Source organism: Amblyomma mixtum, chromosome 8 (assembly GCF_055824585.1).
Source record: "Amblyomma mixtum isolate Tamu chromosome 8, ASM5582458v1, whole genome shotgun sequence".
NCBI lineage: Eukaryota > Metazoa > Arthropoda > Arachnida > Ixodida > Ixodidae > Amblyomma > Amblyomma mixtum.
The window spans coordinates 401,940-473,662 of NC_143019.1; the positions used below are offsets into that span (position 1 = coordinate 401,940).

Genomic DNA, 71,723 nt, shown 5'->3' on the forward strand with positions numbered 1-71,723 from the left:
CTGACGGGGTCTGGCGCCCAGTGCGTAATTGCGAAAGCCAATTGAGTTTTTCATCGAGGCACTGGTAGGGACGGCTAATGTTACATTTCAGTGGCCACAACAGCACCATTTGCGGTGCACCTGCTTCCTCTTTTGCTCTAGCTCTGATGAACAAGCTGCCGCTTGCATAGGAATGACCGGATGCGACATGCTAGTGCCCTGGCATTCCAAGTCAATCACAGCATGTTGTGAAGAGCATTTACAAGACAAACACTACAAGGCAAAAGAAGTACACGGGAGAAGGGCTTACTTTCATCTGCCTTTATTTGCTAAATGAAAAGAAAATAGCTCTGGTTCTATGACGTCCCGCCCTGTTTGCCTTGTAAGTGCGCTTTTCAAGTTCCTGAAACTATGAGACATCTAGCCCTTCTGTAAGTTTTGTTGAGTCACCTTTTCTTTTATCTATTCCTTTTTGTTTTTTTCGCTGACTGGCTGAAGACAGGCTAGGACTCCATCATCACTGAGCTTCAAGTAATGATCAAGAGGAAACAGGAAGCGCGCCGTCGAATTCTGTTTCATTAAACCTAAGGATTACAATAAAAAGCAATCGTTATAATATGCCGACCGTTGAATCCCTCAGTTTGGGGCCATGAGCTTAAGACACCGCAGACGCATACGCTGGAACCGTGGCTGCTAAACAGTCGCCTATTGGGGCCACTTGCCGTAGGCAGGTCCTCCGTGCGAAGCGTCTCCATGACCAGACACCCGTGCTCATCGAGAACGAACCGGGGCAGATCATAGCGCACGAGCTTCGGGTTGCGCTTCTTGTCCGGAAAGGGGAGCTTGCTGAGAGACATGGTCTTCACCTCTGCGTCGAGAGTAGCGCAGGCATAGAGATTTAGAAGTTGAGAAAGTGTCTCGATGTTTAGGTTTTTGTGTTCACACATTCGCCGCGAGTAGCGTGATAATACTGCGAAACTTTGCTCTATCGGGTACTGCACCGAGAGCTGTGTGAAGGACTGTCTGCGCGGTAAACGATGCCAGGGTGTTTCGTAACTAAAGACACCCGCGTGCATCTCGCAGTTTTCTTTTTTTACTGTGATAGCAGTAACAGTGCCACTTGGTGAAAATGCCGGCGGTATCTGTGTGAAGAAAGGAAATTTCCTTTGCGTGTAAAGCCTCTGTGATTGAAGCCTGTACACTCCAGGAGCACCGCCCACCAGCCAAGTTTTGGTGAGTATGCACGAGAGCTCTGGCGACTAATATTTGAGCCTGCGGAGTATGTACGTCAGTGCCATTGTCGAAATTCTTAACTTTCGATTATGCGTCCTGGTCTACCCAAAGTTTGTCTTGGAAAACTTGTCATCCCCCTGTCAGGCCCACGTCATCGCTAGTGACAATCGCGGCGATTATAGACGATATCGAAACTATAGGTCTGTTCCGATAATGCATTTGCCAGCTATTCCAGGCACAGCCGCTAGCCTTGCAACTAGCAGTCTTTGCTTGGCTTTGAATTGACATTGCCACAGAAATCATAACTAAATAATGCGCTTGCCTCTGAAGGAGTATAAATTTGCCAGACTAATGGGGTGTCTGAAAAGATAACATAATGAGCGGAAAGGAGCCGCGGTATTAGACCAGAATACTCCGCGTTCGTTCGTTCGTTCGTTCGTTCCGTTCCGTTTCGTTTCGTTTCGTTGCGTTTCGTTTCGTTCGTTCGTTCGTTCGTTCGTTCGTCCGTCCGTCCGTCCGTCCGTCCGTCCGTCCGTCCGTCCGTCCGTCCGTCCGTACGTTCGCTCGTTCGTTCGTTCGTTCGTTCGTTCGTTCGTTCGCTCGTTCGCTCGCTCGCTCGCTCGTTCGTTCGTTCGTTCGTTCGTTCGTTCGTTCGTTCGTTCGTTCGTTCGTTCGTTCGTTCGTTCGTTCGTTCGTTCGTTCGTTCGTTCGTTCGTTCGTTCGTACGTACGTACGTACGTACCGTACCTTGCAAAACAAAACTCTGCCTCTCCCGTAACTGAGAGTAGAGTAAGCATGAAATGTTTACGGGCATAATGCGAAGCGCGCGCGGACACGACGAGACGCAGGCCTGACAAGAATGTATATGCAGCGCGTTCGAAACTGTCTGCAGTGCGTAGAGGCGAAAGCGTTTTCAGCACCACTTTGCGTATGTGACACTGGTGGTGTTACCACTGGATTACGTCACACATAATTCATGACGAAGTAATGACAAATTACTGATTAGTGTGTAATGACTGATTAATCACTAAATACTAATAAACTGCTAATTAATGACGCTTAAGCTTCGCCTTTAGGAGTGGAACGCGACAGCGTGTTGTAGCGCTGCCAGGCAGTCTGCGGAACACCACCACCCGTTCGGCGTGATGCCTCGTCCTTTGAACGCGACGCTTTTTGAGGAAAGGAAATTACGCAGTAATTCTCTGCCATCTCGGTGGACACCCGAGCCGCACCTCAAAGGCGCCTGCAGACAGGTACTCTACTCTGTCCTGCAATAATAAAACATTACGATCCTAACACGGATGGGCGATGCCCACACTGTGGGGAGACCTGTGATATCTTCCACATGGTGTGGGCATGTACTCAAAATCCCCACCTCCCCCCTTCCCCTACCCCTTCCAGAGAGGCATGGGAGACTGCCCTCCTCAACTGCTCCTCGCTTGAGTCCCAAAGGGCTCTGGTGAAACGGGCGAGAGACGGGGCCTCGTCGTGCGGTGTCCCGGACTAGGGACGCCGACCATGTAGCTGGGCCACTCTGTGGCTCCCAAACTCTTTTTTTTACAATATAAAAGTTTTCACCACCACCATGCCTTGCCCTTTGAACGCAACGTTTTTTGAGGACAGGAAATGGAGCAGTAATTCTCTGTCATCGCGGCGGACACCCGAACCGCACCGTAAAGCATTTCATGCTTAAATATTGTGGCATGTATGTGCTTTCTGCACGCGTTATTAGAAATCGTAAATTATAATTCCGTGCGTTATCAAACGACAGCTCGACTGATATCTTGATAAACATTGAGAAGGCACTGGCAGCAGTTATTTTTTGTGACTCATTTGGAGACCAACCGGCGCTTGCATGCCGGTTGCGTAGGAGGGCTTAGAGAGAGTCGTTAAATTTCATGAAGTATATCTGTTGCATTCGGTTTGCAGCCTTCGGGCTGCGGCCGTGTATCTGTATTTTTCAGCCAGCGTCCGTTCCGGCGGACGCGGTTGTTGCGACGCGCGGCTTTACTCTGTCTTTAAATCTGTCCTCTAATCTTTCACCTGTCTTCTATCTGCACGTGGCAGCGGTGGTGGCTCGGCTTGAGCCAGTTGGCAGGCCCGTGCACTTTCTTTTTCATTCTTCTCTCAGTCGCAACCAAATTTCATGAAGTCTCGTACGGTGCCCGGATGTTCTCGTTTCACAGCCCGGATGAGTGGATATCGGTCTCGGCGTGACGTCACCACACTGCCGACAACGGGAGCTAAAAGCATTTCATGCTTAATACAAAAGAATTGCAGGACACATAGCCATTGGCTGCCGTTCAACTGCACTGCTCAGCCGAAGAGCTGAGATGGTCAACATCATATTGATATGCGTGGCGATGCTGTGCCTGCAGCCTGCCGCTGGCAGTGTAGCAGTCGCTGGCTATGCTTGGTACTGGTTGTAATCATGTGTCCAGGTGACCGACTCGAATGTGTAGTCTCTGGTGGCATGAACCAGATGTCAAGAAAATCAGGCAGTTAGCCTTCCCAGGGGGAGTCTGCAAGCTTCACTGACGTTCAATGAGAAGTGTTTGGCTTCAGGATTCAGGACTACATTCTGTGGCACGCTACACTTCCTGCTACGTCGGTACAGGGCCATTTGATACCTACAAGTCGCTCTTGTACTCAAAGACCAGCCATGGACTGCGTGCAGCTAAATTTGACGGGCTTGGCTTTCACTTGGAGCCATACGAGCGCATCGCCCGCAGAAGACACGGGCAATAAACAAGTAGCCAGAAAATAAATATTGGGCATGCATTAGAAAGGAAAGTATGGTTATATTTTGGGCTTGTACATTAGCCTGCCAGCTTTTTCCCCTAGTGAAAGCGAAGAGGAAGCACACACTCTAAAAGACATTTTTTTTTGTAGCATTTTCCTCCGAAGTGCTGTTGCCGAATTGATTGAGCATTGTATTCGATTAGCAGAAGCGCATTTATTCTAGTGGCTAAAATAAGTCGCTTAGCGGTGCATATCGGCTGCTGCTGCTTCTTACGCATTTTAAGATTTTAGCAGACTGTCAACATTTACAGAACGACCTGGACTCCGTTTTTTTGTGGTGTCAGTCCTGGAAGATGTCTCTTAATTTATCCAAGTGCAATCTTATAAGGTTTACAACTAAAGAACAGCCAATTCTTACCAATTATTTTATGGATGGAACCTGCATGTCGGTCGCAAGAGAATACAAATATTTGGGGGTTGTGTTCTCTTCCAATCTGTCATGGAATGCTCATATAGATAACGTAACTATGAAGGCTAGTCGAATGTTAAATTTCCTCAAACGAAACTTTAATTAGGCACCAACAAAGCTAAAGGAAACATTATTTATGTCAAATGTACGCCCTATTCTTGAGTACGCTTGCAGTACTTGGGATCCGTCAACCCAGTGTAACATCGCAAAGCTTGAACGCGTACAGGCACGTGCTGCTCGCTTTGTATCAGGAAATTACGACTTTTCAAAAAGATCTTGCGATATTTCCAAAAACCTAGGGTGGCCGCTGCTAGCAACGAGAATAAAATACGTGCGCTTGTCGCTATTTTACAATATTCTTAACACTAGAACAGGCATCGTTAAAAATAAATATCTAAAAAAAAACAACTTATGTATCTGCACGAACGGACCATTCCCGAAAAGTGCGTGCATATGCTTGTCGAATAAACTTATTTAAGAACAGCTTCTTCCCTAAAACAGTACATGAGTGGAATGGTTTGCCTGCCGAAATTGTTTCCGGTACCCCTTCGTCTTTTATCCAGGATCTCAAAAATATTCTTTTTTTAATGGGTTTTAGCATTTCTTTTAACTTCTCATACCTGTGTTTCCATTACCACAATACAGTGTGATTAAGTGATGCAAATAGTGATGTTTGATGCTTTTCAATTTGCTGCTGAATTTCTATTATATAATCTGTGCACTTATATTGTTTTTTTTCTTTCCCCCCTACACTAATGCCGGCAAGGGCGCTGTAGGTATGTAAATAAATAAGTAAATAAATAAATAAAATAAGGACAGCTTAATGCTGAAGTTCAGTGCCGAAAAGGTCGTTACTCACACTACGACGCTAGCTGTCTACATGCTTTAAAACGTAGTACTGCTCGAGGCATTGTGCAAATAAACATAATTATCTGCGTGCTCTTGACTGAAATTTTCATGCGAGTGCCAGTGACAGGATTTTGTCAATGGTTTACAGTGGAATTCAACCGACGTTGAGTTTCGCACTTATTTTTGCAGCGCTCATGTACTCACGCCTTGTGGCTCGGCGACTGCTTCCGCGCTTGCTACAGTGTCCGTTGGCCTGCGCTGACCTTCGAGTTCTTGCTCAAAAAGCTGGTTGGTTGGTTGGCCTGAAGTAGAATGGCACATACCCACTACGGGGGAGTGGCCAAGCTGCCGATGACGAAGAACAGACTTCTTTTTCTTCGTCATTCTCCCTGTGGGAACGACCATCTGCGGTGTCTGGGTGTGCCATACAGCTAGAGTGACCTAGATTATTTATTTATTTATTTATTTATTTATTTATTTATTTATTTATTTATTTATTTATTTATTTATTTATTTATTTATTTATTTATTTATTTATTTATTCATTTATTTATTTATTTATTTATTTATTTATTTATTTATTTATTTATTTATTTATTTATTTATTTATTTATTTATTTATTTATAGATAGTGTATCCCTCTCTTGAGGGCCATCCCAGGAGAGGAATCGCCTAAAACAGAATGGCATGCTCTGACAACACACCATCAAAAACCAGGGTCAAAAGCACGGATAAAAAGACAGCAACAAATAAGAAAAATCATGCGCCCAAGAAACAACAGCAAAAAGTGCGATCAATTTCTAATTGTCTCGTTCCTCGTAAGAGGATGCAAGAAATATTCGAAGCTTCCTTCGGACGGCGCGTTTCGTAGTAGCCACATTCTTTCCTCCTATCAGGGTAACCCCTCCTCCTCATCACGACCTCTTTACCATCCCTCCTCACTCCCTTCAGCTTCTAAAGTAATCATCCTGCGGTTGCGCATTCCTCTGCTCTTACCAAACCCCTTTCTCTCCTCGATAAGTGTCCTCCTTCCTTGTGATCAGCACCTTCCGGTAATGCAGACTACTACAACTGTCACTACCACAACCAGTACACGACAGCTACCACTACTACACTACTGCTAGTACACAAATACATGCACTACCACTACGCATACCGCTACTGCTACTATTAGTTCTACCACTGCTACTACAACTACCACTACTACTACTAGTGCTACCAGTACTAATTCCACTAGTACTACACCTCCTATCAATATGACTACCACTGCTACTGCTACCAGCCCTGCAACTACCAGCAATACTACTACCGCTGCCAGTCCAACCACTACTGCTTCCACTACTACTACTCCTATTACTACACTACTACTTCCACTACAACTAACCCTTATTACTACACTACTTCCATACTAATACCACTAACACTACTATTAGTTGTGTCTCAACTACTGCCACTACCATTATTTCTACTGCTAGTCCTACCACTACTGCTGCCACTAGTACAACACCTACTACCACCAGAGCTACCACTACTACTGCCACTACCACTACAACTACTACTACTAGTCCAACCGCTGAAACTGCCGTCATTACTGTTCCTACCATTATTACTACTGCTACAATAACAGCAGCAGCAGCAAGACAAGAACAAATACAACAACGACACTGCCAGCCAGGGAACGGGCTTTAATAGTTGTCGCTCTAAAACAGTACAAAACACAGTGTTGTATGGGATCGTTCAAGGTGTCCATTCGTTATATCTATTATTTCATTATAAAAATTTTCCTATAGCGATATTTGACTGTTTTGCGCTATAAAGTGCAGATTGTTTCTTGTCGAAGGCGCCAAGGGGAAACGAAAGTTAGCGTTTCTTAGTACTCATGGGAATTAGTGATAGATGCATGAGAAACAGTGGTGTTTATCACTGACAGTGCAGCACCTCTGTCGAACGAAAGAAGACAGACTGGGTCATCACCATTCTTTCACAAAGCCATGACGCAGCTGCTTAGGCTTACTAAAACGACTTCGACAGTGATTTAGCTGAAGCCACAACAATACCCTATGTGTATTGAGGTCAACCCTCGTTAAATTTATTACGAACACTGCTAATCAGGCACTTGGCTCCGTTGCAATAAGCATTTGAAGAACGCGAGAATAGTGCCCTTGGCTTGACTCAGAGCTGTTGTCGGTCGCAATCTAAACCCGCGCGCTATCGCCGTCTTGCAGTAAAACCGTCGTCTGCAGAGTATGATGGGACTTCCTCCGCCATGTCAGAGTTGGTTATGCACGAAATCATGTCCAAGTCGTCCGTCGTCGGGTCACTATTCGCAGTGTGGTTGACAGCCATGGCCCACGCTCTCTCGAGGCTGCAAGTAGATAAATATTTGGCGATGTTTAACTCTTGTAAACCTAGTTATACAGAGCGAAAGCTATGTTCCGTTGCTTCGCAAGTTTAGCTCCTCGTTGCTCCTCGGTCTCAGCGGCTCGTTCAGCTCGCGTCCCCTGCAGTACACCTTCTCGGCGAGCTACATCGACTGGATGATCGGACGCGGCTTGACGGCGGCGCCGAAGAGTTGACACACACGGTCTGGCGACGCACCTCATCCGTGGCGAAACTGATGGATTAACCACAGACGTAGCAACTGTTACACCGCCTCCTAGTAACGTGGTATGACAACGGCGAATTTCTGAAAGGTAACTTTCCTGTCCGGACGCATGGCGCCGCTAAGGTTGATGATAATATTGTGTAACTACACATGCCATTGATAAGTCATTTGCAGATAGCGTGTTGCCCACTACGAAGATTCAAAAGCAAATAGCCAATGGCATACCTCTGTACAACTTCTACCATGACAAATGAGGCTATATTGCATAAAGTGCATAAAGTTTGAATCAGAGGATATACATTAACCATAATCACCATCCTCGCAACGAGCTCAATGAAATCGTTAGCTGCTGAGAAACCTCCGCTGCCCACATTGTGATGGAAGCCAGATGACTCTTTGTTCGCACTTCCCGACTTAAGGACCATGTTTTAATGGCCACTGTAGCCTCAGTGTTCTTGCTGCGGAATGATTTGGCGCAGTCTTTTCGAAGTAAAGCACAGGAGTTGTGAGTGATGTAGAAAACCCTAATTTAAGGTTTTCCATGTAACATGGATATGCTGAGTCTGCTTTCTAGCACCACCATTCGCATAAAAATATTGTCAGTGTTCTGGCACTTCTCTGTTGCAAAGAAATAATAACGATAGTGGCATCTCCACTGGAAGGTTCATGTGCCCTTATGGATCTTACGACAACGGTTGGAAAATTCTCGAAGTTTCCCTCAAATTTAGAGATACCAAACAAATTAGCGCAATTAATCGGCGAAGTATTGAAAACGTATTGGCAAATGCCGGTCCAACAAATGCCCAGAGTGAAATGATTTATTTGCAATATTGGGACGATTACATGTGCTACTTGGGTAATTGAGGGTTCGCTTCTGGGCGAAACTGCGTGGCTGGTTGTTCGTTTGCGCCGTTTGAAAACTCTTGAAGGTGAGATGATCTCTCGACAAAGGTTGGAAGCATATCTCTTAGGCTCTTTATATGTGACAAATGCTGCATAGCAGCGCTGAGTAGAGCCTGCAACACGCAGGCGATGCTGGCAGCTTCTTTTGGGGGAACCGGGAGCTGTTAACTTTGAAAACTTATGCTCTTAGCTGACAAGAGAACAGAACGAAATCGTGGAGTGCTTACCACACTGCACTGAACTGCTTCAAAGCACGAATCACAGCAGTTCCGCCAGCGGTGAGTTGGACGTCACACTAAGCTCTATACAATAGCTTAGGCTGAGATTAATCTGAAAAAATTGGCAGTGGTTTAGCTCTGGTTAAGCCTGGAGGATTGCGAAAGCAGCGAGGAGAGAGAGAGAGAGATGCGATGGAGAGCGTGCGGCATCAGCGGCGGCCCCGGCACGCTACCTATGCGCCGCTACTGCGCATGCGAAACTGGGGAGCGCCGCGGCCAGAACCCGACGATTTGGCAAAAACGTCCTCTCCGGCGGCAAAAAAAAAAAAAAACGCTCCGGTGCCGTCGACGCCGACGAATCGCCCGGAAAAACGCTCCATGCGGGCCAGGCTTGAGTCACCCGCGCAGCGACGGCGGCGGCGCTCCAGCTGTGCGCCGTGTGACGTCACTGTTCCTCGCGCATGTGCAGTATGGCCTTTTGTCAGCTTCGCGAAATGGCTCAGCTACTCGCGTAGTGTTGCTTTCGGAACCCAAGTTCTTTTTTAAGCGAGCCCTGAAATGATTTCAGTGGACATTTATTACTGCATCAGATCTGTAGAGGTGGTTTTTGTGGATATTCGAGTCAAATTTGAAAGATCTGTCCGCACCCGTTAATTTAGGAATAATATTTAAAACTCGCTGCTCGCAGTAGCTCGCAACCGATTTGGGCGACACACCTCACCGCGCGTCCCCTTCCCCGATGACGTAAGTGGGCAGACGGGGTGAGCTTCAAGGCTAGCGCTTCTTCCCACTGACGTCCATTGGGGTAGTGGACGCGCGGTGGTGTGTGTTACTTTAATCCGTAGCAAGCTACTGGGAGCACTGATTTTCAAAAAATATTTATAAATTATAGGGTCCACGCAGAGCTTTCAAACTTAACTCGAAAACCCTCAGAGACCACCTCTACAGATCTGTAACACTAGAACATGCCCATTGAAATTGTTTCAGGGTCTTTTTAAGCCCAGGAATCGTATACTGGTGCTTTCGGGTACATCACACTACGACGAGGTCAATTATTCCGGTGAATGTTTACTGTAGAGTCAACGCTGATATATATCTCATGAATAGGGCCCGGACATTTAGGCACTAAAAATTCGCTAAGCATCGCTTTGTACTTTGAAAAGCTTCTTTCTACGTCATGTGAAGTTGGTGGCGCGGACCTAAAACGTGAGAGTTCATAGGGACTCAGGCCTTCAGGCGATATGGCTGTACTGTCTCCGCGTAGAAGGTCTCTGATTTGGGAAATTGTTTCTAGGCCTCTAATCTTTCTATCAATTGCTGCTTCTTCGTAGAAGCAGTAGCGCCCTTTCCTTCCACTCCCTGAAGTGCTGCTTGTACTTCTTCGACTGCCTTCAATGATTCATCTATTAAGAGTCCAGCCTTTTCCAACTTTGTCGTCCTTTCCGTCAATGTTGAGAAGTTTGCACTGATGTATGTCAAGTCTCTTTCAAAACTCGCCTGTGAAGTTTGCACTGATGTATGTCAGGTCTCTTTCCAAACTAGCGTCTTCGAGATCACACACGCAGCGTCATCCTTGATTTCCTCAAAGACAGGCTTGACCACTTCAAAGTGCTGTGCATAATATACTGCTGCGTTTATCCATGTTCCCCATCGAGCCAAACAGGCTTTCGCAGCAGAGGAATGCCAGGTGCTGTGGCGCGAAAAACAGCAATTCTTGACGGAGATTTAAGAAACAGCTGTTTTGTGCTAGGTACTAACCCGTCAACTCGGGGGGAAAAGAGAGCCGGACACATTCGGCGACACGATGCATTGCATGAACCACGCAGGTCGAGTGAACCATCTTGTTGTACAAAAGCGTCGGTACTTTTTTTGCCGTGCAGATGTAGGATGCTTCATCCGTGATGAACGAAAATACCTTCTCACACTGAATATTTCCTGGCCATAGAAGCTCCAGAGATGAAGTGAAAAAGCGCGCTATAGTCGAATGGCTCACCTTTTCAAGAATATCTGCGTTGAGCAGGATTGCTCATCGGGCTTTCTCTAGGCTCAGTGTTACGGCAATGAAGTTGGCCACATACCGTCCGCTAGCGTCCGAGGTTTTGTCGACTGACACCAAAATGTAGTTGGCCCCAATTTCATCTCTGATTTCGGCGAGAGTATCCTCATAGCATTTTTTCACGTATCTCTTACGAAGCATTCATTCATCTTTTTCATGCTGCTTGGTGTACTTTTCCAGAAAGCTCCGAAGATCACTGTTGGTAACGGGATATCTGCCGTTAAAAATGTTTGCCACAACTCTTTGGCAAATGACCATTCTTTTGCTGTCAAACTACCACTGAAAGCCACTGCCAATAGAGCTGCCCTGTCCCCTCTTTCGTTCGCTTCAGGCTTGCCATATGCTTGTTGGTAGCTACGCGTTGCACTACATGGCAACGCTTCTCACTTGACACTGAAGTTTCGCATGTGTTGCAAAAAAGCAGCAGAAAAAAGCATCTCAAAATTGCAAACTGCAACGAGCGCCTCTCGATGCCGTTTTGCTTCGGCATGTCAATACGAAATGAAATGGAGAGCGCTGATGAAGCAAAGGTCGTGAGCCCGCTCAAGTCAGTGTCACGGGTTTTGGAAGCGGCAGGCAAAAAAAGCGGCCGTTCTCTGAGGAGTGGTAGGCGGCCGAGAGTCGGCCGCGCAACGAGCGAGCAGTGAGCGCGCGAGTGAGCGAGTCTTGCGCGCGTTGAGGCGACGGTCCCCGGCTGGACGGAGCGTGTTGAGGCGATGGTCTCCGGCTGGACGGCGCCGGTTCGGGTGTCGGCCGGGTTGCACTCACAGTGATCATATAACCTCTTTGGTTGCGCCAGTTACACTTCTAGAAAAACGTTTGGCGAGACCCTCGCCTTTAATCATGATGTATAAAAATTGAAAAAGGGCATTTAGGACCGAAAAGCCGGATTTAGGCAGTTATAGGCAAGAAGTGCGGTTAAATAGGCAGTATTTCCTAAAAAATGACAAAAAGGCAGGCAAGTGCAAAAATCTCACGTTTAGGCGTTTATAGGCATGTTTAGGCAAATGCCTAAAGTTCCGGGCCCTACTCATGAAGGACGGACTATAACTGGAAGAAGGGGGCATTTCTCACTGACTCTCTGGGTTCCACGTTGTCCGAGTCGTGTATGTTGTCCATATGGCGCTGCGCCTCATTGAAGGAGTAGGCCATGGCCGACAGACCGACGATAAGGATGGCCAGCACGCCTGCGCTGGTGGCCAGCCGAATGCCACGGTCCCAGTCACGTGGACGCCCGTCCGCTGGGAGCTGCAGGACCACGGGACCACGCACCTAAGAAGCGTCGAATTGAACGCTCGCACGCGTTCGGGAGTGGTACTCGTAGGGTTCAGGCTTGAGGCTACCAGGGGTTAGTTGCTGTCGCGTGCCGACCGTAACTTTCGTTTTGATAACGATGTCGACACAAGGAGTGAATAAGCTATCTCGAATAAGAGGAAATGAAAATAGAAAAATTTGCCCAAGGAACACCATTTGTTTTTGCAATAAGAAAGGTGCTCTAAAAAGAATCTGAAATCGTCTTTATACCCCGGGAACTCAATATACACTCTCCGAGAATTCTTAGCAATTTTGAATTATTGCCCTGTGGAGCCGATTTCTCCATTACATCGAATTAAACGGCTCGGCTCCAGCCTTCTTTTTGAACCCACCTCCGAAAATAGAGCCAACCAACGCGCGCAGTGCCTTTCAGGCAGTCGCGCGGCGGCTTCGCTTTCACTTTTATTTTGTTTTTTCACGCTTCCGTGAATAAATAGCTTCAGTCACAGACTACACAGCCGCAAATTAGGCCTACGGAAATAAAAATACGCATGCACACTTTTCTTTTGCCGATCACTACGTATCACTCCGCCGATGGCAGAGCGGCAAGCCGCCAGACGGCTGGCTGAAAGGCACACCATGCGTTGGTTGATTTCTCTTTTCGGAGGTGAGTTAAAAAAAAAAGGCGGGAGCCAGGACGTTTAATTCGATTTAATAGAGAAGTTAGCCGCACAGGACAACAATTCCACGTTTCCTAGGAATGCTCGGAGCATGGAGATCGAGCTCCCGCTGCTAAACGACGAGCACAGACTCCTCTTTAGTGCACCTTTAAGCCCTGAAGAAGGCCTTAGCACACTTATATTCGTGCACCTATTCCATTCTCTGCAACGCCATTTAGGCATTAGAGAGGAAGGTTACTTCTTGAGGAACAAAAGAGAAAAAAATCTGTGCGAAGGAGTGGTAAAAAGCACCAACAAATATAAAATGTACAATATAAGGCGGAAGAAAATTCCGGTAGCGTGCTCTCTGGACAAAACAAGAAAAATTCAGGGGAGCACTTTATTGACGAGACGCGCCTCAGCAGTCGGGAAGAGCGGACGTGTCTCACGTCGGCTCCGCCGAATTTTATGATCCTTTCCCGAAGCATTTGCCGAAGCGCTGCGACACCATCTGGCTACACTTTGTGGGAATCCTGGCTTTCCGCCGTCGCCTTTGCGCGGCGGTGCCGGCCTCCCGCGTTGTTTCTCCTCTTTCCCTTGCTCCCGCCTCAGGCGGTGGAGAGGCGGCTGGGTGACTAATCACTTTCATTTAGCCACAGCTCCGCCCCGGCTCCCCAAGGGCCTTTGCCATTGGCGCCTTTTGGCGGGAATTCGGGACCCGCTTTGGGGCGGCCGCGCACCGCGCGACCATCCGAGCGGGGCCCAGAGAGAGAGATCCCTCCGAGACAGCAAAAGGTGCGTACGTTACTGTTTGTCCCTGCCGGCCTTTGCCGCTCGGACCAGTGCTTACTCGAGCTCGCCCGCACGTGTCCTCTGACCTGCAGCGGCTCGAGCCTGTCCAGCAGGGTCCAGCGACCTCAGACAGGCGTACCTTGCGTTTATTGCCCACTCTCTCTCGCAACCGGCCCAACGGTCGACACGAGAGAGAGATCACAGCACTGCCGCGGGGACATTCTCTTGCAGCGGCGTGCTAGTGGCGCGCATTACTCGAGTCGGTTCGTGCGCGCAGCGGAGCCTTGCTCCTCGCGCGCCCCGGGACGGGGTGACGATTGAGTGTGTGTGTATCTGCTGGAGGACGACGTGAATAAACGTCTCCTTTGTGAACTTGGAGGCCTATTTCTTTGCGGCGAATCGCTCTCCTCCCAGCGGAGGTTGAGTGCGCTGCAACGGTGTCCCAGTGTGTGTGTGGTGACGGCTGATCGGGGCCCTTGGCTCGCGCGAAGCTCGAACCCGCGGTGGGTGGTGGCCTGTCCACTTAGAAACCCACAACTGGCGCCCAACGTGGGGCCCGAACCCACGACCCCGAGATTAAGAGTCTCATGCTCTACCGACAAGCTGTTTTGAGTTACTGAAGCGTATCCCAGTGTTTGTTTTTTTTTTTACGTTGTTCTGGCTGGAACTGAAGCGTAGCTAGTTTTTTTGTGTGTATTCATTACTTTATTTTGGAACTGAAGTGTAGTTTTTTTGTGTATTGATTTCTTTATTTTTGGCCGCGTGCTTTGCCGATGGGTAGGAGGGCATTTAAGGAGAGGGGGATGTGGGAATCCTGGCTTTCCGCCGTCGCCTTTGCGCGGCGGTGCCGGCCTCCCGCGTTGTTTCTCCTCTTTCCCTTGCTCCCGCCTCAGGCGGTGGAGAGGCGGCTGGGTGACTAATCACTTTCATTTAGCCACAGCTCCGCTCCGGCTCCCCAAGGGCCTTTGCCATTGGCGCCTTTTGGCGGGAATTCGGGACCCGCTTTGGGGCGGCCGCGCGACCGTCCGAGCGGGGCCCAGAGAGAGAGATCCCTCCGAGACAGCGAAAGGTGCGTACGTTACTGTTTGTCCCTGCCGGCCTTTGCCGCTCGGACCAGTGCTTACTCGAGCTCGCCCGCACGTGTCCTCTGACCTGCAGCGGCTCGAGCCTGTCCAGCAGGGTCCAGCGACCTCAGACAGGCGTACCTTGCGTTTATTGCCCACTCTCTCTCGCAACCGGCCCAACGGTCGACACGAGAGAGAGATCACAGCACTGCCGCGGGGACATTCTCCTGCAGCGGCGTGCTAGCGGCGCGCATTACTCGAGTCGCTTCGTGCGCGCAGCGGAGCCTTGCTCCTCGCGCGCCCCGGGACGGGGTGACGATTGAGTGTGTGTGTATCTGCTGGAGGACGACGTGAATAAACGTCTCCTTTGTGAACTTGGAGGCCTATTTCTTTGCGGCGAATCGCTCTCCTCCCAGCGGAGGTTGAGTGCGCTGCAACGGTGTCCCAGTGTGTGTGTGGTGACGGCTGATCGGGGCCCTTGGCTCGCGCGAAGCTCGAACCCGCGGTGGGTGGTGGCCTGTGTCCACTTAGAAACCCACAACTTCCAGAACAACGAGGAGACCACCCACCCTTGTTCAGGTGGGACCGTTTTCTCAAATCCTTCGAGAATTTGAAGACCAAGCGGATCGCGCGAGTTGCTAAGCCTAACAGTTAGGCCACGACTCAGCTGCCCTCCGCGGCTCCGCGGGCAAATTCTGCCGCAAACCATGACGACCCTGATGGGATACGACCCGGAGGGGATGCAGATTGTCACCATGCCGCAGGCGAAAACCCCAGTTTTCGACAAGGTTACGGAGGCGATTATCCAACGCAAGATAGAAGAGTGGGAACGCGCATCAGCCCGTGACAACCACTCGGCACGGCAAAAAGGTCGAACGCCAGATGGACGCGTCACCGCGGTAGGGGATACGCCGCTGCAGCAGACGCCCCGCACGCAAGTCAAGCGTTGGAAGCGTCCTCCGCAGCCGCGTCTGGACAAGCAAGATGGAATGATCATAATGAAACCTAAAGGAACGCTGGATCTCAGCAAATTCAGGGGAAGCAACGCGGTCGGAAACGCCTTGCACATTGCTGCTGGCGTCGACAAGGGCTCAGCCGAGCTCAGCGTTTGGCCCATATGGGAACAGAACATCATCGTCGTCGGGGTGCGAGACGCCCAAATAATCAGAAAGATCCTGGCAATTCACGAAATTCAGCTTGGGGACAAGGCACAGGCAGTGTGCTCCTACCTCCGCCCCTCCGACGACACTTGCAAAGGAGTAATACAAGTGGACCCGAGGGTTTCCAACGAAGACATCACGAACGCGCTTCGCTCCCCGGATGCACCAGTGGTGAGCGTGAGAAAATTAGGTTCCTTCAACGTGGCGGCCATCACGTTTGAAGGAAGAAAGGTTCCGTTTCATGTCTTCTACTACGGTGGAGCGGTTCCAGTACGCCTATACAAGAAAACAACGCCAGCCTGCGCACTGTGCGGGAAACTTGGACACCGGGCGGATGTTTGCCCTTGCCCTTCGAAGTCAAGATGTCCGCAGTGCGGTCAGCAAGATGTTCCAGAATCCCACGACTGCCAACCCAAGTGCACGGTCTGCGAAGGTCCACATCCCATGGGGTCGAATCAGTGCAAGTACAAGTACCGAACATCACAAAAAACCAAGCCCAAGACAGGAGAATTCAACCACCAGTCAAGATCCAGGCTTCGGAACCGGTCCGGCAGCAGAGGTCCATCGAGCAGCGGGGACCGACAGACCCAGCAGGACCAGTCCAGCAACAACTCAGCACCACCCGGCTCACGCTATTCAAGCAATGGACCTGGGACTACCGATAATCTGTCGCACAACAACGGCAGTCGTCCAGCCGAGAAGACAACAGGACCCCATAACAAGGAGCAGCGCAACGGCAGCAAGGTGAGCTGGGCAGATGTAGCTGCCTCCTCCCCCGAAGCGTTGGTTTACAAACGACTTAAAGCAGAGATTGAACAACTAAAATCAGAAAATAGCAAATTGAAACAGCAGTTAGTCATCGCAGTCAATCCAAACAACACATTACCGCCATCGACGCAACAGGCATGTATGATGGAAGAAGATAGGGCAGAGCTACACCCTCCGTCTCCACACCAGTTAGATGCTAGCACCCCCGAGAGGCAAGCAACTACACCAGACGCGCCCCACCAGGCACCAACTCCGCAGGCACCACCATCGCAGGCACTAAAGCAGCAATATACAGAGCACCCACAACCCAGGAACGCATCACTCGCTTGGAAAAAACAATTCAAGACCTCATTGAAAATAAATTACGAATTATGATCGAGACGACAATCAAAAGTATGTTCGAATCAGTTATTAAACCCATGATGGAAAACCTCGAACCAGTTTTAATAAGGGTGCAATCGCAGGAGATCAGAATTGACCGCAAACTTCAGGAATTATCAGATGTTTCTCACAACAGAGGCACAAAGCTGCAGGGTAAAATGGGAACTCGTCGTCTGCCAAACACTCAGCCAGATCTACAACCTGAGGGCGCACGACATGATGAGGCACAAGTTTCTAGTGTTCAGCATGGCTCCACAACGTAGACATAAACTTACTATCCTACAGTTGAACTGCAGGGGACTAAAACGGAAGAGGGAAACATTACAGCAATACATGGACTCTCATCCCGATACGCCGCAAATAATAGCCCTGCAAGAAGTGAATATGGAGGCTAAGATCAGAGGATACTCAACACATCAAACAAATCCCTCGACATGCATCTTGGTCCACAAATCATGCACGGCAATCACTGTAGACCTTAATCTAGACAGCGACATTGAATATACCTTCATAAAAATACTGCCACAGCACAGAAACAGCAAGGGCACCTATATACTCAATATATATAGTCGCCCCAAACAGCACCGCGTAGCCTTCGACGTGATCTTTCTTAAAGCCCTAAGAGAAGCCCAAAAAGCTCCCCTAGCTATAGTTGGCGACTTTAATGCTTCTAGCCCCCTTTGGGGATACCCCAGGGAAGACACGAAAGGCAGAAAACTAGCATCCACCATCGCTGACATGGCCCTGACCCTACTCACGGACCCGCAGCACCCGACGCGAGTCGGCACCAGCGTAACGCGGGATACTTCTCCCGACCTCACGCTCGTCCACAATGCCCGCAACTATGAGTGGCTCAATACAGGAGAGACCCTAGGCAGCGATCACTACGTGCTGCAGACCATCTTCGAAAGCAACAAGCACAGCAAACCACGAGGGCAAGCCAGAATTACAGACTGGGAGACATTCAGAAAGGACACCAAACTAACCACATCCGAATAAATAACCAGCTACGAAGATTGGGCGGCTTCCATCCTCGACCTTAAAGAAAAGCTCACAAAGTCTCTTGCCACCACGGAGGACCACCCAGCTGTTGACAACCACCTCCTACACCTTTGGGAAGCAAGACGTAGTCTTATAAAACGGTGGAAAAAACAAAGACACAATCGGAAACTAAGACTTCCAATAGCCAAGCTTACTATTCAAGCAGACCAATACGCATGGGACCTCGCTCGCAGCAATTGGCTAACGAAGTGCGAACCCCTCAAAGGTCGTCTAGACACCAAGGCCACGTGGAACCTTCTGCGATGCCTAATTGACCCTCCGAAAGCGAAGAGTGAACAACACAGAAATTTGCATCGAGCCCTACACAGCTTTCAAGGCACGGATCATGAACTCGTGGATGAACTCACGCGTCGCTATATCTGCACCGCGCGAGACCCACAACCCTACAGTAAGGAGTACCGTGGGGAGCCGAACGAAGACCTAGACAGAGATTTCACTTCAGAGGAAATCATTGCAGCACTAGCAGATATGCGCCGAGGCACAGCCCCGGGACAAGACAAAATTACTGTCGGACTTCTGGCCAACCTCGGCACGGAGGCTCTGCAGCAACTCGCGGACTACATAAACGATCGATGTTGGCGGACCGGCACCATTCCACAAGCATGGAAAACAGCCAATGTACACTTTATTCCCAAACCCGGCAAGAAAATCAGCATTGAAAACCTGCGCCCCATATCCCTCACGTCGTGCGCAGGCAAACTCATGGAAAAGGCAGTCCACACCCGTCTCTCCAATTATCTTGAGGACAATGAGCTACTGCCACACACGATGTTTGGATTCCGGGCACACTTGTCCACCCATGATGTGCTTCTGCAAATCAAACGTGAAGTCATTGATCCCGCACGCACAAACAGTAACCGAGCGCTTCTAACACTTGACCTCAAGGGAGCGTTTGACAATGTCAAACACTCCACAATCCTCAACAACCTCCACAGCATGAACTGCGGACAGCGAGCCTACTCGTACATCTGCGATTTCCTTACGGACAGAACCGTCAACATCAGCACCGGCTCAAAACACACAACGCAAATGAAGATGGGCACGAGCGGCACTCCGCAAGGGGCAGTACTATCGCCACTTCTCTTCAACATTGCACTCCTAAATCTCCCACCTCTTCTCAATCACGTACAGGGCATACACCACGCCCTGTACGCTGATGATATAACCATCTGGACAACCACGGGAAGTATGGGAATGATTGAAGAACAACTACAAACCGCGGCGAGAACAGTTCAAAATTATGCCCGGGCGTGTGGACTAACGTGCTCACCCGAAAAATCCGAACTGATAGTCTTCCGTCAACGCAAGAATCAAGACACCATCAATATCCGCGTAGACAACTCACCCATCAAGGAAGTTCAGACCATGAAGATACTGGGTCTGTACATAAATAACAACGGCAACAACCTTCTTGCCCTCCAGAAACTACGGCTCGTGAGGGAGCAAGTCGCCAGGATGATCGCCAGGATAACGACGCGCAAATCGGGGATGCGAGAAGACGATACTCTGCGACTGGTGCAGGCTTTCGTTGTAAGCCGCGTCGTCTACGTAGCGCCCTACCTCCGCCTTAAGAAGCGTGACATCAAAAACCTCGACATCATAATCAGAACTGCCTACAAGAAGGCCCTGGGACTCCCTCTTGCGACATCGACGGACCGGCTCTTGCGACTGGGTGTGCACAACACGATCGATGAGCTGATAGAGGCACACCTTACGGCTCAGGTGGTACGGCTCTCCACAACTCGAACTGGCCGACATGTCCTGAGTGATTTAAACATCAATTTCCCCCGACAGCTAGACACCAAAACCGACATCCCAGCCTCATGGAGAGGACAACTCAAGGGAGCTCCACTACCCAGGAATATGCACCCTGATTTTCACCAGTCAAGACGACAAGCACGAGCCGAAGCCATGAAAAGACACTACGGCGGGCGCGAGGGCGTGTTCTATGTCGATGCTGCGGGTCTCGAGCAGGGAATGACGGCCGTCGCGGTAGTGCACCAAAATACAACAGTCGACGGACTAGTACTGGCTAGCCAGGACATACTGGCTGCGGAAGAAGTGGCGATTGCTCTAGCTGCAACACACACTAGCTCAATATACATTCTCACAGATTCACAGACAGCGTATCGCAATTACCTCAGGGGCAGGGTCGCACCGCTAGCAGCTAAAATCCTGCAAGATAGCTACATCCGTGGCTACCAACCCACACACAAACACTTAATATGGGTACCAGGTCACCAGGGCATCCCAGGGAACGAGAGCGCACATGCCTCAGCCCGAGCATTTCTCCCCCGGGCACCCAGTGCGGATGCCGTGGAACCTCCTACCCCACTACTAACTTACAATGACATACTTCAGCACTTAATTTATCCCGTCGGGTCTACCCTCCGCCGGCTAAGACACTAGATAAAGGGGAGGAAGAACACCTCCGAAAGCTACAGACCAACACACAACAACCCAGGAAGACTACATGCCATAGACCCGGAGTCATTTGACTCACAATGCAAATTCTGCGGGAAGAAGGCGGACCTGTACCATATGGTATGGGCCTGCCAACGAAATCAGGCGATCACTGTTAATAACCAGCCAACGCAGGAGGGGTGGGAGGCAGCTCTGTCCAGCTCGGACGGAAAGAGTCGAAAGCAACTCATCGAAAGAGCCCGGACAGCAGCCTACGCCAATGTTGTTCCGGACTGAGAGCTCCAACCACGGCTACAACCTCCTAAACCATTTCATTAAAATATTTTCACCACCACTTTGTTGACCTAAAGTGCAGTGAGGCGGAAGCTTTAGGCGCGGGGTTGCCGCTTGTGTCACTGATGTGTGGTTAGTGTGTCAATCTTCGTCTCTAAGAGCGGAACGCGACAGCGTCTTGCAACGCTGCCAGGGAGTCCACAGAGCGCCATCGCCCATTCGGCTGTACACCTTGCTCGTCGGTAAATTGGTTTTTGAGGAAAGGAAATGCGTCTGTGTCGCGTATGACGGTGGACACCTGAAACTCGCCGTAAGGGAAGGGAGGAAGATGGGAGTGAACGAAGACACCGTATTCACTAGACGCGCGTTTGTTCATTCCAAGCCATCGAGCTGGCTTGGCGGGTGGAGAAAGACATCGGTGGCGTTTTTTGATGCTCTCCGCAGAAATGGATAAATCGGCCCTAGGCCGAGCTACTGTTGCGGCTTCTGCTGCCAGTAATACTTACCGTACTGTTCTTCCCCGTCTGCCTGCTGGTAAGCTGGTTTTTAACTCCGTATTTCTGCATGCGGACCTTGCTGGCCGTCCCTATCGTGCCCAGGACTTCAGAGATGCCTTACGGGGTGTCGTTGACCTCTGTGACATCAGCTCTATCGGACAGTTTCAGATGTCTCACGTATGGATGATAACATGCAAGACAGCGTTAGCGAAAGCTAAGCTCGTGAGCACTCAGGAGTTACAAGTGAAAAACCGCCGTTGTCTAGTGATTGACCCGGAACCGAAGACAGTAAAGCTCAAGATACTTTGGCTCCCTGAACATCTTGAAGATTTTTACATTCGGGACGCCCTTCGCGCTTGCGGAACGATTACGTCCATCACAGTGCAGCACTGGAGGGTTCCAGACATGGAGGGCATGCGCACCTTGAATCGAGACGTTGCCTTGATTCTTGCTGATGGCGTCACTGTCAATGACGTGCCTCACATTTTGACAATCTGCGGTGTACAATGTCTGGTTTTAGTGCCAGGAAGGCCACCACTGTGTCTCCATTGCCACAAGGTTGGCCATATACGCCGTCATTGCCGCACTCCTCGGTGGGATTATTGTCGGCGTTTCGGCCATACTACAGAGGAGTGCGTGGTGTCGTATGCTGATAAGCTACGCGGTGGCACCCGTGCCATGGACGACGCATTGCAGGAGCACTTGATGGACGCAACAGAAGTTTTGGATGCTGCTGGTGGCACGCCAGCCGTTGCGCCCATTGACTCAGCGACTACTGACCCGCTGTCTGGCCCCGTTCCTGCTGTGCAGCATGAGGCTACCCAGCCTTCACAGATGGAGCAGCTGTCTGCAGATGATGAGCGTCGATGCCTGGCGGAGCAGGCTCCAGCTATATGTAGTGTCAGTGATGGCGCTCTTGGCGCACGTGCCTGTGCTGTGCTTGGGCCAGAGGAAGACAAGGACGACGGTGTGGCTCCGGTACCGAGTGTCTGCACTGCTACATCTTCTGAGGCTCCTGCCGGATGTGCAACAGAGTGCCAACCTGGCACTTCACTCCCCGACGGCAACTGTGATGCCGATGAGCAAATTTTAAGTGCGGCCTCGAAGCGCGGTGTGTCTCCGAGTTCTGCCTCCTCTGAGGAGGACAGTGTCCCCGCCAAGCACAAGTCCCGCCGTCGAAAGTCAAAGAATAAGAAACCTCCTCGGCGCTCCAGATCAAGGAGAAAGGGCGTCAACTCTAGGGAGGTCTCACCTTCCGGAGTGATGCCCCCAGACACCGTGGATGCCTGATTGAAGCTCCAGTTAGCCACCATGGCGTCTAACCAGCAGTTGACTGTCGCAACACTCAACATATGTGGACTCCGTTCAAGGCAGAAACAGGTACAGTTACGCCGATTGCTTTGGGGCAATCGGCTAGACATTGTCGCTATTCAAGAAACTAAGATAGAAAGTGAAGTGGATACAGAGATAGCCCTGCGACCTTTCCTAACAGATTACAACGTCTGTGTGTCGCACTCAGTGGGTCTTTCGGCAGGTTGCTTTCTTTTCTTAAAGAAGAGTCTACCTATTTCTGACTTTAAGTACCAGGTTGACATAGAAGGGCGTCTGATATGTTGTGACTTTCGACTGCATGGCGAGTCGTGGAGGGTTATCAATGTGTATGCTTCAAATAATCCGGTGCAACGAGCAGTTTTTTTTCATGCCATTGCAACTCTCCTAGGATGTGATCGTTATGTCGTTTTCATGGGTGACTTCAACTGTGTGTGCGACCCACGCGATCGCACAGGTCCTAACCAAAAGGCCGATAAGAGCTCTGGTATATTATTGTCTATTACCGAAAACGCAGGTTTAATTGATGCCGGATTGCCATCCGCCTTCACATACATCAGAGGAGCCTCACATTCACGCCTTCATCGCATTTACGTTTCCGTAGATCTCCTTAAACGGCACATTTCATGTGATGTCAAGCCTGTTTCTTTCTCAGATCATGCTATGGTCATTGCGCGGATTGGAGAATGCGCCCGTCCCAAATTTCAGCCGCAGTGGGAACTGTGGAAGCTTAATTCCGAGCTTCTAAATGATGAGCATTTTCAGCAGCGAGTGATGACAGCTTTGGAATCTTCCTTGGTCATGGATGTCCCATTATTTGCAGCTTGGGAGATGTTTAAGCTAGAAGTTCGTAGCATAGCTATTGAGATCGGCTCCGTGAAGTCTTATCTTAAGCATGGTGAGGAGAAACGGTTACTTCAGAGTCTTTATAATCTGCATGCGCTTGAATGTGACACTCCTGGCTTGTACACAGAGGAAATTGGTGCTGTTAAGTGCAACCTTCAGAAGTTTGATGCAGAACGCTATCGTGCGGCCCGTGTACGATCCCGCAGCAACCGTGCTCTGCACTCTGAGGAGCCTACTAGACAGGCCTTGCTAGATGAGCGTCTTCACGTGGCTGCCAAGCGAATTTCTGAGCTCTACTGTGGTGGTGCCCTGGTCACAAGTACAGATGTCATAGTTACCGAGTTTGAAAACCACTATAGCTCTCTGTTTGCTGCCACGTCGTGAGCAGACATGGACTTCATGGCGTCCCCGGTAGACGACACTCCATCCCCGGAAATCGGCTGGAGCACCATCGGTGCCAGCTGTAAGCCTGCTTCCGCCACCCGACCCCGCTCCGAGCTCATCACTGTTGGAATACAACTCCCTCCTGGTACCCTCAATCCCAAGCTGCCTCTCTACGACGTGCTCGCCGCAGTCACCTCAGCTGCACAACTTTCCTCCAAGACCAGTGCAGACATCACCCTTCAGGCCAAGCCAGCCCAAAGCCTTGTGTTTTTAAAAACTCATTCTCCTCTCACCGCCCACCTCCTACTTTCGATCACGCACCTTCACCTTCACGGTAAGCCTGTCAGCATCAAAACTTATTCCCCCCATCCTCCCATCTCATGCCTCGGCGTCATCCATAACGTCGGTGGCCACTTCACTCCTGATGAGCTCATGCAGGATCTAGAGTCTTTCAAAACAGATATTCTCGCTGCTCGCATGATGGGATCCAGTCAATCAGTGCTCATTACGTTCGCTGGTACCGTCATCCCCCACTTTGTTTATTTCAAACGCGTTGCCTTCCGGTGCCGTCCTCATAAACCTAAGCCTCCCACCTGCACCCGTTGTCTCACTCTAGGCCACCGCGCCCACCAATGCCCCCAGCACAGCGTTCCGGCCAAGTGCCGTCGCTGTGCTGCTCCTCTACCCGCTGACCCTTCCGCTCATGTGTGTGCCCAGCCCTGGTGCGTTCATTGCAAGGTGAACACCCACCCCTCCCTCGACCCCACTTGCCCCTTTCTCCTTGCTAAACAACGCGAGTGTGCTAAAACTGCATACCTCCGACGCCTAGCTTTGCGCCGGGCCACTCAACCCACCACCCCCTCCTCCTCCTCCTCTAATCATGAATCTCCATCAGCTCCGATCACGTCACCACCAGGCTCCTACGCCGCCATAGTTAAAGGATCCTCGGTGCCAGCGTCCCTCTCTTCCACTAAACCACCCTCTCCATCCTTGATTGACGAGAGCCGCTCCTTCGACCTCCGGCTGGCAATGCTGGAACGCCAGCAGCGAGAGCAGCAGCGCATTTCCCACGATCTACAACAACAGATACATGCCTTGACTCAAACCCTCCAGACAACCACTTCCTCTCTTACCTCCCAGCTTAGCAAGCTAAATGAGCACCTTGCCACGTTCACCACTCCCTCCTCCAGCGCCCAGGTCGCCCCTTTGGCTGACCTTGTCGAAACCACCACACAGGCACATCACACTCGCTTGGTTCAGCTGGAAACTTCGGTTCTCCAGATTCTTACCACCCTCCAAGCACAATCAAAGCAATTGGAATCCTTCACATCTATGCTCCAATCCGTCCATGAGTCACTGCCCCCGGCAAAAAAGAAGGAACGCGTACCATCGCGTTCCTCTCCACTATCATAATGGCGTTTGGCGAGGACCTCGAGATTGTGCAGTGGAACTGCCGAAATCTTTGCCACAATAAGCCCCCCCTCCACCAGTATCTACTCACCCGCCCCTCTCTGCCTCATTTTCTCCTTCTCCAGGAGACCCGGACGGCCCGCAATGTCCCAGGCTACCGCGCCTACCATGCCACTACGGCCACACCACTTGCGTCTATTTATGTACGCAGTGACGTGCTCGTAGAGCAAATTGACATCCCCTCCACCCTCCTTAAATATTTAGTTGGTGTGGTTTATTACCACCCATCTTCCCGCATCTCACTCGTCCTTTTGTCTTTTTACAACCCCCCTGTCACTTCCTCTTTATTCTCTGCTCTGGGCAAATTCCTTCACTCTCTTCCTTCTACCTCCCATCTCCTCTTTGGTGGTGACTTTAATGCCCCTCACACACTCTGGGGCTACCCACAAACCCTCAAACCCGGCCGCCTCCTCCATTGTCTGTCCCAGGAACGCCACCTCACCCTTCTTAATACTCCTGGCTCTCCTACTCGAGCGGGCACTGCCTCACAACGCCCCACGACACCCGACCTCACTTTCTCTCGGGGTTCACTTTCCTTTCACTGGCAGGTGACAGCCGAAACTCTTCTAAGTGACCACTTTCTCATCCACATCACCGCCTCTCTTTCCCACATCCCTCGCTGTCATCCGGTTATTCACACTGACTGGCATGCTTTTCGCACTAATCTCGCCCCCGACTCCTTTCAATCCTACGACGATTGGACGTCGCGCATCTCTGCAGCGCTCACGTCCAGTAGCCGTCGCGTTCGCTCTCGTTACCCAATCCAAGACCCAGATCCTCACCTTCTCGGACGCGCCTCAGCAGTCGGGAAGAGCGGACGTCTCTCACGTAGGCTCCGCCGAATTTTATGATCCTTTCCCGAAGCATTTGCCGAAGCGCTGCGACACCATCTGGCTACACTTCTAGAACAACGAGGAGACCACCCACCCTTGTTCAGGTGGGACCGTTTTCTCAAATCCTTCGAGAATTTGAAGACCAAGCGGATCGCGCGAGTAGCTAAGCCTAACAGTTAGGCCACGACTCAGCTGCCCGCCGCGGCTCCGCGGGCAAATTCTGCCGCAAACCATGACGACCCTGATGGGATACGACCCGGAGGGGATGCAGATTGTCACCATGCCGCAGGCGAAAACCCCAGTTTTCGACAAGGTTACGGAGGCGATTATCCAACGCAAGATAGAAGAGTGGGAACGCGCATCAGCCCGTGACAACCACTCGGCACGGCAAAAAGGTCGAACGCCAGATGGACGCGTCACCGCGGCAGGGGATACGCCGCTGCAGCAGACGCCCCGCACGCAAGTCAAGCGTTGGAAGCGTCCTCCGCAGCCGCGTCTGGACAAGCAAGATGGAGTGATCATAATGAAACCTAAAGGAACGCTGGATCTCAGCAAATTCAGGGGAAGCAACGCGGTCGGAAACGACAAGGGCTCAGCCGAGCTCAGCGTTTGGCCCATATGGGAACAAAACATCATCGTCGTCGGGGTGCGAGACGCCCAAATAATCAGAAAGATCCTGGCAATTCACGAAATTCAGCTTGGGGACAAGGCACAGGCAGTGTACTCCTACCTCCGCCCCTCCGACGACACTTGCAAAGGAGTAATACAAGTGGACCCGAGGGTTTCCAACGAAGACATCACGAACGCGCTTCGCTCCCCGGATGCACCAGTGGTGAGCGTGAGAAAATTAGGTTCCTTCAACGTGGCGGCCATCACGTTTGAAGGAAGAAAGGTTCCGTTTCACGTCTTCTACTACGGTGAAGCGGTTCCAGTACGCCTATACAAGAAAACAACGCCAGCCTGCGCACTGTGCTGGAAACTTGGACACCGGGCGGATGTTTGCCTTTGCCCTTCGAAGTCAAGATGTCCGCAGTGCGGTCAGCAAGATGTTCCAGAATCCCACGACTGCCAACCCAAGTGCACGGTCTGCGAAGGTCCACATCCCATGGGGTCGAATCAGTGCAAGTACAAGTACCGAACATCACAAAAAACCAAGCCCAAGACAGGAGAAGTCAACCACCGGTCAAGACCAGGCTTCGGAACCGGTCCGGCAGCAGAGGTCCATCGAGCAGCGGGGACCGACTGACCCACCAGGACCAGTCCAGCAACAACTCAGCACCACCCGGCTCACGCTCTTCAAGCAATGGACCTGGGATTACCGATAATGTGTCGCACATCCCCAGGATTCCGGCCCATGCGCCTCGGAAAACCGGTCGCGCCATCTCGCGACAGCCGGCGGCGCGGCGGCGCGTAACTGAATGGCGATGAAAAATAAAAAATCAATATCTCGTCACACATAACAGTTACAAGCGAGCTCTGACCCTGAGGGGTTAAATACCTCATAAAGTTTCTTTTAATAAAGATTCATCACTGTGGCTTAAATATTGCGTTTACCATACGCGATGAGATATGGTCGCATGATGCCTATGACGAGGTCGCGAAAAAAACCCCACTTGTCCTCACTTGATCACTCACCGCTGCCATGATTTACAATATATCGGACTGCTCTAGGAGCTGTAGGTAGCGAAATGTCCCATCTTTTAATAGATGTAAAGTATTTTACATTTTAAAGAGGCAGAATTTTTCCCTGGCTATTTTTCTATTCATCATGCATCCTCAGCATCGGCAAGAAACGTGTGGCGCCCTCTCTTGGTGCGTTTGGCTAGGCGCACGTCTACGCTTTTTTTGCTTGCTTTAAGTAGATCAAGTCACGCCTTGTGAATGCGCGCTTTTATTAAAGGTGTCCCAATCGGATGTAGGCACACAAACATGGGCCGCTACAAGAAAGTGCTCGCCATGTATGGGTATTATAGAGGATTATAAGCAAACTCCGGAGCTTTACAGACACATTTACTATTGCATACGCATACAGTGGCTACTTGAGGATGAGTGATAGTGGAAACGCGTGCGCATTAACTATACAAAGCCACGAAACTTAGGTATTAGCCCATTCATCGCTACATCTTAAAGCTCAATAGCGTTCAGCTCTTCGAAAGTTTAGGCGATGCGGTCAAAATGCAGCAGGGATGCGTTGAAATCAGTGTACCTCTGTAGTCTCTTTATTGAATATAAAGCTATTTCTGTAAGGGTACAAGCCCAATCAAGCCGAATTCGTTTGGCTTCTTGCTGTACTCCTGTCATCTGTACATATATAGACGCCCATAAGCTTGTACGTTGCAAGTACTGCAGGATTCTATGCAAGAAACCTGGTGCTCCGTTTCGTGCCTGTTTCACTACCTCATTAGGCACTTTGTCCAGTGTAACAATTCGTAGTGTGGTAATTCACAGCATTTCTTCTAGGTTGTTAAAGTGCCTCCAGTTATTCGATCATTCGCCGTAGCTAAGGGCTTTGCCATTGCCGTAACCGCTGCTAATTTCCGCGTTCATGTCAAAAGTGTGTGCAAACTATGAAGCGATAACGAAGAGCTCATAGAACGGCATGTTGTGAGCTATTCTGACAAATCTGCCATTTGCTGTGTAGGAAGCTACGCCTTTTCCCAAAGCTGCAACCCAGAGGCAAATCCAATTAAAATTTTATGACTATAATTTGCATTGATTTGAGAAGTAAACGCCAGCCAAATAAGTTCTTGTAGGATAACACGACGTTTCAAAGCCGGCTCTGTTTCTGCTTTAAGGCGGCACCTGGGCGCTCCATCCGGGCCACTTGCGCAATGCGCCGCTCGCGCTGTCCATTAGCGACAGGACGCTACGTGCACGCGGCCTAGAATATGCAGTTAATTTACGCGCGTTGTAAATGTGTACAACAATGCTTAGGCACTAGCTTGCAAGCGGCGCGAACTTGATACTTTTTTGTATTTTGTGAATTGTGTACAAAGCTTCCCCGTCTTTTCTGCCGGTCGCTTTCCACCGTACTTTTCCTCGCTATCCTCTCCCTGTGACTTCCGCCGGCTCTGAATTCCGTGAATTCCACCGGCTGCAGCTCTCGTGCTTCCTTTTTGTATTTTTTTGTCAGTAAACGATTACTACTACTTCTTGAAGGTGCGACTGCGGGCGCGTTGCGGAGCCTTTTTTAAGCCCACATAAGGTCGACCGCAGGGTCACGGAGCTTAAACCGTGGATGTAGGAAAAGGGAGTGGTTCCCAGAAAACATTCAACATTCTCCTCCGTCATGACTCAGGTAGAAGGCTTCTGCGCACTTTGGTTCGGTTTCCACCACAATAGTGCCGTCAAAGTCACCCCTGTGGTGGCATGGCTGGGAAGTACGGCCACTGCGCTTCTGTTCATTTGCTTGACATAAGCTTTGTGCTGCTTCACTCTTTCCGTCATATTGTTGGTGTCCCCAGCCTAAGCCTCGTTTACATGAACCGGACTGCGGTAGATCGAATCGGGGGGTCAAGTTGTGTAAGGTCAGCCCGACTCGACGATTGCGCGTTTACATGAACTAGATTTTAGCGAGTCGAGACCGGTTCAACTGCAGCGACACCAAGCGTCGAGCAGCGCAGCGGGTGAGGGCAGTGGCAGCCTCCAAGATTGCGGCACGGCACCGCTGTCTCGCAGGCGCGATGGCGCAAGCGTAAAAACAGGATCGTAATTTATGCTCTCCACTTCCACTAACCCGACTCTTCGTCTCTATCCGGTTTACGTGCTATCTTCCGTTGGGATTGAGCGAGAGTCAACCCCCCCCCCCCCCCTTCCCCCCCTGCAGCGGAGTTGACTGGACTCACTTCCTCGACTCCCGGAACCGACTGTGCGGTGTTTACATGAAACCAGTAACCGGTTTTCAACTGAATTCCTCAACTAAACCCCTTCAAGTAAACTCCGCTCTAGACGCCATGCACCCGAGCAGGGTTTTTGCGTACCACGCCTTGCATCTTTTCAGTAAGACGACGGGTCTTCGGGACAGGGGAGGAGGCGCCTGATAATGATGTCCGGCTGGTACCCAGTTTCCACCGCTTCCTTTCCGCGAATGCTGGCCAAGGTTTTGCTGACGCCTTTTACGTACAGATTGCATACGCGTTTTTGCTCCTGGCGTGTACTTAGCCTACGCGTAGAATTGTTTTCGTTGCGTTTTTTCCCATAAGGATGTTTTCTTTTGTTGTCAAGTTTTAATGGTGCAAGGGCCGCCTTGCACCAAAGAGCGCCGTGGAACAGTGTTTTCTTCTACATAAGGTTAGGTGAAAGACGTTTTTCGAGTCAATTCACCTCAGAGAAACCACGAAAAAATTTGTATGCATTGGAAAGCGATAGGTACCCGGGGGGCACTGGGAATCGAACAACCGAACCGCCCGCGAACCGCATGCTAAAAGCACTGCTATCGCTGATTTTAAAATAAATAAGGAAGAATTGGGCATCGCTTTCAACCTAAACTTGCTTGAATTTCACGCTACCCTTCCGACACAACTCTTTGACAATATGTTCCTCTCAGAAAGGCTATGACAACGCGACACAAGATTCCCAGAATTAAATGGATGACGAACACAGGCAGAAATGGGCGTTATTTTCAAGAGGTACGTAGGTGACCGGTTGCGGGGGTGAGTGGGAGGAGAGAGCAAAGGGCAGTAGGGAGAGGGTGCTGTCTCCTGCTGTACCTTTGTGTGCGCCTTTCTCTTTTTCCCCTTTTACTTTTCCTTGAGCCGTGGAGCGCAGGCCGAGCTTTCTTCTAAAGTGCGCTGTTTTTTTTTACTTCCGACGTTGCAGAATGACAAAGCTGGCGCGTCTGCCAAACCGGTCCTGAAAGGTCTCATGCATGAACGCATGCTTGCCGGCTCACGTAAAAAAAAAAAAAAAAACCCTTACAGCTGCTAAAGTGCCACTCCTGACTGAAGCGGTCAAACATTTCCCAAAAATCCCATCAGAGTTTTTGGAGAGAATCAGTTGCATTCTCTGACGTCCTGGTTACGCAGGACTGCCACCAGCTTTGTGAAGAGAGCAGTGCAAGGCACAAAGAGTGGCACAAAAACAAATTTTGGTCCATTTGTCGTGGCTACGGCAAATGCGAATTAGGTGTGTTAGCACTGCGGTTTCGATATTCGAATCCACTGATCACGGCTGCAAGTTGATGAAGAAGATACCCAAAGCACAGCGCGAGAGACGGGTAGTTTAGGACACGGGATGTTCGGCTGCGGTGATGTAAGAGCGAGTGCTGTGCTGCTGAGGTGTGTCGTATTACGTGTCATGTCGATCTGCTACTGTTTTCCATATGGTTTGAACACGGTTCATGTACATAGAACAAAAGGCAGTGATGTAGTGGTCTGATGCAGTGGCCAGCAAAACTAATCTAATCGCGCCGTCCGGATTCGCAACCCACTCGGTCCGTAAGGTACTTTCGTTTAGTTAATTTTATTTAAGGTCAAGAAAACTCCAGACATACAGACGGACCTAGGTGCACACTAAGAAGCCTCACCATCGGGTAAAAAAAAAAAAAAAAAACTTTGATCGCATCAGGTCGCTGTTGTTCCACTGCCATGTGGAGCAAGACCTTTCTGCGGCCACGTAATTGGTGGAAGCTTCGGAAACCACGTGTCCTCAGCCTGTGTGTCAAGAAACCAGCCGTACTGCGTTTATTTTTTCTTTTCTCACCCAGCGTGTTCAAGGCGGGCTGACTGTGCGGCTGCCCTCCGTGCTCCCTTTGTTGGCGTGCAAGAAAAGGAAAAGTCGGGTCGCGGCTAACAGGGCTCTGTGCCTTCTTCGTGCGACTTCGAGCGATGATTTGTCAAAAATTACTGCAAGTATACACATCACATAAGACATGACTAAACTTCACTTCACTTCACTTTATTACCTTAAAGACCCCACTTTGGGGGTATTACATAAGGGGTGGGAGTACAAATATAGGTTGAATATGATTGCTTACATGATATTTATGAAATGCATATTTAAATTGTTCACAAAACTTGATTGGCAGGTGATGGCATCAACGTCGTGGGGAAGGCCATTCCAGTCTTTAGCAGTGCGAAGAAAAAAGGATGCGGAAAAAGTGACGGTGCGGGCGCGTTGGCATGACACTTGCAGTGGATGGCCGGTGCGATGAGATATGCGAGCGGACGGTGTGATGTAGGGTGGTTGTCCGAGGGAACTGTAAAAAAACTTATGAAACAGACTAAGAGAAGCAATGCGACGACGATGGGCAAGAGTTGATAAACCTGATTGTCGTTTAAGTGACGATACACTAATGTCGTATGAATAGGCAGAATGAATGAACCTCGTGGAGCGATTTTGGACAGATTCTAGTGAACTGATGAGATATGCTTGTTGCGGGCTCCAGATAGCAGATGCGTATTCTAGTTTTGGTCGAATGAGTGATTGGTAGGCGAGAAGTTTAATACTTTGAGGGGCGTGCCGTAGATGACGTTTCAAAAAACCCAATGACCGGTTAGCTGATGCGACGATGTTCGTTACATGAGAGCGCCAGGAGAGATCCTGGCACAAGGTGACACCTAGGTACTTGTATGAGTATACAGATTCTAGTGGAACGTTAGCAACGGAGTAAGGGAAAATATGGGGGTTACGCCGGCGGTGAAAAGATACAAGTTTACATTTATTAGGATTAAGCGACATTAGCCAGTCATCGCACCAGGCATGCACTGTGTCAATGTCGTTTTGGAGCTGTGATTGGTCAAAGGTGTTAGAAATCGTGTGGTAAATAACGCAGTCGTCTGCAAACAGACGAACATTGCAAACCAGGTTTGAGGGTAAGTCGTTTATATAGATTAAGAATAGGAGGGGAGCAAGTACAGAACCTTGGGGTACGCCTGATGTTACTGGAAGAGGGTTGGAACTCTGGCTGTTAACGAGAACAAACTGGGAGCGGTTAGAAAGGAATTCTTCGATCCACAATAAGACGTTAGGATGCAGTTTTAGCATGGTTAGTTTTAGCAGTAAACGCCTGTGGGGAACTTTATCAAATGCTTTAGCAAAATCTAGAAAAATAGCGTCAGTTTGTAAATTTAGGTCGAGGTTAGAGTGAACGTCATGAAGAAAGACGGCCAGTTGAGTTTCACATGACAAACCCTTGCGAAACCCGTGTTATGAGGGATGAAAGAAGTTGTTAGCGTCAAGAAAGTCCATGATTTGAGAATAGATGACGTGTTCCATGATTTTGCAAGGTATGCTGGTTAATGATATCGGACGGTAATTTAAAGGAGAAACTTTGTTACCGGACTTAAAGACGGGAATGACCTTTCCCACTTTCCAGTCATCCGGAATGGAACCTGTAGAAAGCGACTGTGAAAACAATAACAATAAGTACATTGCAGAAATATTCTTAGTGTTGCGCAGTATTTTGGAGTTAATTTCGTCGACGCCGGCCGATGATGAAGTTTTAAGGTGTTCAATGAGCGAGGAAATGCCGGCTTCAGAAAACGCGATAGCAGGCATGCTGGACTCTATATTGACGGCGAAAGTTGCAGTTGGTGGGTGAATCTCATTAGTGAACACAGATGAAAAGGCGTTATTAAAAATGTCAGCGCACTCAATGTCATCAGCTTCTTCTCCAGACTCTTTAGTTAGAGTGATGGTATGTGCCGGGTGTTCACTTATTCCATAAACGTTCCATAAGCGGCACAGAACTTTTTCGAGACAACGGGACAAGACTTTGCTGCGATAATCAGAGAGCGGAGCCCTAAAAGCCTGACAGTTGCTACCATTAACAACATGGTCGGGAAGGTATCTAAACTGTGAAGGATGAGGTAAATGGGATAGTTGGTTGAGGAGCAACAAAACTTTCAACCACACCAGTACTTCTCAGCATGAGGGGTTGTTTTAATAAATATTTTTTTGTGTTGGAGCTCCACAATACTGGTATTACTGCAACAAAATGGCGATATTTCTACTTCACAGCTGCATCAGAATGCACATTTTCCGTTCCATAGTTGCCCCAGAACGCCCATTTTGTTCTCCAAAAGCTTTAAAAAAAACATATTTTGGCCATTCCAGCACTGTTGTCAGCGCTCCGTCACTCAGTCGCTAGCTTTCGTTGCAAGCAGTCTGGTGGTAGTGGTTTATTTAAAAAAATAATAATAAAAAGTGAAGCAAAAGAGTGTTGCCGGCCGCGGCAATTGCTATCTAATATCTTAAGCACCCGAGCTGCAGCCGGCGGAAACGAAAGGGAAAGGGAGAGGATAGTGAGGAGAAGTGTAGAGGGGAGCGACATACAAGAAAGGACAGGGGAGAGCTTTGTACACTATTTACAAAATACAAAAGTAATCAAGTTCGCGCCGCTCGCGCGCTAATGTCCAAGCATTGTCCGAAAATAAGTGCGCGCGAGCGGCCACTGCGCACAATCACTTACACAAGAAGTAAACTGTATGTACATAGCCGCGCGCACGTAGCGTCCTGTCTCGGACTAGTCGCGCGCGCGGCACACTGCACTAGCGGCCGGGATAGGGCGCCCGGCCGCGTATACCGTCCGAGGTAGCACCCACGGAGCGTACGTGTCACGCGTGCACTACATGGCGTAGAGCAAGCGGGGAGTCAAGTCCGCCTGCTCGATGAACGCACAGAGGCTCACCATTGTTCTGTCACAGGTGCGCGCACTGCCGCGCGGCCACAGGAGCGCTTCGAGACTGTCCGGGATGATTCCCAGCGCCCTGTAGGCCGCGAGCATCTCGCGACGCGGCACTGCAGAAGCGGTACAACGAAGGAGCATGTACTCCAATGTCTCCACTGCGCCGCAGTCAGCGCACGCGTCGCTCGACGAAAGTCCGTGGCGCACCCGTCTTTCCCCGGGCCACACGCAGCCGTCGCGCACTCGGATGATCATCGCCCGCTGGAGGCGCGACAGTGAGCGCGCGCCGACGAGAGAAATGCGCTCTCCTCGCGCGATGCGAGGGTCCGGGTGTTGCTGGCGGAGGTGGTCGTAGATCACCGCACGCACGTCTTCCAGGGCGAGCGGTTCGTCGCTGGGAGGAAGCTGATGTGCGGCGGTGGCGAGCTCGTCGGCTCGCTCGTTGCCGCGGATGCCGCAGTGACCGGGCACCCACTGCACGCGAATACTGCATCTGCGCTCCGCGAGGCGCTCAATGCGCTCGCGTAACGCGCACAGCAACGGGGTGCCACGGCCGGGAGTCTGCAGGCGGCTGAGGGCGGCACGGGAATCACACAGCAGAGCACACCTGGGTGGCGGCGGAGTAAGGGTGAGCACCAGGTCCAAGCCCAGGCGAAGACCCAGTAGCTCCGCCGTGGTCGAAGAGCCCAGGTAAGCCACTGTGCTGGCGGTGCAGCTGCAGGGCGGGGATGGTGGCCGCTGCGGCGAGCGAGCAGTTTTCGCTCACCACGGAGCCGTCAGTGAACACAAGCAGATGGTCACGCAGTTGCTCGTAGATGACGGCTCCAGCTAGCTGCTGCACCGCACATAGTGGTGTGCTGCGCTTTCCCGCGATGCCAACGATCTCTCGCTGTACCTCCGTCGTGAGGGGCCAGGGGGAGCAGAGGCCGTAGGGGGGCGTGGCGCGCGTCAGCTGGTCATATTCCTGCAGTGCCGCGCCCATTCTTGAGCGCGGGTAGTGACGAAGGCGCTGCAGGAGTTCCGCGCCGTCTGGTGCGCGGTGAAGGCGGTCAATGTGATGCAGCGAGCGCTGCGTGGCCTGTAGCTGCAGCGGCCACGCGCCCGCCTCGGCCAGTGTTGCCTCGCATTGCGAGTTTCCGGGTAGACCGAGGCAGGTCCGCAGCGCTTTGCGATGCTGCACCTCCAGTGCCTTCCATGATGGTTTGCGCACCGTGACGAGGGGCAGCGCGTAGAGTATCGCCCCTAAGGCTGCGGCGTTGTAGAGGCGCAGCGCAGCCTGCTGAGAAATCCCCTGGCCCCGGGCGGTGAGCTTGTGCACAGCGGCTGTAGTCCTCTTCATCTGCTGGCAGGCCCTGGTCGCCGCGGGGCGGAAGGAGAGGCGCTGGTCGATTTCCAGGCCGAGGTACCGCACGGAGCTCTTCCACGGCAGCGGCGTCCCAGCCAACGTCAGCGGCGCCAGGCGGGCGCATCTGCGAGCTCCGCAGGCCATGGCTGCAGTCTTCTCCGCGCAAAGCGCCAGGCCGAGGCCCCGCAACAGGTCGCCGATAGCGTCAAGGGACCCCTGGAGACAGTCTCTCACGCGGGAAGCCTCGCCCGGAGGTCCCAAGCACCACAGAGCGATGTCGTCCGCGTATATGGAGATGTACACGCGGTGCCGGTTGCCTGTGGGCAGACAGCCCGGCACCGCCGACATCGCCACATTGAACAGGAACGGGGACAACACCGACCCCTGCGGCACGCCTAGATCCACCGGGCGGGGCTGAGAGAGAGCCGCTCCCACGCGCACGCGAATAGTGCGTGCGTTGAGGAACCCCTGCACATAACGCAACAGACGACCGGCCACGCCCGCCTCTTCCAGCCTCGCGAGAATTACCGCACGGTGGACGTTGTCAAATGCACTCGACACGTCGAGCAGCAAGAGCAGTGCTACCTGCCGCGCGGCCACGGCGTGCTCGAGTGCGGAGACAACGTCCGCGATTGAATCTGCCGCGCAGCGCATCCCGCGAAACCCTGTCTGACGCTCGTCGAACAAGTCCGCCTCCGCGGCCTGCGCATGCAGGCGTTGGAGCGCCATATGCTCCATCAGCTTGCATGCCGCCGACGTTAGCGCCACTGGCCGGTATCCACTGCGCTCCCTGGGTGGGCGGCCTGGCTTCGGTATCGGGCAGACGACCGCTGTGCGCCACTCCTCAGGTAGCACCCCGCGTTCCCACACCAGGTTGAGCTGCCGCAGGAGGACTTGACGTTGTTCCGCGTCCAGGTTGCGCAGCATCTGGTACGTAACCCCGTCTGGCCCGGGCGATGAGCGGCGGGTGCAGTGGTGCAGCGCGTCGTTCAGTTCCGCCGCTGTGAAGAGCGCGTTGCACGGGCCGTCATCCGGGGCGGGGGAAGAGTACCTGGCGTCAAAACTGGGGCCCGATGTCGTCACTGCACTGCTCGCGGGACGCTGTGGCGCAAATCGGTCAGCGAACTGCTCAGCCAGCTGTTGGTTTGTTTAGCCGCTCGAGATGGCGAGAGCGGCCAGGGGCGGAGGGTTCGCCTGAGGTGTAGTGATGCGCCGCAGGGTGGTGAAGAGCCGCCGCGAGCTGCGATCCTTCTCCATCGTGTTGCAGAGAGAAGCCCACTGCCGTCGATAGAGCTTGTTGGAGTGACGCCTTGCCGCTGCATCCAGCCGATTGTAGACTGTCCAGTCTTCTGGCTTGTCCGTCCGTCGCGCCCTGCGCTCCGCCTTGTCCCTTTTGTCGCGCAGATCGAGCGGCTTATTGTCGGGTGTTGGCTGACCTGCCCGCACCTCTGCGCGACGCGTGGCTGCGAGGGCACTCCGGACAAGACTGGTGAAGTAATCGGCGCCGGACGCAGCGGCGGTGTCCACCTCTTGGCGGAAGCGGCCCCAATTCACGATTGCGTACGTACGCATGGGGCGCGCCTCTTTAGCAGTGGGCTCTATGGTGATGGAGAAGTGATCCGAGCCCCAGAGTGATGGTGCACGACGCCAGGTCGCCTCGATGCCGCTGGACGCGAACCCAACGTCGATGCAGGAGCCTGACGATCCACGCCGTCGGAAGGTGGGCTGGCCAGCGTTGAGGGGAATGGTACGCGGCGCTAATTTTTTTTCTCTATCACTCCCCGATTTGTTTAAACACGACATTTAATTTCGATTTAAATTTGGTAAATCGGCCGCACAGGACAATAATTCGAAGTTTATAAGAATGCTTGGAACGTGAAGATCGAGTTCTCGCGGTAAAAAGACGAGTTCAGATTACTCTTTAGTGCACTTTTAATGCCTCCCGCTTAAGCGATCGTCTGCTTCCTTTCGTTTGTACTCGGATCAGTGTTTTTTTGCATTGAAAAGCATATCGCCCACAGTTAAGCTTCATCTTAGGCCATGGCCTCTCCGATAGGCAAAAGGGATTTCCAGAAGCAAAGTCCGGTTCGACGTCAACGAACTCATGGATGACATCGGGTTGTCCTTCTACCGGGCTCGCCGCGCCGATGACCTCACCCAGAGCATTCAGCGCCTCCTCAGCACTGCCATCGCCTTCATGCCGTATCCGAACGTAAGTAGGCCCCTTATACTCATCGACTAGCCCTAGTAGACCCCCCGAAGACCGCCAGTGTCTGCACCTTTAAGAGACGCAGGACTCATGCATAGCATTTAAAAAAATCGAAACTGTTTTCACTGAGGCTAAGAAAAAAAGATCAGTGAAAACTATTTCTCACTCGTCACCGCACCGCTAGATTTTTTTTCCCTAGCTTCATTAACACCAAAAATATCTTCGATTGAAAATTACATTCCTCTCTACATCTCATGGCCTAGCAGATGCAGACCGCCTCACATCGAGCTCCCTCTCATCTGCCCCAACTGGCTGGAATTTTTGCCTATCGCCCCAAAATATGTTCTACATCGTTCCCGGCAAGTTCGCAGCTTTCACCCAACACTAATACTTACGGAATCAGACCTTTTTTCACCACGGAGCGCTCTTTTGAAAGTATGAAGCAGCAGACGCCACGGTAAGCCTATCACCGACGGCGCGTCCGCCACGCCACAACCTATGCAGGTGATGGAACTCGCCGAAGACGGCGTTGAGCCGGTCACGTTTCCAGCCTCACCACAAGCCTTGCCTACTCCTGCATTGCTGCCCAAGATGACTCCACTTCAAGACGTTGATGACCCTACCCCATTCACCACGGTTATGCACGGCCGTAGAACCCGCAAGCTTCCCGAGCCACCCCGCCATCGACACACGCTCATCTCAATTGGCTTTCATCTCCCTGCCTCACTCATAGCTGCACCGGTGAGTCATATCTTCCACCTTATCACGACTGTCGCACACCTCGCTGACCACGCACGCGCCGAAATTACTGTCCACACCCGTTTGGACCAAATGCTTATAATTCTTCGGACTAACTCCAACGACACTGCGAAACGCCTTCTCGGCGTTTCATCAGTCTCCAGCGTCTCAGCGGTCTTCGGCGGCTCATCGGGCCCCGGCGTCTCATCGCTTCCTAGCTCCACTACTCACCATCTAACCCCGTACGAACTCACCCCCGCAAACTCAGCCCGCGGAATATTCCGGATCGACCGCAGCGGGCTCACCCACTCCCAACTCCTGGCTGGCATCTCTTCCCGGACCCACACTATTATCGGTGTACGAATGATGGGATCCACAAACACTGTCCTGGTTACGTTTGAAGGCCGCACCGTCCCACGAACTATCTACTTCGAACAAATAGCGTACCGCTGCTACCCACACCGTCCCCGGGCATTGTGCTGCCTTCGCTGCCTTCAGTATGGGCACAGACAGTTCCAATGCCCTTCCACCCAAGCCCTCTGTCCGACCTGTACGACCACCCTTGTACGACCTGTACGACCTGTACGACCACGCCTTCTCGGCGTTTCATCAGTCTCCAGCGTCTCAGCGGTCTTCGGCGGCTCATCGGGCCCCGGCGTCTCATCGCTTCCTAGTTCCACTACTCACCATCTAACCCCGTACGAACTCACCCCCGCAAACTCAGCCCGCGGAATATTCCGGATCGACCGCAGCGGGCTCACCCACTCCCAACTCCTGGCTGGCATCTCTTCCCGGACCCACACTATTATCGGTGTACGAATGATGGGATCCACAAACACTGTCCTGGTTACGTTTGAAGGCCGCACCGTCCCACGAACTATCTACTTCGAACAAATAGCGTACCGCTGCTACCCACACCGTCCCCGGGCATTGTGCTGCCTTCGCTGCCTTCAGTATGGGCACAGACAGTTCCAATGCCCTTCCACCCAAGCCCTCTGTCCGACCTGTACGACCACCCTTGTCCACCCGAACGCTACCCATCCCTGTGCGCCCTGGTGCTTGCACTGCCAAAAGGACCACGTTACCTTCGCCGACACCTGCCTGGTCCGCAAGCAGCAAGATCAAGCCCGAGCACAGCCCTCTACAAAGGCGAAACCCCGTGACCCACCACCAAGCCATCTGTCGGGCAACAGCCCTGAAACCCCCGCAACCACTCCAAACCACTCCCCTGGCAGGCATCTTCCCTTCACCATTCACACTGCCACCACCAAGACCTATGCAGATATCCTGCAAGGACCTCCACGGCCACCAGCACAATGCTCCCTGACGCCCAACACTGCCGCACCAAGCCGACTCCAAGAACCTACTTCCACCCGGAGCCCATCCTCCAGTACGGATGCCGCCAGCGTCCTGAGCCAAGAACCACCAGCCTCGCGACAGCATTCAGGTGGGCCACTTCCCACTCCCTCAACTCCCCAACCCGCACCAGCACACTCCGTTACCCCCCCCCCCCCCCCCCCCCACAACAACACATTGTACGCAGGAACCGGTTTGCGATGGACGGGTTAACAAATCGCCGAGGCTCTCGCTGTGCTTTCGGGACCCAGAGATGGCGTCCACTATGACGTCAGTGAAAACTATGTATACGGCTTGCCTCAGTGTGTCTTCTTCGTGTATAAACAATAGAGCTTAACCAAAACGCCTAACCACAAGCGAATTCTGAGCGTAGCCAGGCAGCAGTTGCTTTCGCAACACATCCAGGTTTAACCAGAGCTAAACAACTGCAATTTTTTTTCATGGATTCGCTCACTGTCAGCGACGCTGGATTTTCTGCGACACAAGCTCCTTGAAGCTATCGCGTTAAAGCGCTGAAGGAGACACGCAGCTACACAGGAAGAAATGCTGTTATTTTTTCTGTGGCTGTTCAAATTCACCTTTGCCTTTACACTGCCCTATTGCGCAGCTCTTGCTCCACAAGGGTCCCGGGTACAAGTCCAGAGGCGTGGAGACCGTGCTCCGCAAGCACCACTCAGGGGCGGAAAAGGTCGAAGACAAGGCGGGCATCGTCGTCTACCGGCTGACCGGCAGCTCCGACGCGCTGTCCACTCTGATGCGGGACCTCTTCGCCGACCTGGAAGACTCCAAGGCTAGACTGGGCGTTGCCAAGATGGGCGTCATAGTCACCACACTAGAGGACATCCTGGAAGGGTGCGTTAGAGCAATGCCACCTAGGTTACTAGGTGGTATCAGTTAGAGCCGTAACTACATTCCCACCTTCTTCTAGCTCGGACCTCAAAGGAGTGCGTCCAATAATTATAGAGCGAGAAGACTGGTTTGGTTTGGTTTATGGGGTTTAACGTCCCAAAGCGACTAAGGCTATGGAGACGACGTAGTGGAGGGCTCCGGAAATTTCGACCACCTGGGGTTCTTTAACGTGCACTGACATCGCACAGTACACGGGCCTCTATAATTTCTCCTCCAAAGAAATTCAACCGCCGCGGCCGGGATTGAACCCTCGTCTTTTGGGTCAGCAGCCGAGCACCATAACCACTGAGCCACCGCGGCGGCAAGACTGAAACGACGTTTGAATTGTGGGTTGCAAATTTGCAGAAAAAAGGCTATGAGTGCTAGCTTGTGCGAGGCGGAATTCAGCTGTTGCAATTGGCTTCGAAAGCCCCTGCCCACTGCTCGCTGTCTCGGCTCTGCTGTTCCAGGAGGCGCGCAGCCTTACGGTGTTTAAGCGCAGAAAGGTACAGCGTTAGTAGGAAATTGACGTAGCTAATAAAATATAGTGTATTCTTTCTCTGTCCGGTCTATTCACACAGTATACTAAAAAAACTCTACATTATCTCCTTACGGAATGTGCCTTCATGTTGTGTCATTGATTGCTGCACTCATAGGGGTGCTTACTGACAGTGCCAATTGTGTAACTGCTGCGCTGGGTACTCAAAGCACTGTCTGATAGTATTCAGTGTAAAATACTTGAAACAGCTTGTAAATGCTATGCCTAATGCCGAGTTTCGGTTTGACTTGGCAGACTATGCGGGACATGCAAATTTGATAACAGATAAACAATGACTGTTTAGGTAACAGAAAGAATTCCGTTGGGGTGCGCGAGTGGAAGAGAATCTAGTGGGGAGATGGTTTTGGGAAGTTTTCTGGAATAGCCTGGCCTCAGCATCGAACAGCGCTTGTTGGACACCGGTGGGAGGGGCCATTCTCTTGAAGCCGACGTAACCTAACATTACGACGCTTACAGAAATTTCTTCAGTTTATAGAGTGCCCATAGACTTTTGCAAATGAAGTCTACAGACTGTCTATTGACAACCTATACTTATGTGACCATACACATTTAGTATACTTTTTTCTATAAGCCGTCTTTACACTGCAAATATACAAAAGGAAATATCTACGGGAAGGCAATAGTTTATAAGAAGTCTATTAGAAAGTCTATAGACGATTTTAAAAGCGGATGATGAAGATACGTGATGGCCGTCATATTCTCTCCTTCACAGCATCCACGAACAACACTCACTTGGGCGCTCCAAACGCGTCGCCAACAAGCGTCTCAGCTCCTCTGCTCTTACGGTCAAAGAGGCCGTTTCTCGCTTGAAGTCTGACAAGAGCAGCCTGGAGTCGCGGTTAGAGCCTGAGAAGCCACGTCCAGGTGAGAGAAAATGTTCGACGCAAAACCACGCACTGTCGATGATTTGCAAAGATGTTCATATATGTTATTGCAGGGCATCGTAAGTGTGGCCAAACATTAATTAGGCTAGCCATGGTAAAACTTTGCTCGCCCAAGCATTCCCGTCATGAATTAAGCGCTCTTTAATAAGTTCTCACGTACGGTGGCGCCCCTTTTCCCTCCTGGAAATTCAGAGACCTGCATGAAGCTTTCAGAACATAGCTGCTTCTCTGAAGGAACTGTGAGGACGGATAAGGGTTAGCCTGTATCAGCAGAGTACGAAATTTTTACGGAGACTACGTCCATTTAAATCAGATATTTTATAAGGTAGAAAAGACGAAAGAGTTAAAGCAGACTTTGGAGCTGGATTACATCACCATTCACTTCTAAACGATGACCACAGAGTCATTTTTGGTCTTGACATCGGAAGTTCGAATCTAGTGGCGGGATAAGAAGAAAGGTTTTGTTTTATATACAGTTCTGAATGAATGAATTTTGCTGGTAAACAATTCTTTGCGTAGCCACAGGAGCCAGAGAATCTATTCTTGATAGGAACAAAAATTGGATGGAGCTTTCCTCAGAGTCCCTTCCCGGGACCAGCACGAGCGGGGCGCATGATAAGCTTGCGGGAATCCGCTCTTGGGCGTGACGTCATCGTCGTCTTTCTCCCGTACATTGCGCGGCTGCAACATTTGGACGCAGTACTGGGCGGCGGCGACATTAGGGACGCCTTGCGAGCTCTGCGACACCGGACCGTCTTCGTGGAAGTCTCGACCAGGTCGAGTCTGCAGAGTCTGTTCCACAAGAGGTTCCTGCACTGGAAGCGCGCGTCTGTTCAACGCACCCTCCGTTGGCTGCTTCCCACGGGCCTGTTGCTCTTGGGCGGATACTGCGAGAGATCCATGTTGTACGGCACCCCCAGGCATGACGCGACACTCACCTACGGCGTCCACAACATCGTCGCCGGCGCCGTCGGATTCTGTGGTGCCAAGGGCGGACGCTTCCAGGTGAGCGTTGCAGATGATCATCCAGAAACTCTTGATAGCACGAAGTGGCCAATGTGCAAGAGGGAAGCCTCAGTCCGCCCAACCGGTCCTTGGACTGGTCCCCTGTTTTTGGGAGTAATAAAAGAGATCACCACCACCTCAGTCCGCCAGCCAACGTTCCGACAGGTGGACCTGTCTTCGTTGGGGCCCAAGAGAGGACTAGTCCTCAACGTTTTCTAGCCGACTCACGCTTACCTCCGGCACATTCATTACACACCCTCTGCCCCTACTTTACCGTATACTCTCAGGAGCTGTCACCGCACCTAGATTTCAGACCTCGGCATTTTACTCCATCTCTGCAGTAAACCGACGAGCACAACTCGGCGGACTGCATAAGCGGGCTCTCTCTCACGCATTCACAAGCCAACCACATGGGCCTGTACCCTGTCTCATTATACAGAACCGGACACAAATAGACCAGCACGATAAACCATACGAGTGTACATGACATATCCAGGGCCCGCTTGCACAAAACTCTTTAGTCCAGACTTACTCTAATCTCCAGGCTCAATAGAAATTCAGTGCAGTCTTAACCTTCCCTAGCAGTTAAGTCGCTTGCACGAAAGGAACTAGACTGGAACAAGACAGGAAATCAAGATTTGAATAAGGCTGGAACCAAGGCTGCATTCTGAGCAGCCTTATAAATTGGATTGAACTGCTTTCTTTTCATGAGAGCATCACCTGTTTTCAATGAAGTGCAGAGAAAAAAGCTTTTACATTGGCATCACTGCTGGTCGTGCATGCTTACGGTGTTTATTGATGACGCGTGCCAAGGACCAGATTCATGGGGTGGTTACGCCATAGGTAAAGTCTGCCTTCAGAAAATGGGCTCCGGGATTTTTTGATGGACACTTATTTAATCTGCGCCATGCATGCTTACTGCTGGAGAAGAACCGAAACTGGGCGAGTTGGTGCAGCTTACTGCTGGCTCGCGAAAAACGATGGTTGAAATCTACATCGAGGTGTCGTGTATCGGAGGTTGTGACCGAGTAACTGGTGCGCGCACAAGAACAGTGTTATTTCCAGTGCAACCTTCGGCAAGGCGGTTCGTATCGCAAAGCAAAAGTCGTCACAAGCACAGAGCCACATGTTCCTCTTACGTCGTCTCTGCAGCAATTCATGGCCCAGAGCATGTGTCCAGTGCTAGAGGAGAATGGCGTGCGGTTGGAGACCATCGACCTAACTAATGTTGCTCCCCAGCTGCTCTCCATGGCGGACAGGGACGTCTACAGCTACGTTTTGCGCTACCAGATTGGCGCGGTATCGAGTGAATCGGCGTCCGTGTACGTAAGACGTTCTTTCTGGACAGAGAAAACATTTATATATGGCGTGATAGATGTCTTAATTAGTATAACTTGTACCTGCTAACCATGCAGCGCGTGCTGGCCTGCCACCGACGTATACAGTGCCGTTCTCATTTAAAGGAAACACTTAATTTGTACTATAGGAAATATCTCTGCATTTTTACACTGATTCGTTGTAAGATCTCCTCATGCGACTCTGTGAGCGAACATGTATTAAAAAAAATTCAAGGGGGGCACTTTGATGACCTAAAGTGCGATGAGGCGAAAGCCTTTAGCGCGGTGTCGCTGCTTGTGTCGCTGATGTGTGGTTAAGATGTTAAGTACAGAATTGTTTGTGACCCTTAAATGCTGGAGACACTGGAGGGCGTTTGGGAGGCATCCGTATGATTTATTTATTTATTTATTTATTTATTTATTTATTTATTTATTTATTTATTTATTTATTTATTTATTTATTTATTTATTTATTTATTTATTTATTTATTTATTTATTTATTTATTTATTTATTTATTTATTTATTTATTCATTTATTTCTACCTCAAAGGCCCCATTGAAGGGGTATTACATGAGGAGGTGGAATACTCAGCCGAATATTTCTTCGATGGATGATTTGAATGATGATGAGTTGGTCAGATCCACGATGGCGTTTGGCAGGTCATTCCAGTCCCTTGCTGTATGAACAAAAAATGATGACAGATGCGCAGAAGTGCGGGCAGGGGGAGGACAGGCGGCCTTCGTGTGGTTTTTGCCTCCTTCTGCTGACAATCTTCTGTCGACAACGATGAGGCATTAAAGGTTTTCGCCTTAATAAATATTACTGACCTGTACCTGATCTGAAGTCTTCGCTTTATTCAGTGCTGAAATAACGTTCCTGTTCTCCCTCTAAGTGTGAGCCTTACTGTGGGTACAAAATACTTGGAGCTTAGTATATATGGTTCACTGACAATGCAGGATCACACTTTGGTTCAACGGACAGAACCCGCACTCGGCGTTGCTGGCCTTGAACCTTCTGCACACGGCACTCCTGCGCAACCTGACCGGACACAAGACCGCCGCCGTCACGAATGCCCCGGACACCTTTCAGGCACGATGCCACGAACGCAGTCAAAGACGAATGCGAAAGTGATTGAGTAGCATGGGCCGTATTACACGAACTACCTAGTTGTGTAGCGCTCGTGTTATATAGGCAGCCTTCCTATCTTATGCGAAGTTTTTACGATATTTATTCATTTGTGGATACCGTAAGCCTTGCCTTGGCAAGGACAAAACGGAGATAAAAGCATGCGCACGCACTATTATACGTTATATGTAAAATACATGAACTGTCACTACATGTGACCTCAATAATACGCGACTTCGATATTTCCTCTTGATATATAATACACTATCAGATAGTACAGGTATAAATAGCATTAAGCAGGGAAATTGCGACACTTGATAAGAGCGATAAGTCCGCAAAAATAATACTCCGGCTCATACGCTCCATTATTTAAAGGTATTCAGCGCACTTTAGTCGTTTGGTTTCTGCTTTGGCTAGGGTGGATGAATTAATTTTAAACAATGCAGCCTTTATTTTGAATTGTGCAAGTGCTGTCGTTGTTGTTTTTTTCATTTCTGAGATGTAGCATTTCAGCTGGTCTCTCTGGAGTTTTTCTTGATTTGAAAATAAACTTTTTCTCTGCATTGCCCTGTTCTGCACCAAAGCTGAGTTTAGCTAAACTTAAGCCAGCTGGAACATGATTTCATACTATGTGATAAATGAAGTATACAATTGCTATTTGCTGTAGACTGTGCACATCGTCAAAAAGTTTAGGAAAGTTAAAGATCATACATCACACATGATTTGCACACCAAATAGCGGGTAACAGGAAATATGCCTCGTCCTGAATACACTAACAAACTTTCGTAAGAAATGTATCAATAATCTCCACATCCACACATTTACTCGCAAACCACTTGCACTGTTTATTAACCAAATGAAAAAAGGAAACTTAAGTGTGTCACAAAGGGATACAAATGATCCGACACATTATTGGTGAGTTAATCCTGGACGGCAGTTTACGCTCGTCTAGTAATAATAGTGGTAGTAACAATCAATCAACATCCCGACTGTCGGTCTTGGTGCTGATGCACTAATAACAAGGCAGCCAAACCAAAGAAACACAAAAAGCACTAACTGCGTCTATATGGCGCGTGCACGAAAAGGCGATGTCACTATATAACAGCCGTTCTGAGAAAAGTAATAGGCGTTGTGGCGGTGGGGATGGGGGATGGTAGTGTTTGATTAAAAAAAAACAAGGAAGAAAAGAATGTTGCCGGCCGCTGCAGTTGCTATTTAACATCTTAAGCACACGAGCTGCAGCCGGCGAAGGTGAAAGAGAAAGCGAGAGGATAGCGAGTAGTAGTGTAAAGGGGAGCAATAGCAAGAAAGGACGGGGGACAGAAAGGGACACATCACAGCACACAACACACCACAACACAACACAACACACCACAAAACAAAACGCAACACAACACAACACAAAACAAAACGCAACGCAACACCACACACAACAGCACAACACAACGCAACGCAACCGCACCCTGTCTTTCCACTTTCCACTTTCGTCTGGCCACCTGATTGTGAGCAAACTGCCCACCGTGGCAGCTGGCGGTTAAATTATTGGTCGCGAGAGGTTGCTCTGCAAGAACAATATGTATCTTGCAAGCACCACCGGTGGCAGTATCTGCCATCGCAGGGCAGTGGCACATCCCCTAACCGCTTCACCACTGCTCCGGGAGTGGTATGAGGACTCCCTGGGATCTGTGAATGTATGTAAAGAATGATCAATTCCGTCTATAGGCGCATTATCTCATTACCGCTATCGCGTCATACCGGTAAGGCGGAGCGTAAGTCCGATTTCGCCGATCTTTGTCTGAAGCCTCCTTGACCTTGAAAACCGAGGCTCTAACGGAAACCGAAGTGAAAACCGAAGAGCTGGCGAACCTAATTCGCATTTTCCCTAACCACGCCAAATTGTGCAGCATTTTTTGCCCTGCTTTTCTGGGTGGGCATTTGAAGAACGCTTTGAAGGCAGGAATGAAGAAGGTTAATGGGACTTGATAAGTGTAGGTACTTACTGAGTACGGTCTGTGATGCGTTAAAGTTGATTCTGAAGATGGCGCTATAGAGATCAACCTTAGCTATGAACCAATTACCCCATACCAAAGTACTTCCTGACGCGTTCCACTTGTTTCGACAACAGTGAAGTCTCAGCCCATCATACACCTGCGTAACAGAGACGCCCCTGAAGACGTTTTTGGTCGTGATCAACGGGAGTGTGGTGACCGTGGCGTGCTTTGACGCAGGCCGAGGAGACCGCGGGCGTACTGCTGAGCTTCTTCCGCGAGTTCGAGCTGGGCGGCCCTCGGAGCCAGAATGCCGGTTACGTGGTGCACGTGGTGTTGGTGCGCGTGCTGTGCGCAGTGTTCGTGCCCACCGCGCTGTGCTACCACGCGGCCCACTTTGTGGTCGTAGTGCTGGGCGAGCGCGTGTCGGGCGCCAAGCACCAGCAGCTCATGACGGGCATAGGCGGCACCCTCTTCTGGCTGGGCCACCTCCTCTTCGACGGCTGCCGCGGAGTGCTGCACGCGTTCGCCTTCACCGCTGCCACAGCTTCCTTCCGCCCCTTCCTCAGCTGGATCTTCATCCGTGAGCCGCAACTTAGTTTTCACAGCGAGAGCTGTTATTTGCACGTTAGGCGAAATCGCGTTGTCGTCGTCGTCGTCCGCGCCCTCCTCATCTTTCTCCTCTCCTTCCTGCTCTCTCTCTTACGCCCTTTTCGCTCACTGGGCTTCTAGTGCAGGACACCCGCCTTATATGGATGTATACGCGAACATGCATGGCTGCGGTTGATGTACACGTGTCCTGCATCTAGCATCACACATCTTGACTATTAGTGTACACTATTACTCCAAATCTAAACATGTAATTCAGTTAACTTTAACCCTTTCCACTAACTCGAGTGCAGCGGCATAAACACTAAAGGTACTAGGAGACCCCAACCCGGAGTTAAGAAACGACCGTACTGGCACCAACATTCCGCGTTAACCAATCTTATGTGGTATTCCACATTACTAGATGACTAAACGTCCGGCAATTTTTTTTTGCTTGTACTTTCATTAGCTTTTATGCACTGTCGTGAAGAGCCTTTACAAGCTTCGTTTTCGCTCTTTCTTCGTTTTAGATGCCATATTTGTCGTCTTCGTGTTGTATACTTTCGTGGCCATCAGTTTGGCCTACTTGTTCTCATTTTGGTTCGACAACGCATCCAACGCCTTCTACACGATAGCCACCATGTACCTCGTCGGAGGTGAGTTATTCTTGTCCAAGTACCATCTAGAAACGCCACTGAGACATCCACGTCCACAAAAAAGCGTCGCATTTTCCAAAAGTTCATAACGAGAACACTGTAGTCGGTGGTTTATGTGAGACTGTGCATGCCAGAATAGTGTCCAGGCCATTTGGTTTAACGGCATGTTATGTAACGGTCCAATCGGATAGAAATCATTGAAGTTTCTTGGATTAGGGTCGAGTCCAGTCGAAAAGAACAGAATATTCTTTGTCGTCGCAACAATTTTTTGTAGTATTTTTGGCCATTAACTTTTTTTGGAGTGATGCCATTTTTTTTCTATAGTAAGGTGCTTTCCGTTTTACAGAACTACAGAAACGTACTACAGGAAAATACTATAATGCTATATAAAAATATCCCGCTATGACAGAACAAAAATCATTTTGTCGTACTTTGGGCACGATTCTGTCATTCTTTTCAAATGAGAATGAACTGAATTTAAGAGTACGCAGTCGCACAAATCAGGTGGTGATGATGACATTTTTCAATGGCGAAAGGGCAGCTTTGGCCGAAGAGCGCACAGTAGAAGGTATTTTTCTATAACGTGAGGTGGAGACCAAATACCTGTTTCTAAGCATTTTACCTGTTTCCAAGCACAGAGTCTGCAGTCATTTTGCTGCGCTGGTCCGCGCTTCAGCGCATTACACACTATCACGTAGTGGACCCAGTCTATCCTTTTTTAGTTTTTTATGACTAGGCTTCAAGGTAATACCAGACGCGCCCTTTTGAGGTTTTTTTTTCTTCCTCCACATCTTTACGAAATTGGCATAGGCGGTGGCGCCAGCTTTCTCCCTATAGGTAATGTCGAAAACTTCTATGACCACGTCGATTGCCCAGGAGTACTGGGTTCCCTGTTTTCCACTGCCACGGACCTGTACCTGTTCTCGCCGAGCGCGCAGGCCGGGATTCGGAGCCTCATAACGCTGCCTGTTCGCTGGGTGCCCACCTACCCCGTCACCAGAGGCATCGTGAGTGTGCATGTTCTGCAATGAGCGAGGATTTCTCGCCGTTTTGCTTCTTGTTCGTCGCAATCCATGGCGAAATCAGTAGTGCGCATCTAAGCGAAGAAAGACGGGGGCAAAAAGTGTTATAACTGGCACAGAGAGGCAATAATCACAACGATTGCGCGTATCATGACTGTCATCATCATCATCAGCCTGACTACGTCCATTGCAGGACAAAGGCCTCTCCCATGTCTCTCCAATTAACCCTGTCCTTTACCAGCTGCGGCCACTCTATTCCCGCAGACTTCTGAATCTCATCCGCCCACCTAACTTTCTGTAGCCCCATGATACGCTTGCCCTCTCTTGGAATCTACTCCATTACTCTTAAGGACCAGTAGTTACTTTGCATTTACATTACATGACCTGCCCAAGCCCATTCCTTCACGCGGCCCAAGCCGCGTTTGTTCCCTCACCCACCCACGTATATCTGCTGCCCGAAGAGGATACTGCATGGCAAGGTAGGCTTGGGTCCTCAGAAACATATGGACGAGCTGGCTTTGGCTGTGGGGTGTCATATATGCCGGAAAGGCTTTGGCCCCGAAGGGCATGTTTACGGGCAGAGTTTTGCTCTGAAGGTCACGTGGACAGGGCAGCGTGGTCCCTGAATCACATGTGGCCAGGGCAGGCGTGATCCATGACGGACATGGGGACAGGGCTACGGGCCCTGAAGAACATGTGGTCAGGGCAACTTGGTTCCCAAATGACCTGTAGATAGTCACTCCCTTGGCGCACGCATGTGGTCGAGATGATGTGCGTCTATCTTTGCTTGGAGGCCAAGAATCTGACTTTCTCTTTCATTCAAATTTCTTGGTGCTGATTTAAAATCGATTGAATATTTATTCAGAAAACTGCCACGGTCCTATGCCAACGAGTTAACTACTTGCAGTATAATGAGCGCTTTACAAGTTTAGTGAGGTGCCGGTCTGGTTTTGCGCACGAAATAGCATTCATAAGTTAATTGGTTTCAAACTGGATAGCTTCAGGTTGACCAGACGAGTCATTGCGTCAGTTTTTAGCTGCTAACCTAAACATGTGAATATTTCGAAATTTGTTATCTGTCTAACAACTTTGTGATCGACTGCAAGAGGTGTGGTTCTCGATCTGTTGAGGAATCACTTGTATGGAGAGCTACTGATGCATAGCAATATTTGAAGCCTTGGCCATCAGTAACAAAAAGGGCATGTAAGTTCTCCAGTGTAGCAACAATAGGATCGTTAGAAAAGAGAAACAAACAAGATTTCACTGATTACTTGGTTGTTTTTGTATTTTTCTCTTTTCTTTCTTGCGTTGTTTGCACGTGCGAAGAGGAAGAACGGAAGAAACTTTTTCTATCTGACCTGAATGAGACCGGTCACGGATAAGGACGAGAAACAGCGAGCTACTATCAACTTCTCTATTACAGCGCTTTGTCTGATGTCATTCTCCATGTAGTCTTTTTGGCCAGCATCACAAGTGGTGACTCCTGCCTCCCCGGCATATTGTCAAGGGGTTGGGGGAATGCCATTTATTTATTTATTTATTTATTTATTTATGAATACTGCGATCTTGTACATAAGACATAGCAGGTGGGAAAAATGTGTTAAGATACAAAAATACAGACGCATACGAACAAACCAGAATTGCACATAGAAAATGAGCAAAAAAATACCGCGGCAAGGTCATCAACAACAATCATTTAAAGTGCTCTTCAAACAAATGCAATGATCTCTGCCTGACAACATCATCTGTGAGGTTATTCCGGAAAAGAAGAATATTTAAAACAATTAACTCGAGAATTTAATAGCGATTTCTAGTTTGGTACCCCGAGGAATAAGCAAGGATATTAGAGGCGTCAGCTTTGAAATTATTATTAATTAACTGAAAGAAAAATTTTAAGCGACATATGTGATTTATGCAAACAAGGGAAGGGGAGTGAGGGGCTCGTTATAAATATGACAGAAGCCAACAGCCACAGAAACCAAGGGGCACACGGGATTTTTTTTAAATTTATTTATTTAATTTGTGGTGTTGATAAATTTAGAATATTACTGAATATGTTATCGCTTAATGCTAATTGATTGTTTTTTTGTTTTTTCTTCTGCTTTTCTAATCAATTAGCATTAAGAGGTCGTGGGTTCGGATCCCACCGGCGGCATGTGGTTGTTTTTTCTTCTGCTTTTCTAATCAATTAGCATTAAGCGATAACATATTCAGTAATATTCTAAATTTATCAACACCACAAATTAAATAAATAAATTAAAAAATCCCCTGTGCCCCTTGGTTTCTGTGGCTGTTGGCTTCTGTCATATGTGATTTCTGTTAGGAATAGAGGGTAAGGCGCTTTTTTTGAAGAAATTACTGACTGATGCTCGCCCGTAAGTGTTATATATAAACCTTACTGCTTTTTGGATAATAAAAGTTATTTCCTCCCTCCGCTTGGACTTTACAAAACTAAGCGCTGGATCCGCTCGAATCATGCAGCATTGACTATAGCCGCTTTAGCAGCCCTGCAGACTGCTCTCATACCACCGTCGTTCTGTAGGCAATGAGTTATTAAAGTCATAGCATTAGAAGCCTTATCGGAAAGATATGCCGTTTCAAGATAAATTCGCTGATTGGCTGGAGGGAAGTTACAACACCAGACCGGAACATTCCCATTGGCTCTTTAGCTCGAGGAAGTGGCGTCACCAAGCGGTGAATTCCCATTGGCTATAATGAAGGGACGTCACCAGACGGGAGCATTCCCATTGAATAGAAACAAGTAACGTAACTAGTGCGGAGGTGACGTCACTTCCGGTGAAGGCATCTACAGCTGCTAATTAGGTCTTCATGTGACTTTTTTTCATGTATATGTGCGGATAGATAGTTGTAGCTAGTCAGCGATGCTCGTCATGTGTCCTCTCTATGAAACCAGTTTATTGTGCTCTTCTGCTTCTTTCCTGCGGCACCTTTCATTGCTTTGCAGACCAAGCTCATCCTGCTCAGGAAGGAGAACCTCATCTGCTCAGAAGACGGCCTCTCGCTGAAGCAGTACTGCCGAGTAGACTTCGTGCGCTTCACGCAGAGGCTGGAGGAATGCTGCCCGCCGCTCAAGAACGCTCGTGCGTATTTTGCTGGCGTGCGTCATTCGTGCACGCTGTGTAATGTTACGTTTTCCCTGGTGTCAGAGCTTTAGTTGTGGCCAAACACCAACAAATATACCGAAACAGCACTTGGTCCATAACCATCCTAAGTTATACTTATTGGCGTGAGTTCAACGAGGCAGGTTGCCATAATTTATATAGCCGCAATGTTGCTGTTCCTCTTGCATTCGGTTCTTTCCTATTCGTTTCAGACCAGTTAGTCGAGTTCAGCTGTACTCAGTTCAGTCAAATCATTTGATTCCGATCTTGTAGGTCAACTGATTTGTTCAGTTGGAGATGAAGAGTCAGGTGTCAAAAGTCCTCAAAATATGGCTAATGTAGCTTCCTGTAGATTCTGTACAGCTGAACGCAGCCCTACCCACTGAGCCGGATTGTTCTATAACCTCGCGGTGCGAATAAATTATTAACACTGATCCCTGCAGATTCCGTCGACCAGCTACAGCCCTTCGGCGTGGGCCTGAATACGGGCTTTTACGAAATGTTTTCCCTGATGCTCGAGGGCGGATTCTGCTTTGTCCTGGTCAGCTTCCTCGATTCCGAGCTGTTGCAGCGCCTCTGGTCGCGTTTTGGGACCAGCGAACCCACCGCCCCAAGCAAACCGTTCCCGGACTCTTCGGATGACGAAGACGTCATGAAAGAGAGGCAGCAGGTAGAGAACATCTACAACAAGCGCGACTTCGAACAACACGGGCTGCTCGTGAGACGTTTGAGCAAGACGCACGGCTTCTTTCGACCCCGCCTCGCGATCGACAACATCAGCTTCTCAGTGCCAAACCGCGAGTGTCTCGGCTTCGTTGGCGTCCTGGGAACCGGCAAGTCTACCCTGCTCGGCGTTCTCGGCGGCGAGTTGTTCCCGACGTCCGGGGACGCCTACATGGGTCCCATGTCCCTCACCCTCCACTACCGACAGTGGCTACGCAACGTCGGCTATGTTCCGTTTGCCGGGGGTCTCCTGGAGGCGCTAACGGGCCGAGAGATGATCTGCCTGCTTGCCGTGCTTCGCGGAGTCCAGGACGCGCCACGGATCGCGAGGTCTCTTCTGCGCATCGTTGACCTCGCCGAACCGGATGCGGCCATCGGGTCGTACGCCGTGGGCGCCAGGATTCAGCTGTCCCTGGCCCTGGCGCTGATGGCCTTCCCCAGGCTATACCTCCTGGACCTTCCGGACTTGGACACTCAGACGCACTCGGTGGTACGACGGGTGCTGGAATCCCTTCGGCAGTTCAGCACCGTGGTATTGGCGTGCGAGCATCTTCACCACTACGAGAGCGCCTGCGACCGGATCGCCATCATTGCGGCCGGTCGCATCGAATGCATTGGCTCGGTGAAGGAACTCAGTGACAGGTACTGCCGCGGCACCACGATCACCGTGTACACGTTCCCCGACCGCAAGTCTGACCTGCAGCACCAGCGTCTTATCGTACTGGACATGGTGGACCACTTCCCGACGTGCACGCTGGTGCGATGCTACGAGGGCCTGCTGGAATTTCGAATTTTTGAGCCACTGGCCAGCCTGTGCGAGACGTTCGACCGCCTACTATTCCTCAAGTGGAAGCACAAGTTTCACTTTTTTGACGTCAGTGACACCACACTGGACCAGATATTTGCCATCCTCGGCCGCAAGCATGTTGGTCTTAAAGGCAGCGACTAAGACGACTGCTTAGCATGGCGGCCGGAATAATGGTTATCATCCCTATACATAATCGCAATGGGGGTGTTTACGAAACAGTGAAGATAGGACGATGTTTGGAAGTTTATATTTATTCATTTTCCAGATGAGCATTGGAGTTCTTTAATTGACGGCGTGCGCAATCTCCCTTTGGGTGGTCGCGCTATGTCAAAAGTTTAGAGCCCAGGGGGTTTGCTTCTAAGCCTCGCAGTGGGACTCCTGAAGCATTCGTGGCAGCCATACCCATTGGAGGAGGCAGGACCAGAAGTCTTCTTACCTTCAGCAAATTTGAAGCGCTGGAGATGCATTACGAACCAGACAGTGTGCTTCAGAAGCAAACCCCCTGGGCTCCAAACTTTTGACAAAGGCTGTACGTATATATGTCTATTAACGAGGCGTCCTTTACTGAATCCCTTAAGCGCCGAAGTTGAGGAGTGCAATGAAGAACTCTTAATTTTTTATTGACCAGCTGATCGGCTTTCGCAAAGACTACACCTATTCGCACAGTAAATTTGTTCGCTTAGACGACGCTGACAAACTGGCGTTCTGTCCTTGATCGGGTTTACAATTAGTGATGCGCCGTTTGTCAAGTCAAGTTGTTTGTTGTCAAGTTCTGTTAACACGTCTCTTGCCAGATGCCCTGCAGGTTTGAGCAAATGTGTGTAAACGGGGCGAGGGTTGCATTATCTCATGGCAGAACACAAAAGACAAAGTGAGACATGAGGCACGGTGATGCCCATACTCCTACAACCGAACGCAGCACACACCCTCAGTCGCCACAAGCGCGATGCAATGCGCGAGCGTGGCAGTGTGAAGAGCATTTCGTGAACCCAATGCGGCCCAGTGCGTTCACAGCGCGGTCCAGTGCAGTTTCAGTGCACTGAAGTTCGATTTCAGCGGTAATAAATGTGTGCCAGTGCGGCCCGGTGTCAGCCATCGCAGTGCCAGCGAAATCAAGTGTTGTCCAGTGCCACCTCAGAATCGCCAACGTGACCCAGCGAACTCTCAATGCAGCCGGAGCTCTCCTTAGTGCATCCCAGTCAAAGCCAGCGAGCTGTTATGCCCCTTAAAAGTCATTGCGCAAAACATTGTGGTATACCGCACTGCAACGCGTTCGGAGACACTTGTGTTACACACAATCACCACCGGTGGAAGCACCTGCCATCGCAGGGTCATCGCTTAACCGCTGCACCACTGCGCCCGGAGTGGTATGAGGACTCCCAGGGATCTATGAATGTAGAGAATCGCCAATTTACCACGTATGGGCTTAAGCCATGAACGCTGTCGCGGAGCTAAGTCTGATTTTACCGATCTTTGTCTGAAGCTCACTTGACGTCGAATACTAAGCCTCGAACCGAAACCGAAGCGAAACCGAAGTCGAAGTGCATCTAGTTTTCATTTCCCTAACCATGTTAAATCGTTCGTCAAATATTTCCCTGTCTTTCAGTTTAGGGCTTTCCCTTCCCTGTCTCTCTCTAGATCGACAGAGACATAACCACGAAGCACAGTATCCTAATACTTAACACGCCAGTAATTAAAGAACTGCTGTAATTGGCAGCTCTCTGCCCAGCCTATCGCGCGACGTTTCAATCTCAGAAACACGTCTTCGAAGCCAGACATGGGCACGTCTGCCAGCATGGGAACCACCCGCTGAGTAACTGCTGCATCGCCTGGTCAAAGTAGTAGTAAGGCAAAGTATGCGGTTAGCCGGGCGACTGATGCCTTCTGCCACTAACGAATGCTGGAGTCCGTGCACAAATGTGATAATCTGACGTACAGGTGGCTTGTTTAAGGCCAGCTGGTTGGCTAGTGTCGAAGGTTATACAACAGCGAAGAATAGATGCCGTTGCTTTGAGCGCAACTATGGCAAGCTTTAGACACTTACTTACGCACTGAAACCAGTGTTCTTGCTTCTCTTCTGACGTGGCGTTACTAGGGAATAAATTTTGTAACAGCGAATGTTTATTTTCATTTTGTTATGGTAGCTGTCCTCAGCGTTTGTGTCAGACACAAAGTAGTCATGCCTTGGTCACGCCAAGCTAGATGAAGCATGCGATGGCTGTAAAGGTACTGATATACTCATTTATGTAACATTAATATATCTGCATAAATAACCCTTAATTTCATTGTGTGCTCTAGATACTCCGGTGAGCTTTGAAGTGCGCTGTAGAAATCATGTACGCACTGTTTCAGGCCAGCGTACACGCGCAGTACGACCTATGGCGCCCACATATTTGTAAATAGGAAGCGATTTAAATGTTTGCTTCCCATTTCTGAAAATGTATAGTTGTCGCATGTACCTCGGCATTTTTTCCAGTCGAATTGCCCAAGGCAGCAGCTACGTCACCTCAGGGAGGAGCTTCGTGCCGAGCTCCGCGGTCTTGCATGCGTAATGACAGTTTGGACTGAAATTTTAGACATGCATATATCAGAACCCAGACGCGTTACTAAAATTGTACAAAACAGAATAGTCCTTGAATGCCACTGCGTCGACGTTATCAATATAAACATGCACGCTAACTGCAATAAATGAAAATTTGATTAATGAATTTCATTTGATCAATTTCTTCAATGTTTGCGTCTGCCTGAGCACACAAGGCATCTAAAATAATGGCTTTTGTGTACTGCTTTTGGTGTTTTTTTAAAGATCAATAAGACCTAATTTTGAACAGCGTGTACATTGCGTTCTCCTTTGCGATATAGAAAATGGTTATAAATGCGCAGTATGTATTCCCGCAAGATGTCCAAAACATATTCCCTCAAAAGTGTGAAATTTAGTGATTAATTCTCATTTTTTAAATGCGAAAGCATCTCTTGCCTTGTGGATGGCATAACTACGAGGTGTGTACTCGATAAAACGACGATGTTAAGTAAAGTAATCAAAAAATTAAAGACAGTAATTAATGAAACAGAACAGGTAATAATTAATGCAATGAAATTATAACAGGTAATTAATCTCAAAAATTTTTAACGAGCGCACGAGAATGAAACAAGCGCGAAAGAAGACACACACCACAAGTGCCCGGCTACGGCGCTTTGTGGTGTATGTCTTCTTTCTGTCCTTGTTTCATTCTCGTGCGCTCGTTAAAATTTTTGAGATGTGTAACCAACTAGCCCACCAGTTCGTCCTGAGGTAATTAATGATTGATAAAAATAGTGACAGTAAAAATAGTTGGTGATAGTAACAGTTACGAAAAACACTTGCTGTGGACTTGCCCGGCTACAGCTTCCGTGAGACGACGCTTCCTAAGAAAGGTTGGCCTGCGATGGGACGTTGCAGACGACTATCGCATGCGGACTCAAGATAATCGCTTTATCGCGAACTTTTGCCGCCTTTTATGCGAGGCTTGTTTACGCTCCTTTTTATAACTTTCTCTCCCTTTTTCATTATGCTTAATGGCAAACAGCTCGAATAAAAAAAACAGTTAATGGTAGTAGTAATAGTGATAGTGACTTCATCAACCAGTCACGTGATGGGACCCAACTAGCCACGAGATAGGAACGTGTCTAAACAAGCAGTTGTCTACGAGTTGATGACATCACAAAACTAAAAAAGGCACAAAAAATGCCTACACAATAAGTTCCGTCCTTCCTTGTTAGTTCGTTTTTGGATGCCGACATATGCGGCACTCGAAATACGTTCGCATTTCCCCTTAAAATTTTTTACCTGTTCATCGTGCACAATCCTGCCTCGTTACTCTGCAACCATTATATCAGCAGCAAATGATAATAAAACGCCTATGTTATAATACGGCGAAAGCCTTTAATGCCTCATGCTGTCGTTAGCAATCCGTGTCGGCAGCCGTGTCTGCGTCCGTGTCGGCAGCCGTGTCGCCAGCCGTGTCGACAGATGTGTCCCCGTTTTGACGGGTGTCCACCGAGATATGTGAGACAGTTACTGCGTAATTTCCTTTCGTCAAATACAATTTTTAGTTTCTTCATTACGGCCCCTCTTTCTTCTTTTACTGCCACTTCCTCCCTTCCTGTACGGTGCGGTTAAGGCGTCCACCGAGATGACTGAGAATTACAGCGCCATTTCCTTTCCTCAAAAAGCGTTGCGTTCAGAGGGTAAGGCATCGCGCCGAACGGATGGTGGCGTTCTGTGGACTCCCTGGCATCGTGTTCCTGGCAGCGCTACAACACGCTGTCGCGTTCCACTCCTAAAGGCGAAGCTTAAGCGCTATTAATTAGCAGTCAATTAGTGCTGAGTGATTGATCAGTAATTAGTCATTTAGTAATTTGTCATTACTTCGTCATCAATTATGTGTGATGTCATCCAGTGGTGACGTCACCAGTGTCACATAGGCAAAGTGATGCGGAAAACGCTTTCGCCTCTACGCACTTTAGACAGTCAAAGTGCCCCCTGAATTTAAAAAAAAAATGATGATATTTGCAGAGATCAGCGGCGCTGTACATCTGCGGTAACTGACCCTAGCAAAGCATATGACACATTTATAAACACACTTAAATTTTTGTACAATAAATGCTTCCCTTATAAAACAACTAAGAGGCCTAGTAAAGCGCGGAAGCCCTGGATAAATCGTCGTTGCTTAAATATGATTCAAAAGAAAAATAATCTTTTTAAACGGTTTCTTCGAACTAGGTCTTCCGACGACTTAGCCAAATTTAAATCATATCGCAACAAAGTAACTACATTTCTTCGAGAAACCAAGAAGGAATACATGGAAAAATTATTTACTGGTAATGTACAAAACCGAAGCGACCTCATGTGGAAAGGAATAAATAAAGTTCTAAACCGTACAGAACAGGAACCCGTCGAGCTAGAAATCTTAGTCCGAAATCAGAAACTTTCGGGAAAAGAACTAGCAGATACTTTTAATAATTACTTCGTGTCTTTAGTTAACAGTGTACATAATCCTGATTCCCTAAGCTATCTCAAATCTAGAAATCACAGTAGTGCATTTTTATCACCAACGGATCGCAGTGAAATTGAAAGCTGTTTTCTTGCTCTCCGAACGAGTAGTACAAGGGACGTAAATGGTCTAAAAATTCAACCTATTAAACATACCATGGATCTAATTAGCCCTGTTTTAGAGCATATATTTAATCTATGCTTTCTGCAGGGAGTTTTCCCACAAGCCATGCAAGTTGCTAGGGTGACAGTAGTTTTTAAAGGTGGCGAGAAAAATAACTTGTCGAACTATCGTCCCATATCAATCCTCTCCATTTTTTCAAAATGCCTAGAGAAACTGCTGTACAAAAGGATCATTAGCTTTTGTATCAAACATAACTTATTGACACCTCATCAACATGGGTTTAGAAGTGGCCATTCCACAGATACAGCGCTTTTAACTCAAAAGGAACTAATCCTGCAATCTTTCGAACAGCACGAATTAACCCTTGGTGTATTTGTAGATTACTCAAAGGCATTTGATTCCATTAATCATCAGACAATGCTTGCTAAACTTAAGTTCTATGGTTTCCGTGGCGTTTTTCATGACATATTGCACTCTTATTTATCAGCGCGAGTACAACAAGTAGTAATTAACAATAAATTATCCGACCGGAAATCAGTTTTAGCAGGCGTCCCGCAGGGAAGCATATTGGGGCCTCTACTTTTTATCATCTACATTAATGACATCGTTCTCATTGACCCACGCCCAACATTTATAATATATGCTGATGATACGAGTTTATTTTTCACCTCTAGCAATATACATAATCTGACTGAACAAGCAAACACGTGTTTACATCTTTTAAATCATTGGTCGATCGTAAACTCACTATCTATAAACATAAATAAAACAAAAGTCGTGCTTTTCAGGCCAAGAAACAAAACAGTATGCGACAGCGACATTTCACTTCGGATTGGGTCTGTGCCTTTAGAAGTTGTCCCTGTCGTAAAAAGCCTTGGAGTATATTTTGAGAAGCATTTATCGTGGTCAACACATGTCGATAAAACAGCGGACAAGCTGTCAAAAATAACTGGTGTGTTAAGTAAACTGCGCTATTTTCTGCCACAAAAAGTGAAACTAATTCTTTATAATTCCATGTTTGCTTCCGTTTTAAACTACTGTTTCACGGTATGGGGAACTACCACACTCTCAAACTTAAACAGGTTACATGTAATCCAAAAACGAGCCATAAGAAGCATTGCAAGCATCCCCCGCGACGTTACGACAAAACCCCTTTTTAATGCCTTCCACATAACTCCAATACACGATCTATATAATGTCAACTTAATAAAACGATATAGGAGAAGTAATACCTACCGTAATTTTCTTGAAACCTTGTCTCAACTAACACCTAGAGAACACACTCATGCCATAAGAAACCGCGATAAATGGTTCATTCCCCAAATACGTACTAACTATGGACGTCAAATGCTCAGCTACCACTTACCATTATTGCTAAATGCTTTGTGTTAGTCTTACAAACCAGTATTTTTGCATTTTATTTCTTTTGCTGTTTTTGTCTGTTTTTATCTCTTGTTTATCTATTTTTTCCGAGTCAGTTGTGTCTCGCTTATTTTTCCTCAAACGCAATTGTTTTGTTAGTTGCTGCCAATATATGCAATCAAACAAACCATGAAACCTTGTACGGGGGCGCAGGCGCGCAATCAAGCTCCAGTGAGAGCTTTTTGTCTGCGCCCCTAACATCTGGATGATGTAAATAAAGATTTGATTTGATTTGATTTGACATGCTGCGAGGGCAACAGCTCCTCCTTGTTTTATTGTCATTCTTGCAGACAGACGCAGCAATCGTCTTGTGAACCTTCCTGCGCGGCACTCGCATATTCTCAGAGCTGCGCACAGTGCGATCCGCAAAAAAAAAGGCAGCGGCTTAGCTCGGCTATGCCAGGATATGCAGCGAAAGCGATCGCAACGACGAGGCAAGTGGTGTGACGTCATGTCAGACAACGGCGGCGGCTCCGCGGCGATGGATGGATGGATGGATGGAAGAAACTTTATTGTCAATAAATTGGTGTTCTTGACCCTTACGGGTCACTGGGCGCCGTGGTCGATCCTTGGTCCAGGATGCCGCACTTAACTGCTGCCATCGTGGCTCGGCGCACTAGGAATCGTTGCGCTTCCTCGTCCTCGCTGGCCAGCAAGTGCTCCCACTGCATCACACTCGGGTTTATTCTTGGCTCTAAGTCTGCCTTAGGGCAGGTCCATGTGATATGTTCTAGTGCAGGTTTACCCTGACACCACGGACATTCGTCTGCATATTGTGTAGGGAAAATCTTGTGTAGTTTGTGAAGGTGTGGGTAGGTACCGGTTTGTAGTCTGCTCCAGTCTACCGCCTCCTCTTTGGTGAGCCTTTTGTGTGGGGCTGGGTAGCGTTTCCGCTGACCCCTGTAATGATCGAGTATATCTGAGTACGTGAGGGTAACTGGGTCAAAGGTGCCTGTGGTGCCAAGTGCTGAGTCTGCTCGGTTGACGTATCCTCGAGCTAACTCGTCTGCTGCCAAGTTGCCCCTCATCCCTGTAGCAGAGCCGAGCAAGTCTGACGTCACTCGCTGCAGCGTAATCTGCGCATGACTGAGTACGTCAGCGCACTGTATATATATATGCCATCTTATCGGGAATAAACGTTGTTCATCACCCGATGCCGGCCCGTGTACATGGTGGCAGCGGTGCCCATTCACTATGTCCGCCCCGTCGACGCTGCTCCCGGCCCCGAAACCACTGGATACCTCGGGCGACGCATGGACTGCTTGGAAAACATGGAAAAGTGAGTTCATGCTGTTTTCCACGGCCACCCAGTTAAGCAAACAGCCTAAAGAAGTGCAAGCAGCGACGTTACTTGTAACGATTGGAGAAGACGGCAGGAAAACTTATAGCACTTTCAAATTCGACGGGGAAGAGGACAAGAACGACGTCGACATTTTGCTTGAAAAGTTTGAGGAATTCTACAAACCATCGACGAACCTGACATTCCATGAGTTCCGCTTCGGATCAAGAGACCAAAAACAAGGGGAACCTTTTAACGACTGGCTGACAGACCTAAAGCTACTAGCAAAAAACTGCGAGTTCGGAGACTTGGAAGACCGCTTGCTCCGCAGCCGGATTATCCTGGGAGTTCAAGATAAAGGCTTACAGCAAAAGCTTATTGCCGAAAACCCGTCGTATGAGAAGACAGTTACAATATGCCGAGCCCACGAACAAGGAAAGGAGCAGTTTAAGGAAATCAGTGACGGCACCGAAACAGCAGGCGACGCAGTAGTTCATGCGGTCGGGCCGCGAAAACGGCCTTGCAGTCGTTGTGGTTATCTCACTCACCGTGGCGTGATGTGCCCGGCTCAAGGGAAGGTGAGCACGAATTGCGGTGGGCGTAATCACTTCGCTCAAGCATGCAAAGCACTGGCGCCCCGTCAGGACAGAGGTACGAAAAAAGAACTGCGCCAACTGCAAGACGACGATGACAGTGATTTCATTTTGCAAACTTTGACCGTCGGTGCCCTAGCCTCAGACCATTGGAGCGCGACAGTTTACATCGAAGGACGCCCATACACGTGCAAGCTGGACACAGGAGCTAACTGCTGTGTAATTTCAAGCAAGGATGTCGACAAACTGCCGAGGAAACCGCACCAAGAATGTCGCGTAACGTTAACAGCGTTCTTCGGCCATAAAACTTTGGCCAAAACAAAAATTAGGCTGCATTTGCGCGCAAACGACAAAGTGCACGAAGAGACGTTTTTCGTGGTCGACCAACACGTGCCCGTGACTCTCAGTGGATCAGTTGCTGAACGACTCGGTTTTATTTGTCGCGTGCAAAATGTGCACGCCGACCCGTTGCACCCAGCAGCGCAATCGTTTGAAGATGTTTTCAGTGGACTGGGGCAGTTAAAAGGCATTGAGTACGCGATGAAGCTAAAGCCCGGATCCGTGGGAGTTGTCGTGCCGGCGAGGAGAGTTCCGGTGGCCCTCCGAGAAAAAGTCAAAGAGGAGCTCCAGCGCATGGAAGAACAAGGAGTCATATCCAAGGTAAATGAGCCAACAGAATGGTCCAGTCATATGGTCACGGTGCTTAAGAAAGAAAAAGTGCGCATCTGCCTAGACCCCACAGCACTAAACAAAGCTTTGCTACGAGAGAACTACCCCATGCCGACCCTTGAAGATGTTGTGCCTAGACTTGCCGGAGCAAAGTTCTTTACAACTCTAGACGCAGCGTCGGGATTCTGGCAAATCAAACTAACCGACGCAAGTTCGAAGCTGTGCACAATGAGCACACCTTACGGACGATATCGCTTCCTGCGTATGCCTTTCGGAATTGCCTCAGCCCCGGAAGTGTTTCAGGCAGCGATGCACCGCGTGCTAGAAGGTTTGCCAAACGTTGCAGTAGTAATGGATGACATCCTATTATGGGGCAAGACAAAAGAAGAGCACGACTACCACTTACAGCTTCTTTTAACGCGCTGTCGCGAACATAACTTGAAACTGAACTCGAAGAAATGTTCATTTTTCCAGACCGAGGTACGCTACCTGGGACACGTGCTCACTGTGGACGGCCTGCGAGTAGATCCACAACGCGTGCAAGATATTCTGGAAATGCCAGCACCAAAGAATAGTAAGGAACTGCAAGTTTTTTTGGGCACAATAAATTTTGTGCAACGTTTCATCCCTAACATGTCTGTAGTGACCGCCCCTCTTCGGTCTTTGCTGCGCAAAGAAATTGCATGGGTATGGACGGAAAAGCAGCAAGAAAGCTTTGAAAAGTTGCGCCAGGCCCTGATAACAGCCCCGATCCTTCGTTATTTTGACCCCAAGAAAGCAGTTACCTTATCAGTTGATGCAAGTCAGTTCGGGGTAGGCGCCGTCCTGATGCAAGAAGCGCACCCCGTTGCGTTTTCGTCACGGTCACTCACAGATTCCCAGCAAAGATATGCTCAGATAGAAAAGGAAACTCTCGCGATAGTGCACGGCTGCACAAAGTTTCATGATTATCTATTTGGACAGCATGCAGTGACAGTTGAGACAGACCATCGGCCACTGGAGGCCATATTCAGTAAACCACTACACCAGTGCCCGCTACGCTTGCAACGCATGCGACTGACGTTGCAACGTTACCCCATCATCGTGACTTATAAACCTGGAAAAGAACTGTTCTTAGCAGATGCTTTATCCCGTTTTCCCAGTAAGGCATGCATGGAAGAACACGAGCAATTTCAAGTCAATGTTCTTGATTGCGTTTCAGCCTCCGAGCACTGTTTGAAAGACCTGCTTGCAGCAACCGGTGACGACACCAACCTGACAAAGCTGCGGGAATATGCAGAGACAGATTGGCCTCTTCGTAAGCTCGAAGTCCCAGAGCAACTTCGGACCTACTGGGGGTACCGCGACGAGATACACGCGCAGGATGGCCTCGTGTTTCGCAGCAACAAGGTAATGATACCGGAGTCAAAAAGAAACGACATGATCCGCCTCCTTCACGCGGCACACGCTGGAGCGGATAAAATGAAGGCAAGGGCTAGGAACGTAATGTTCTGGCCGAACATGGCAAGCGACATTGATCAATTCTGCAAAGGCTGCAAGGTGTGTCTCAAAAATCAGCCGCGAAACGCCAAAATGCCCCTTTTAAGTCACGACGTTCCCACCCTACCCTGGCAAGTTGTTGGCATTGACTTGTTCTTTTACGAAGGTCGCGAATTTGCCCTTATCGTCGACTTTTACTCGTTTTTTTTCGAACTGCGGGAACTTCGCACCACCACAGCAACCTCGCTGATCTCCTGGTGCTCTGAAATTTTCTCTGTTCATGGCTTGCCTGTGAAGTTATGCAGTGATAATGGACCGCCCTTTAACAGCCGTGAGTTTAAAGATTTTCTGAACAGCCTAGGTATCGCCCAAGTCACGTCAAGCCCCTACCACCCGCGGTCTAACGGCATGACGGAAAGAGCGGTGCAGGAAGCCAAGAAGCTTCTAAAAAAATGTTCCCTTAAAACGCCTGCATTTCAGATGGCTTTGCTGGAATGGCGCAATACACCGCGTGATGATGTGCTACAGTCCCCTGTGCAGAGGCTGATGGGACGCCAAACACGGACTCCTCTCCCGGTGCCTACAAGCCATTTGGAGCCACAAGCTATACCCAGCAACGTGGTCCACAGTCGGCTTCGTGAGATACGCCAACGCCAAAAGACGTACTACAACCGTGGGAGCAGGTACCTGCCACCTGCGACGCCAGGCCAGCAGGTCACCGTGTATGACACAATCAACCGGACCTGGTCTCCAGCTGTCGTCCTCAGGCCAGCTAACGAACCTCGCTCGGTGATCCTCAAAACGGAAGACGGCAGGGAAATTCGACGCACACGAGAACATCTACGACTGATTGGTCCGCAACAGGAAACCAGTTCCGCCCCTCATGGTGAAGACCCTTGCACAGAGCCCGGCCAAGAGCTACGTCGAAGCACAAGGTTGCGACGTGAACCTTGTCGGTACCCTCTACCGGAGCGACGCTGAACACGGTTTGCTCGAAGAAGGGAAGATGTAGCAGAGCCGAGCAAGTCTGACGTCACTCGCTGCAGCGTAATCTGCGCATGACTGAGTACGTCAGCGCACTGTATATATATATATATATATATATGCCATCTTATCGGGAATAAACGTTGTTCATCACCCGATGCCGGCCCGTGTACAATCCCCTCATGTCCCGGAACCCACACTATACTATGTTTAGTGTTTTTGTGTCTTCTCGTCGTGTGTAGAATATGATTGGCGATGCTGTCGATCCTGCCTCTTGTGTAGTTTCTACATGCTTGTTTGGAGTCCGTCACTATAGTGAGGTTGTGTCCTGTTGCGTTGCCGTGCGATATTGCGAGAGCAATGGCGGCTTCTTCAGCTGCTTCTATGTTTGGGTTGTTGATCGTTGCGCTGGTTATTTCTTGCCCTCCTTCGTCTGTTACAACGGCGATTGTTTTGCGTTGGTATCGGTACTTTGCTGCGTCCGTGTAGACTACGTTGGGATTGTCGCTGAGTTCCCTTGTGAGTGCTCGGACTCTGGCTTGTCGTCTTTCATGATGTAAATTCGGATCCATGTGTAGTGGTATTGGTCTTACCCGGATGTTGTTTCTGTCTTCATTATTAATCTGTTCCTTGTCTCTTGTGTACCTAGAGGTAGCCGTAATTTCTCCAGTAGGTGTCTTCCCGTTCTGGTTTGAGTGAGTCTGTCTAATTGCGCAGTACGTTGCGCTTCTCGTAGTTCGTCGAAGGTGTTTGATACTCCCAGGGCCATTAGTTTTTCGGTTGGTGTGGACATTGGAAGTTTGAGCGCCGTTTTGTACGCTTTGCGTAGTATGGTGTCGATTTGTAGAGTCTCTTGCTTGTTTAGTTCGTGGTAGGGGAGGCTGTACGTAACCCCATCTGGGGGTACCAAAAACTCAATGCCAAAGGTAAAAGCATAGCAGAAAGCACAGAAAAATACTGCATGGAGCTAGCTACCGACCCCACAACTACGACGAGGATAGGAAACAGCGTCTGCAAAGACACCACGCCTGACCTAGCCTTCTCAAAAAACAACGAGAATATCCAATGGGAAAATACAATGGAAACCTTAGGGAGCGACCACTTCATCCTTAACTTAGAAATAGCCGCAGGAGAAATGAAGAGATGCCTAGGGACTGCCAAAATCACAGACTGGGAAGCCTTCAGAAACCACAGCGACGAAATAATAAAACCGATAACCAACATAGAAGAGTGGTGCACGGAGCTTATGACGGTCAGACAAAAATACACGAAGATGATCGTTCGCACGGAACAACACCCAGACGTAGACAGCCACCTTCTTCACCTATGGGAAGCACGAAGAAGCCTTATCAGGAGATGGAGGCAGCAAAAACACAACAGGAAACTCAAGCTGAAGATCGCAGAACTGACTAAGAAGGCATCAGAGCACGCAGACAACATCGCCACGCAAAACTGGCAACAGTTCACGGAAACACTTAGAGGAACACTAGGCACGGCCCGAACTTGGAATATACTAAGAGCTTTGATAGACCCCACAAAAACAAAAACGGAAAGCGGCAAGTCCATGAAAAAACTACTCCACACCTTCCCTGGAACGGAAGACCAACTAACACAAGCACTGAGGGAAAAATGCTACGGCACAATCATGCACCCAAAGCAAGACCAAGTATACACCGGCGAAAACAACCCCGAGATGGATAGGCCAATCACCGAGGAGGAAGTAAGGGCAGCCATAGGGGAAGCAAAAAAGAATACGGCAGCTGGAAAGGACAAAATAAATAACGCTACCATTAGAAACATGGGAGACACGGCCATCGCCGAGCTTACAAAGTACCTAAACGCTACCTGGGAAAAAGGAATCGTGCCGGCGGAATGGAAACATGCAGAGGTAATTATGATACCCAAGCCGGGTAAAAGACTCCAAATTGAAAACCTAAGACCAATCTCCCTAACCTCCTGTCTAGGGAAGATATACGAGAGGGTGATTAATGAAAGGATCACAAACTACATGGAGGACAAGGGATATTACCCTGATGCCATGTTTGGCTTCAGAAGGGGACTGTCCACGCAAGACTTACTCCTACAATTAAAGGAGGATGTCCTCACTGAAATACCAAGAAGCGGCGAACACATAGTGCTAGCACTCGACATAAAGGGAGCCTTCGATAACGTGGGACATGCGGCCATCATGGAAGGTCTCATTAACATAAACTGTGGAAGCAGAGCCTTCCATTATGTCAAAGCCTTTCTCACGGAACGAACAGCTACGATAGGCATCGGAGATACAAGATCGGAGAGCTTCACGGTGCCAAACAAGGGTACCCCGCAAGGCTCAGTAATATCACCGCTACTATTCAACATAGCGATGATAGGACTCACGAAAGTACTGGACGAAATAGAAAACATCAGCTACGCAATGTATGCAGATGACATAACAATATGGACAACCACAGGCTCCCTAGCAGCTAAACAAGAGCGGCTACAAAAAGCGATCGACCATACTGAACAATACGCCAGGGCCAGAGGATTATCGTGCTCAGCAGAAAAATCAGAATACGTAAGAATCAAAAAAGGTATACGAAAATACGACTCCGTGGCGAGGCGCGCGGTGTGACGTCATGCCAGATGGCGCGGCGAGCGCGAGGCGTCCGCCAGCTGCGGCGATTGCTAGGCAACGGCTCAAGGTCGGTCTCTGTGCCTCCCCGGGGCGCGTGTTCGCCAAATGCAGCCGGTACAGCCAGCGATGACAGCGCCGCCCACCGGCAGGTAGCAGCCACCATTGAGGCTGGTTATAAATATTCATTCAGAACGACGGCTTGACGTCGCCGCTATGGCGCAATGGATTAGAGGCACGTGTTGCGTATGGAAGGTCGGCCGTTCGACTCCGCTCTCTGTACTGTAATTTCATTGTTTTCTTTTATTTCATTTTCCAATTTTTTCCCCTTTTAGGTCGCAAATCTGTGATGCTTAGTGGCATATAACGCCGTTTAAGATTTTCAAAAGATTTTCTGCATACTTTTACACAGATTATTCACAGCGCTGGAATATCAGTTTTGAATTTAAACTAAATATTGCATAGTTAGTATCAATAGGTTGGTATAGACTTTTAAGCATTATTTAGGGAATAATTATCCCTTTTAGGTAAGCCGTTGTGACAATCTTCAGTCACCGTGATCAATTCACCGTGGTTTCAAGCCGTGTGGCTGTACAGGCTGCAGTTGGCGAATAGGCCCCCGGGACACCGCCACAGCGAAATCGCAAGTTCGTGGCTAATGAAGCTTTCGCTACAAAAATGCTGAAAAACGAACAAACTGCTCGTTATCGGCGAGTGCCTTAACTGCATAAGTGAAGTCCACTAAAGTCTATTTCCATGTTCAAAAGTGAAGGCTTTCTTTGGGACGACGTACAGAGTTGCCGTTCAGGTGCGGGCGCACTCTTGGCGACGGCCAACCAGTCTGTGACGCTTGTTCGTCGACCCTTTCGCCAACGCAAGTCACGCGGTTCTCGTATGCGCCTGCCTGAGAGAAAAAAAAAACGATGAGCAGTCAAGCATTTAACGCCTTGATAAGACGAGGACCTCTGTAAAACTGTAGTATGATAAGGAATGACCGGCATCTAGAGAAATCAAAGGCGCTGGTATGGCCTCAGCTCGGGCACGTGCCGACTAGGATGATAACGCCATATATGAGCAGCGGCGCGAGATTTGGCGAGAATTTTGCCTGTGCCTAGCAGAGCAAAGCGGCGGCGGCGGTGGCCCGACGTTATCCTCCCAATTCATGCTGGCCGTGCGAAACCGACCTTGCCTAACGAAGCTAATGAATTACCCCCCCCCCCCCCCCCTTCTAAAGCGGGGGGGGGGGGGGGGGGACTGTTGCAGAACCCGGAATTTCTGTTCACCTACAGTGCCCGAAACCGGCGCTTGACAACGTTGTATTCGTGGTCGCCATTCGCCGGACCATCGGCTGCCAACATGGGATCTTCGCCATCGGTGGTGAAAGGACTTATGCCACAGACTTGTCTTCGGAGTGTATTGACGTGACCACAGTCTTCTCAAAGCCTGCCGCCATATCCGCCGCAGGATCAAGAAACGGTGTGTGCGACTACAGTCTGTCAGTGCCGCCGAATACGCGAGTGTTGTGGCTTTAAATTTGTCATTAGTGTGTAAATTGCATTGAACGCGGCGATGAAAATTCCTGTATATACCGTCGTGCTTGTCCTCTGAAATACACAAAAGGCGCAAATTCAGGAAGCGCAGCTGCAAGCAGTTTGTGCACGGGGCCTCGACCTTATTGCTTTCACCTCTGCTTCCTAAATTTGCCCAGTGATGTCTTTCAGAGCACGAACACGATCGGTCTTTGGGCGGTCTAGAAGTTGCGCGTCGGCCGCCTGCGCTGGCGGATTGTGTTTTTAGGAAACGGTTTGAAAGTCTAGGCTGGTGCTGACGCACAAGTTTTACTCAGCAGCGTATACAGCTCGTTCGGTCGATAAGCCGGGGCTGCGTAAAAACATCATATCATGCTAACCGTTGGTCGCACAATGTTCCGGATGGTGTCATACGGTTCAGGGTTTCGTGCAGCATAAACTGACTAGTTAAGTTAGAGCCTAGCTTGCGGCAGAGATTCCAACCGGTGACCTATGATCGGGGCCTGCGTAAAAACGTATCGTGGTAATTTGCGGTTCCAGTTACTGATAAATGATTGGTGTGTGATAGGCGATGACGACTCAGTTAAATCATTTTAATGACTTGATTATTTGATTAAAGGAATGAAAAAATTGAAAACCGGGGGTTGAAAGGCGTCAAGGTGCTCAGAATGAAAAGGCAATGCTTGATGGTGCTAGTTATGAAAATGTGCAGTGTACAACTGCTCGATCAATTAAGTTAAACCAACTGAAAAAGAAATGAAAAACGC

The 71,723-nt window shown here is 49.5% G+C and overlaps 2 protein-coding genes across 2 annotated transcripts; one reads left to right on the plus strand and one right to left on the minus strand.

Moving 5' to 3' along the window:
* Window positions 1-6,961: 6,961 nt before the first annotated feature.
* On the minus strand, window positions 6,962-39,953 carry LOC149331097 (uncharacterized). Its single transcript, XM_089555867.1, has 3 exons — window positions 39,879-39,953; window positions 12,133-12,326; window positions 6,962-7,637 (listed from the first exon to the last, which is right to left on the minus strand). The coding sequence occupies exons 1-3, from the start codon at window positions 39,951-39,953 to the stop codon at window positions 7,481-7,483; spliced, it is 426 nt and encodes a 141-aa protein (XP_089411993.1). The 3' UTR covers window positions 6,962-7,480.
* A 189-nt stretch (window positions 39,954-40,142) lies between these two features.
* Window positions 40,143-55,372, plus strand: LOC149331098 (phospholipid-transporting ATPase ABCA1-like). Its single transcript, XM_089555868.1, has 11 exons — window positions 40,143-40,223; window positions 41,132-41,376; window positions 42,684-42,835; window positions 43,556-43,860; window positions 45,013-45,182; window positions 46,156-46,288; window positions 48,553-48,895; window positions 49,431-49,556; window positions 50,433-50,563; window positions 53,544-53,679; window positions 54,144-55,372. Exons 1-11 carry the CDS (start codon window positions 40,143-40,145, stop codon window positions 55,370-55,372), a joined length of 3,051 nt encoding a protein of 1,016 aa, XP_089411994.1.
* The last annotated feature ends 16,351 nt before the right edge of the window (window positions 55,373-71,723 follow it).

What these genes read in the sequence shown, in the direction of transcription:
- LOC149331097 (XM_089555867.1), bottom strand. Translation starts at nt 39,953, where the DNA reads ATGCCAGCCAGGAGTTGGGAGTGGGTGAGCCCGCTGCGGTCGATCCGG. An exon ending in CGCGGGCTGAGTTTGCGGGG is followed by an intron (nt 12,327 to 39,878) that starts GTGAGTTCGTAC and finishes GACGCTTCTTAG; the next exon opens with GTGCGTGGTCCCGTGGTCCT. An exon ending in GACAACGTGGAACCCAGAGA is followed by an intron (nt 7,638 to 12,132) that starts GTCAGTGAGAAA and finishes ATCTACTTGCAG; the next exon opens with CCTCGAGAGAGCGTGGGCCA.
- LOC149331098 (XM_089555868.1), top strand. Translation starts at nt 40,143, where the DNA reads ATGCCCTTCCACCCAAGCCCTCTGTCCGACCTGTACGACCACCCTTGT. An exon ending in GCCTGAGAAGCCACGTCCAG is followed by an intron (nt 42,836 to 43,555) that starts GTGAGAGAAAAT and finishes ATTTGGACGCAG; the next exon opens with TACTGGGCGGCGGCGACATT. An exon ending in CCCGCCGCTCAAGAACGCTC is followed by an intron (nt 53,680 to 54,143) that starts GTGCGTATTTTG and finishes TGATCCCTGCAG; the next exon opens with ATTCCGTCGACCAGCTACAG.